The sequence below is a fragment of the Lutra lutra genome, chromosome 7, assembly GCF_902655055.1.
Source record: "Lutra lutra chromosome 7, mLutLut1.2, whole genome shotgun sequence".
NCBI lineage: Eukaryota > Metazoa > Chordata > Mammalia > Carnivora > Mustelidae > Lutra > Lutra lutra.
Window position 1 is genome coordinate 137,512,182 of NC_062284.1, and position 61,260 is coordinate 137,573,441.

The 61,260-nt window shown below is 45.6% G+C and overlaps 2 protein-coding genes and 1 pseudogene across 2 annotated transcripts; 1 reads left to right on the forward strand and 2 right to left on the reverse strand.

Annotated features, from left to right (window-relative positions):
- Positions 1–33,705: 33,705 nt before the first annotated feature.
- Positions 33,706–50,336, reverse strand: SERPINA11 (serpin family A member 11). The gene is made up of 5 exons (XM_047735320.1): positions 50,104–50,336; positions 46,261–46,909; positions 39,776–40,049; positions 36,140–36,287; positions 33,706–34,049 (listed from the first exon to the last, which is right to left on the reverse strand). The coding sequence occupies exons 2-5, from the start codon at positions 46,904–46,906 to the stop codon at positions 33,846–33,848; spliced, it is 1,272 nt and encodes a 423-aa protein (XP_047591276.1). The 5' UTR covers positions 46,907–46,909; positions 50,104–50,336; the 3' UTR covers positions 33,706–33,845.
- LOC125103767 (ubiquitin-60S ribosomal protein L40-like) lies at positions 41,370–42,081 on the forward strand (annotated as a pseudogene).
- Positions 50,337–52,727: 2,391 nt separating the features above from the next.
- LOC125103642 (uteroferrin-associated basic protein 2-like) lies at positions 52,728–60,485 on the reverse strand. The gene is made up of 5 exons (XM_047735321.1): positions 60,463–60,485; positions 57,621–58,292; positions 56,483–56,750; positions 54,810–54,957; positions 52,728–52,979 (listed from the first exon to the last, which is right to left on the reverse strand). The coding sequence occupies exons 2-5, from the start codon at positions 58,264–58,266 to the stop codon at positions 52,782–52,784; spliced, it is 1,260 nt and encodes a 419-aa protein (XP_047591277.1). The 5' UTR covers positions 58,267–58,292; positions 60,463–60,485; the 3' UTR covers positions 52,728–52,781.
- Between the last annotated feature and the right edge of the window lie 775 nt (positions 60,486–61,260).

The following is a 61,260-nucleotide window of genomic DNA, read 5'->3' on the forward strand; positions in this document are numbered from 1 at the left end:
CACAGAAGGTGTGCTCTCCCAGCTGTCCAGAAATTGCACCCTGCTGTGGGTTGAGCCTGGGGACCACAGAGCCCCTTTTGGATGTCCCTGTGAGCGAGGATAAGGCAGAGGGATGGGCTCAGAAGATAAGCAGGAGGCAGGAGCCACAGACAAGGGTTGACCTGGGGGTAAGCGCCAGGAAGGCACTGGGGCTGCCTCTAGGGCTTCCAGCAGCTCTGCTGGAGTCCACATCTCCAGAATTTTTCTTCACTTATCTTTCTGGCAACTGCTCCAACCTTAAACATAATCTCCCTATCCCCTGGTGATAGGAAGGGCCACAGACTCTAAGGGCAAGTCCACAGCCAGCTGGTGGGACCCTGGGACACAGCGCTTTTTGGCAGCTTTGATACCTGCCTCTCTCTGTGTCCCACTTCATTCCTGGGGCTCAGTTCCCCATCACCTGCCCCAGCAGCCCCTCCCTTGCCCGGGTACTAGTCCTGGGCATCCCCCGAGACCTGCCTTCCCTTGAAGTCCTCTCCGGTGGACACTATTCTCCAGCATCCCTGACCCGGGGCGGGGGCAGGAGAAAGTCCTATTCTCCTGGCCCACAGCTGTGTCCAAACTCTCTTCCTCCGGCAATCAGGTAGTTACCCTCCCTGGACAGGCCCACCTTCTCCCGACCTCATCCCTGACATCTGCAGGCCCGTGGACCACATCCTGCACCATGAGGGCAGGGCAACAAGGGCCCATCTGGTCCATTCTGCATGGCTGTGGATGGCCTTCCAAGCCCATAGCCACTTGCTTCCCGTTCGTCTTACCTCCGGCGGCCTTCTCTTTCACCCCTCCCGCCCCTCATATGACCCATGGCCAACCCGTGGACTTGCCGTCGGGTCTGAGACATCTGGTCAACTCTTCGTCTCCAGCTCCCCTCTTGCTCTACCCCCTTCACCTGTCCTCAGCGCTCTCGGGCCTGCGGGTGTAGACACGTGGAGATGGTGAGGTGTGACCAGCTTAAACCTCATGGGGTGTCATGTCAGCCACTCTCCCGTCACTGCCTCTGCGGTAGATAGAACAGCATCTCCAGACACGACCACGTCCTAATCCCCAGGACTTGTGAGTGTGTCACTGTGAAAGCGACATTGCAGATGTGAGAAGGTCGTGATCTTGAGACGGGACATTTACCTGGATTTTCCAGGTGTGGGCCCAGTGTAATTATGAGGGTCCTTATCAATGAGGGGCAGGTGGGTCAGAGTGAGAGAAGGGGACGTGACCGCAGGAGCAGAGGTTGGGGTGGCATGAGGAAGGGGTTTGTAATGCAGGAAAATATGTGAAATTCAGATTTCATTTAATCAGAACACAATCACGCTGTTGGTTCACCCTCCATGGCTGCTTTCCCGGGGCGGTAGCCACATCAGATCGTAGTGACAGAAACTTTGTGGCCTGCAAATCCTAAAACTAGGCCTACGGACAATCTGGTTTTTCCGGAACAAATTTCCTGATCCCTGCCTGACACCACAGATCATGCCAGCTCGTGGTCCCTTGGGGCCGTGCCTCTGAGGCTGCTGGCTTTTGAGGGAAGGGTGGCCGACTCAGTGTGTCCCTGCACATCTGGGGCCAGGATGAAGTCACTGAGGAGACTTTCTGCCCCCTCCCACCTCTCCATGCTGGGGACACCTCCTTCCTTGCTGCTTCCAGAGCACATGTGGTAACACATGTCGTGAGAGCCAGCAATTATTAAGCACCTAGAACATTCCAGACACTGTTCTAAGCATTTCAGAGAGACTAATTTTGTTCATCCTCACGACAGGCCTGTGACATGGGTACTTTTGTTATCCCCATTTTACAGACGAGAAAACTGAGGCTCATAGAAGCCAAGCCTGCCAGCTCTAGGTCCCAGAGCTGGCAAGTGGTAGAGGGGAGATTGGAACCAGACTGTGTGACTGCAGGACAAGGGCTCAGCTCGGACGCAGGAGTGTGGTTACCTGAGTGGAGGGGCAGCCTGTTTTCCGACTCCGACTCTGCTGAGGAGAAAGTGGGGGCTCAAGGCTGCCGGATGAACTGAGGTCAAACGAACGAAGAAGCAGAAATGGGGTGTTTGGGAGCTTCTGGGTGGCTCAGTCGGTTAATCATTTGCCTTTGGCTCAGGTCATGATCCCAGGGTCCTGGGATTGAGTCCCTCGTCAGGCTCCCTGCTCAGTAAGGAGTCTGCTTCTCTCTCTCTTTCCCTCTCTTTCCCTCTGCCTCTCCCCACTGTTCATTCTCTGTCTCTCAAATAAATAAATAAAATCTTTAAAAACAAACAAAAAAGGAGTGATTGTTTCTTCTATCATGTGGTTAAGGCATCTTGCCAGGGCAAGAGTGTGAAAATTTGTAGAATGCTCCTTAACTCTAGGAAACAAACTGAGCGATGCTAGAGGAGAGGGTGGTGGGGGCTGGGGTAATGGGGTGACGGGCATGAAGGGGGGCACGTGATGCAGTGAGCACTGGGCGCTGTGTGCAACTGATGAATCCCTGACCTCTACCTCTGAAACTAGCAATATAATGTATGTTCCTTAAATTGAATTTAAATTTTTAAAAAATGCTATAAGTGGGCATGGGGCATGAAGCTTCCTAGACTGAAAACAAGTTGTCTGTTTGAGTTGGAAGCCATCCTGTGGGGAAGGGAGGCCCCCACCATGGGGAGGTGGAGGGAGAGGGGCAGAGGGCTCACAGCCAGGACCTAGAGGGGTGCTGTCCTGCCGGCCAAGCCTGCCCCCGGCCCCCCAAAGCTGCTGCTCTCATCTGCCACCTCTGTTTGCCCCATGAGGAAAGAGGAAGGGCTCAGGGAAGACAACAGAGCTAGGGCTGTCTTGGGACGGTGAGATAGCACCGAGGGCGGGGGATTGCGTCACGTTGGCTGCTGTGCGTCCTTCCCTTCTCCTGAGGCTGACTCCGCCTGGCAGGTCCAGGGGCGGCTCCCAGGTCCCGCCGTCCAGGAGCCGACCCTGCCACCTCCCATCCCCAAATGTCCACAGTTGAATCCTGGCAAAAGTGGCTCATTCTCTGCCTGGGTCCCGGGTGCCAGCCACTATGTATACAAACTGTCCTCTTTCCAGTAGCTCTGCAAAGAAGGTTTTATTCTAACCACTCTGCAGGTGAGGCTCAGAGAGGATAAACAAGATGAGTCCACGAAACCTCCCCAGGACCCTCCCTTCCCTCCCCCTCTCCACCTGCTATCACCTGGCACGTGGGATCATTGCCTCCCTGTTTTCCTTTTCATGTATTTACTTTTACGGAGGTGTTATTCACACGCAGTAAAACCATAAATCCTAAATGTATGGCTCAATGCATGTGTACATCTGTGTAACCGATGCTCTCATCAAGATACAGAGAACAAATCTATCAACGCAGGACGTTCCCCACTCTGTCTGTCTTCCGATCTCCCACCGAAGGTCACTTCTCCTACGGACTTCTGTCTCCGTAGGTCAGTTGCGCCTCATCTAGAAGGATGTGGAGAGAGTGGGAGCGTGAACTATGTACTTTTTTTGCGTCTGGCTTCTTTTGTTCCACATCTTGTTCGTGAAACTCGTCCTGTCTCTGGCTGAGTACAATTCCATTGCAGGGGTGTACCACAATTAGTTTCTGTTGACAGAGGTCTGGGTGTTTCCTGTTTTGGCTGTGATGAATAAAACGTCTATAAGCACTCATGCACAGGGTTTTGTGTGAACATGTTTTCATTCTCTTGGGTGGACTAGCTAGTTAGAGGGTAGTAGATGTTCAGCAGATGTTCCTTTACAAGGAACGACTTCCCGCTCTCCACCTTCCCCTCCCGATGTCCTGGGAGGGCTTCCAGAACCACAATGGGGCAGAGGCTCAGATCCCAGCTCTGCCGTCCATGCTGAGACCCGGGGCCGGTTGCTTCACCTACTGTGTGGAATGGGGATGATAATCTTGGCCTCTCCGAGCTCCAGCAAGGATTTCAGGAGACACTGATCATGGAAGATCAAGTCAATAAACATCTCTCAGCTTGTAGTGGTGTGGGGCTTGTTTTAATGGCGCGCAGATAGAAATGAAGTAATTCAATGAAATGGCTGGGAACAAAAAACAAACTTGCTCCAGGAATTTAGTGAGAAATCAATGATTTCCATTACACTTAAGCAGGTTCATAGGACCTCGTATTCAACTTTCCACTTTGCAGAGTGTTGGGCAATTTGGATAAACAAAGCTCAGTCAACACTGCCTGCTATGAAGAAGGTCCTGGCAGAGCAAACAACGGGGGCTGTGTGTTTTCTGGGCCCCCCTCCGCCGGCTTCCCGGGACTTTGGTAGAAATCCCATGGAATTTGGGGATGGTCAGAACCAGCCGTGATTCACTGTGGACAAGTTACTTAACCACTCAGGGCTTCACTGACCTTGTCTGTCAGTGGAGATTCTGTTTTTAAGGTCTTAGGGTGGCTTTTAGGGTAAAGTGAGTCAATGTATCTATAAAAGATTGGCATACAGTTAACACCCAGTAAATATTGACTCCCCTTCTTTTCTTCTTTCCTTCTTCTGTCTCAGTCTTTTGGTTTGTTTTGATCACAAAGAAGTAGGAGAACGATATCATTCAGAGTATACTGTATCCAGTAAGAGATTGCATATGTAGAAACTAAGGTATATGCATAGAAGCTTCTGGAAAGACACAAGCCAGTGATTATTCTGGAACAAACCTTTCCCAGGTGCAGTGACTTTTACCTCCTTCTGTCTATTCTTGTGTGCTTATGTTTTCACAAGAATGAGTTGCCTTTATGGAAAAGAAGGGAAAGTTAATTCCTTTTAACTTTATGATCACACAGAAAGATGTTATATTTATGTATGTGACAGTTTCTGGGAGGGTCTTTTTTTTTAAAGGTAACTTCCTCTGGATTTCTCTTTCCCTCTTTGGCTTTCCTCCAAATGCCCTCGCCCCTGGACGTCAGCTGATGGAAGGGAAAATATTCCATGGTGAAGTCAGACAGCACAGGGCTCAGATCTTAGTTGTTTATTAGCTGTGGGACCTTGTGAAGATGACTTAATGTCTCTATGAGACCAACAATAAAATTGAGATTGTATCTACCTTACAGTGTTTGGGGGAAGGCTGAATGAGATGACTGTATATGGTCCAAACATATGAAGCTTCTTAAGGAATGGAATGGTGGTTTTCCTTCTGAGCAATGTGTTAGATCAGTGTCTTTATGGAAATGGCCTCTGGCAACCCCATGGCAAGCCTGGGCAATAGTCACTGTTGGCTTTCCCCTTGTCTGCAGACGAGCAACCCGAAACTCAGAGAATTTCAGTGGTTTGCCCAGTTTGGCCCTGGAAAACCAGCAGTGTTTATTTCTGTATAGTCTTCCTTGTATATTACAACATGAACATTACGTATATTATGGGCATGTCATATTTGGGCTTTGACTCTGGTGCCTGGACAGGTCTTGAGGTCTGTGTTTGTTACACACTTGTCCTCATTCGGTTTGTGCTATGTGTGTACTCTCTAATTGGAGACTGGAGGCCTCCCTGGGGATAGGAATCTCCGTGGCTGGATTTCAAGATTTTCCTGTTAGCCTCATTAACGAGGAAAAAGTCTGGAAAATCCAACTGTGTTGGCATCTAGAGAGCATTTTCCAGATGCCAGACCATCACCCAGCAGGCTGAATGTTCAGCTTTTTTGTCATAATACTTAATTGTGGGTTGGTCATCTGGTCAGCTAGGGCAGGTTGGAGCTGTTCTCCCGAACCGAACACAGCCATAACCCACACCTACCTATGGAACGAAGGCTTTAGTCATCCTAATGGGCTGATACATCTCTATTAGGAAACTTTAAAAAATAGTAGCTCCAAATATGTTATTTATAAACTATATACATGTGCAACTGCCCTGATGCATTTTTTTGCCTTAGTAAAACAAAGAAAAATAAACATTTTTTAAAAGGAGACAAGAAATTAATGAATTTTACCATATTTTCTCTTGTACTCTAATAGACCCATGGGATCCCTCCAGGGACCCCTGGATCAGGGAAGACATGTAAGTTTGCAGAAGTCTATGGCATCACCGAGTGGGTGAACATTGCTGGAAATCCAAATGGATGTGAACAGAAACAATACAGAATGTAAGTTTAATAAGCTCTCTTTGCTCCACAATGCATGGACACGGCTTAAAGCCAGAGTGTAAGGTTGGTCAGATCAGTGGTAATGTAGATTGGAGAGCCTCAACTATTTTCCAGAAATGTGAGTTGAGCAGGGCCCACCTCAGCCTGACCACAAGCTTCCCTTGCTACTGGTGGATCTAGTCATTTCTCAGAGTTTGGGCACAGAGCCAAGCCTACCAGAACAGCTCTGGTACTTGCCCTTGTTGGCCCGTTTGCCTGGAATATTCACCCCCTTTGGGGTGTTCTCATGGATGGTCCTACATGGCATTCAGCTCATACCTCAAATGGGCCTTTCCAGAGAATGTTTTCTTCGTCACTGCATCTGAAATATTTGTCCTCCTACACCATGACACAATGTCCTTGATCTGCTTTGTTTTTCCTCATGGCACTTGTTACTACCTAACACTATGTCGTATATCTATATTTACATTATATGTTACCATTTATCTATTTGCTAACTTGTTTATGTCTGTATCTCCCACTAGCCTATGTGGGCACAAACATTGTTTTGCCCATCGTATGCCCAGGTCCTGGAACGATAACAGGTATACAGTAGGAGCTAAAAAAATATTTATTGCATGACTGTATGAGTGGAATGAAATCACACATAATTGGTTTTCAGTACCATCCTCTCCCCTTAAAACAGGGTTTAATAATTTTGGCAAAATCTGAGATCTGAACTTTGAAGACAGCTGCAAAACTTAGAGCATCATTCTCACCGAAGTGTCCTCTCCATGAGAGCAAGGACCATGTCTGGTTGTTCTATGCTGAGTTTCCAGACGAGATCAGCAGTTGTCACAACAACCTCCAAATCCAGGGGCTTGGCACAAAAGAATTAGTGTGTCCTTCCCATGTCATAAATATGGCTTCTGGCACATATGGCTTCTAAGGGTCAGGGAAAGAGAGAATTGGAGAGAACACCCTGGTTCTCAATGGCACTGGCTTAGAATCTGCACATTTTACTCTGCTCGCTGTCCCTTGGCTCCCATCCTGTAGGTAACCTTCACCTAATTGCAAGGGGAGCTGGGAGATGAAGGGAACACGTAGTTTTTATGCACGCTCATCTCACAGCCGCACCCAGCCTCCAGTACTGCCTGGCTTACAAGTCTATATGCCAGAGCCATTGAATATTGATTTCATGAACATATTTAAATTCTCTAAATGTATGCACAGATGCTTCTGAAATTAGACTTGTTTTCTGCCAAATACTTTCTTTTTTATTGTAGTTTATTCTTTTTATATTTGAGGACAGTTGACGCATAATGTTACATTAGTTTCAGGTGTATGACTTGGTGATTTGACCATGTACGTTAGGGTACATTCATCACAAATGTGGCCACCACGTTGTTGTTACGGTGTCATGGACTACATACCTTATGCTGTGCCTTTTATCACCGTGACTTATTCATTCCATAACTGGAAGCCAGTGTCTTCCTCTCCCCTTCACCCATTTTGCCCATCCCCCCATCCCCTTCCCTCTGGTAACCATCAGTCTGTTCTTTGTATTTATAAGTCCGATTTGCTTTTTGTTTGTTTATTCATTTTTTTTTTAAAGATTCCACTTACGAGTGGAACCATATGGTATTTGTCTGTATCAGTCTGACTCACCCCACTTAGCGTGATACCCTCCAGGTCCATCCATGTTGTCGTAAATGACAAGACCTCATTTTCTTTACGGCTGCGTAATATACCAGTGTGTATGTATACAAACTTTTCCTTGTCCATTTGTGTATTGATGGACACTTAGTTTGCTTCTATGTCTTGGTTAATTGTAAATAAGGCTGTAATAGGCAGGGATTTGGTAATTCTTAAGGATTTTCAATTCTCCCGAGCTCAGGGCTGTTTGGAAAGAGGTCTCCAGGTACAATTTTCTAAGTCATGATTCCAGACTAATCGTTAGTCTCTGCATGCCTGAACATAGGAATGAATCAACAAAAAGTGCTCTTGGTATTTTTCCCCTTTAACCTCAAGCATAATATATTAAAAACCATCAAATCTGGAAGGAGCTACCTGTCTATAAGTCCCTAGGACTCTAACAGGCTGGGTTTCCCCAAGCTCTGGGGTTATGAGGTCTTTGATCCGAAGAAGTTGTTGAATGAATGCCTTCAATCCACAATCTATGGATTGTCTATGTTTGGCTCCAATTTCTTTCCTCTTGTGCTTAAAATCGGGATTAGTAGGGGTCTTGCATGAAGCCAGTTTATATTCTTGACCATTTGTCTCCCACACTGTGCAATAAGTCCGATTCGTAGACCTCTCAGCATCTCCTTCTGATGGATTTTCCCTTGGAGGCCAGGAGCACCACCTTGGTTGTATGATTTGTATGAACTTTTTGAAAATTATTTTACCCTCTTAAAGTGTACTGATGGGTTTTGTTACCTGAGTTGTGCAAATATGACCATTTGAAATATCCACTCATCCTCAGTTTTATGGGTATCCCATCCTGTAATGGTCTGTGAGACATTAGAAAAGGTTTCATATACTTAGTGTGTGAGCACACACGTACATACACCCATACACACATGTGAGTTTAGGACCTGGCATTCTGAATGCCTTAGAAAGCACAGTGACTCTGCCTTTTTACAAAGGGAAGTGGGCCAGGGAAAACGGGCCTTCTTCCCAGTAGGGATGGTAGGGAGGTATGTGATGGAAGAAAGAGAACAGTGACTTAGTGTTCTCCTAAATTCCTTATATCTGGGTTTCATGTTGAGAAGCTTCGCAATCACATTATGCTAAGTGAAACAAGCCAGATGGGGAAAGACAAGTACCGTATAATTTCACTTGGATGTGGAATTGTAAAACGTCAATTCATAGATCCAGGGGGTATAACTGTAACTACTAGGGTCTGGGGGTGCAGGAAATGGGGAGAGTTTAGTCAAAGAGTGCCAACATTCAGTTATGAGGAGGCTAAGTTCTGGGCTGTAATGTACAACATGCTGACTGTAGTTCAGGGTACTATATTGTATACTTGAAATTTGCTGGGAGAGTTGACCTTAAATGTTCTCACCCCCCAACACCTCACAAAAAGTGAGGTGATGGATGGGATAATCATTTCACAATGTGTGTGTGTATCAAGGCATCACGTTGTACACCTTAAATATATACAATTTTTAGTTGTCAATTATACCTCAATAAAGCTGGAAAAGTAAATTTTAAGAACAACTAGGCCATTTCAATGAGTCTTGCCTCCTGCGGAGACTATAAACTGACCCTAACGAAGAAACGATTGCTTATTCACAATCAGAGGACCAACACATTTTCCTTGAGTTGTCCCAGAGTCCTAGTCTCAGTCCACAGATGACTGACTAGAAACTTCCATAAGAGGGAGGACTAAGTTGAGTGTGTCCAATGTCTGATCTCCTTTTCTTCTAGGAGGCGACCCTTTATTTAGCCAACTTACAGTCGGTGGGTCCATGTTCTGGCTAAAGAAATGCAGAAGAAATGCTGAGTATCACTTCCGGACAGAAGGGATGCAGAGCCTCTGAGTGAGTCTCTCTTATCCTCACAGTGGTCAGTGTGGGGGCCTGGTGCTGAGATGTGGAGCCATGACAGAGGACAGCCTGGGTCACTAGATCCCTTCATGAAGGACAGATGCCCTGGGGAGTTGCTTAAACATGGAGCCAAATGGCATGAGAGAGAACTTTTGTCAGTAAGTCACTAAAATTGTTGAGGCTGTTTGTTACTGAAGCATAATTTAGTCTACCCTAATAGAGTAAGACATACATACTTCATGAAACAGCCCGGTTCTTCTTGGGACCATAGAACTCCTGTTATAAAATGTCATGTTAAAATAATAAATCTCTTCTTTGCCAGGAAGTGAGTGGGGTTATTACTTTGGTTTTCAACAAACCCAAAAGGGTCTAATGATTCCCTATTGATTACCTATGTTTGATGTAGGATGGTATCCTAAGCCTCATCAGTCCATTCATGGATGTGTAAATTCAGCTTTTACATTTTTATTTTATTTTTAAAAAGATTTTTATTTGTTCATGAGCGAGAGCAAGAGAGTGCACAAGCCGGGGGAGGGCAGAAGGAGAGGGAGAAGCAGACTCCCCGCTGAGCAGGGAGCCTGATGTGGGATGACCCGAGCCAAAGGCAGATGCTTGACTGACTGAGCATGCCAGGCCATCCAGCTTTCACATTTTTAGCTAAAATTCAATATTATTGCATATGAAAGTGAGCCATTTCAACTCTCCTGTGTGTTGGCTTATTAATTAAAATTTTTTTCCCTAAGAAATCTCAGGCATATCAAACTTGGGGTTAGGTGACCTCTGTAAAAGTCACATAGGATCTAGTTTAATAAGTCTTCCACTGAGGCTGGTGGTCACGCACCTGGGCCAGAAACAGGTGTTAAAGAACCACTAATATGGGCATTATGACTGGGGAATTCAGTGAGGGCTGGCTCCAATGTCCAATTATTGACTTCTGATTTGCACAGCAGTCTGTCGACCTTACACTTCCCTCCCTGACAACTGTTCTCCCTCCGTCTTCCCCGTTTCTGTGAACAATGCCAGCGATATGCATCAGCTCACCCCCTACGCAGTTCTTATGAGCAGGTCGTTGTATGCTTACCACAGGCCAACTTGATGAAGTAACCCTGTAAGAGACATAGTTGCGATTTCTCCACCAGTTTTCTCAATTATTTGACAAATATGGAGTCAGAGGTTTCAAACCAACATCCACAACCAGACATCGGTTTACAAGTTGCACCTTCAGAGGTGATGGCCTTTGGCCAAGTCTGTCGGCAGGTACCGGCCATCTAGTTGCTTTCTGAACTACAGCGGGGAACACAACTCAGTTCTTAGACGTGCTGAGAAAACACATCATGCCTGGAAAGGAGTCGCACTGATCCAAAAATAACCAAGACAGGTTTTTTAACACCAGTCGCCAAATCTGTGTCTCAGACCCGAGTGAGGCCTGGGGAGTATTGGCAATGCTTGGATTCCAGCAATGGACCCTGATCAATGACTCTGGGTAGTAAATGTAAATGGTGTCTCACTCTAAGCCCTGCCTTGAAAAATGGTTGGAGCTCCATGTAGCCCAACTCAGTGCTGATCTTCTCTTTCACACATCACTCTGGGTGGTTAGCACATTGTTTCTGGTAGCTGTTAATCTCCTGGCGAGACTCCATAACTTTCTTCTCTGCTTTAATCCATAGCAATGCCCCTTTGGGCCTACTGTTAACTCCTCCATGTTTCCTCATCTAGAAGTGATCACACGAGTCTCTGAAATCCCAGAGCATCTCATTCCATCCTCTTTATGTGTAACCTGGGTTCAGGGCCAAAGTGTGGTACCAACCCCCTGGCAGATTTCCACCGGAAACCCCCTCTTCCAGGGGCTTGGGTCTTTGGCAGGTTTGCCCTCAGGGTCCCTGGATGCCCACCCTTCTTCCCAAGATTGCTTCCCTATTTGTCTGAGCAGACTCACTTTCTGTATGTGAGGCCTCCAGTTACTGAGGGAACAATGGTCAGGAGAGGCCAGAGATTGAAATTCATCCCACTTTTCAGCCATGTTGTCTGTGTACCAGTGTATGCTTTTGCACTGAGCTCCCAACTGCCCCGCCCCATCATCCTATGGAGAGAATAGGGATCTCCTTGGTCTCATATCACAAAATACATTATCAGTACGTACGGGGAAAGGGCAAATCTGAAATGTATCCTTGATGATGATGTATCCTTGATGATATCCTCTCCAAGGTAGAAGACAAGTTGCTGAACCCTGAACCACTTGCCATAGGGTCCAATGTTTGGTTGGGCTTTGTTGGTGAGTTTAAAGACATTGCATTGGAATTTGAGGTTCACAATGTGTACTGTATCCTCTGTTTTTCCTCCTTGTAACAAATATCTCCTGCCATATTCCCATTCGCTGTTGGGCTTCAGCCACACACATTTCCTTGTAGGTCCTGCTTATTCATCTTTGTGCGTCCCAGGGCCCCTGATGCTGGGTTTGGTGGGAATATGTTGTGTTTGTTCGAAGAGGGGAATGATCAAGTAGAGAGACAATCATTGGTGGCACAGGAGTGAGAGGAGAACCATTGGGACATTGTCTTTGAGTTGGTAAAGGAGATGGGTCTAGTACACAGGAAAGGGTTTGGCCTTTGTTTTGTTTTGTTGCAGGTATGGATACTTCATCATAGTCCAAAGGGAAGGAAGAGTATAAGGGTATACTTGAAGGAAAGTGGAAAAATGTTGAGCTGGAATCTTATAGAACTTCTCCTTCGACTGTTTCAACTTTCTTTGTGCAGCGAGAAGCTGTCATCCATTGACAATAAGAATGAGGACACAGTTTTGGAAGTCTTAGGAGAGGAGAGAAGGTATGAATTGTCTTGGGAAATGGGAAGGAATGGGTTAGGGAAGTATGGAGTGATGTCTGAGTAGCATGAAGGGCCCCTTAATAACAGATGACAGTGATTGTAAGGTTAAAGTATGACTGGTCATTATGGCCATGCGTTTTCTCCAGTGTCTTCAGCTGTATGGCTGCCCATGGAGTAGATGAAGTTTGGGATTTAATCAGGACTTGGTTTTGCAATAGGGCAAAGGGAGAATGGAACACATTAGTGGAGTGATTGTAATGACAGATCACACTGTCATTGGTACAATATCCAAGGTGTGACCATGTGACCTTAAACAGGGTAGAAGGATACATCATAAAGTTCTGTTTGTGCAGATACTGAAATTGCTAAGAATTAAGATAGGAGGAACACTGGAGAGGGACAATGAACTAGTAGCTAAAACTCTTCAAGAAAGATGAACAAACAAGTAAGACAAATGTAATGTTATGAAGGAAACTAATAAGGGTCTAATACGATAATGAGAGTGCGTATGGGAACTCACTTCAAGTGGAGTGGTCAGGGAAATCATCTATGAAGATGAAGTCCAGTGAATACCTACAGGATAAAGAACGAGGCTGAAAACATGCCAGGCAAAGGAAAAAACAGCAAGTATAAAGGCCCTGGGGGCAGGACAGAGCTTATTCCAGGACCTACAAGGAAATGTGTGTGGCTGAAGCCCAACAGCGAATGGGAATATGGCAGGAGGTATTTGTTAGAAGGAGGAAAAACAGAGGATACAAGTACACATTGTGAGCCTCAAATTCCAATGCAATGTCTTTAAACTCACCAACAAAGCCCAACCAAACATTGGACTGTGTGGCAAGTGGTTCAGGGTTCAGCAACTTTTCTTTTACCTTGGAGAGGATATCTCGAAATGGCCCAGACCACGGAATCCCCAGAAGCTCAGTAGTGCGGCAGACTTGTGAATGAATATCTCTGCTATGCATGGGCATTACTAAGGCGGCTAACAGACTTGCTATTTCCTGCTCTTTGGACACAATGAGCAAAAAGTCATCAAGGCTGCAGACTGGTTTGATTATGTTTACAATTGTCCAGTCGTAGTCCAACATCTATGTGACTTTTGCACAGGCCACGCAGGTGAGGGACTGGGGCTGGAGTCAGAAAGCGAGGGTCCCGGTTCAGCTCTGATTCTAGTCCCATGGGTACCCCAAAGCAGGATGTTTCCTCACACTGGACCTCAGGATAGAATTGGCCATGGCTTCACAGGTTATCTTCAACTTCGTGAAACAGCGTCCCCTGCTGGAGGGATGAGGGAAACAGAAGGTAAATCTTGTAGGAACCAAGCTGTGTGGCAAGGACCAAGATATCTGGATTTTAATAAGATAAAAAAAGTGCCTGCACCCATCCCTGGTCACTGTTTACTGAATTCTGTCCTTTACCAGGAGGGACTTCCTTTCCAGGGTCATCCATTTCCCTACCTGAGCCCCCTGAACTCTTCCAGGATTCTCTGCCTTCTGGTGTCATGGGCGTTCCCCAGAGAAGACCTGACAATGTGCCACACAGTAGAAAAGCTGCTCAGGCTGGAGACCTCACCGTGCTGGGTCCTGCATTCCTGGTGGCTGAATGTCAAGCATTAGTGACAAGGCAGGGGGAAGGTTTTGAGCAGTAGGTGTCTTCCTAAACCAAATCTTTGCCATTCTCACAAAAAAAAAAAAAAAAAAAAAAAAAGATTGACTTGTTCCTTTGCACTCACTTCCCTGAACCATTTGTGGGTGGGGTGGTCAAGGACCCTAAAGAATGTGTAATGGACAACATCTGGCCCTCTGTCCAGAGGAAGATAAGTACGTAAGTGCCCATGCGTAGCCCAGATGCCAGCTCGGGTGTCTCTGTCCCTTGAGGGCTGGGGACAACTGTCAAAATGAAGGTTTGAATTTTGTGAGATTAGCACACATCCTCAGAGTAAAAAGCAGCTTTTAGGTTTGCTTATTCCTCCGGGTTCTTGGGTTTCTTATCTTTTTGTCCTAGGAATTACTTGATCATCTATTTGATCCTTTTGAGATTTTCCTCAAGACCAGGTTTTCTAGCTCTTATTAACAGCAGGGTGGATTCACAAAGACGAGCTGACCGCTACTTAGCAAGAGGCATTTATGCAATCAGTCGTCTGTTCCGCAGCAAACGCGTTTCCCCTTCGTTACTAGCTGTGTGGAAGAAGGTGGCTCACTCTCGTATGTCCCAGTCCCATCAGCGCACCCAGCAAATGGTCCTTCTATCAAAGCTGGCTCTCTGCTCGTCCTGAAGCAAAGCCCGGCCCATCAGTGCATGTGTGTTACTCCCTGTAGGCTTCGAATAAATTTTTTATTTTTGAGTAGTTTTAGACCTACAGAAAAATTACAAAGTTTGAGTTCCTATATACCTGGCTTCTCCTACTGCCAAATTCTTACAGTGATGGGGGGAGGTGGCCTATTTGCCAAACTGAGAAACCAGTATTGTTATTTCACTATTAACTCAATCCCAGACTTTATTTAAATGTCCACAAGTTTTTTTTTTTAATGACAGTTACCAATATTTAAAAATCAAGAGAGTCTTCATTTTTGTCTGGAAAATTAGAAGAACTGACCATATGGGTGTATCTCATCTGGTAACGACTGGCTGAGCCAAATGAACAATCATAATCATAGCTGTAACTAGAGCAAACATTTACTGAGCACTTACTATGCACCAAGTACTCTTCCAAATGATTGACGTGTATTAACGCGTTTCACCTCAGTAGAAGTCTTCAGGGGATTCCTAGTGTCATCACTGTTTTACAGAAGAGGACGTTGAGGCACTGAGGGGTGAGGGAGAATGCCCATGGTCACCCGGCTGGGCTGTGGCTAAGCAGGGGTACAGGGCAAACAGTCCTGTGTTCCCTGGCACCCCTGGGTAAGGGCTCCCTGGCCCTTTCGGACTTTTGCCCTCCATTTTACTCTTTCCTTCATTTGCGTTTCTTTCTAGGACCCTGTGGACATTTGATTTCAAAACGTCTGCTTTTTCAGCAATTATCTCAGGCAGCCCTTCGCAGTTTGTAAATTCAGCCCCTCAGAGTTTATAAGGCACGCTCATGTCAGTGGCCTCCCCTGATCCCCAGCGGGGAGGGGACCTATCTGTGGGGCATCTCCCTCACAGCCAAGGAGCTGGGATGTGGGGGAGTGGAGAGACTAGAATCATCGCTGTTATAGTTAGTGGGGTGCCCCAAACGTCTCACTCCATCCAGCTAGTTGGGGCTGCGGGTCAGTTTCCTGCTGCAGATTGGCAAGCCTCTGAGCTGAAAGAGAGACATTCATTGACACCCTTGTCCTCTGGCAAGCACCTCCTGAGTCACAGCCACACAAGGAAAGCCAGGCCTGCACACAGGAGGAGGGAGCTCACCCTCACCCCAAGTCACCTCCGTTTTGCACATCTGGACAGCTGCCCACTGCACAGAGATGTGTCTGACCCTACTGGCTCTCCACTGTTGGAGCCATATGGGTTATCTGGGCAGTGCTCACACCATGGAAGGAGAATCACACCAGCCCCTGTTCCCCATCCTGGGCAGCATTCAGACCTCCTGGGCGCAAGAGGGACCTAGGAAAAAAGAAGCTTTTGAACGAATCTATCTGGATTCTTACCCACCTACTCTCAAGCTGGGTGCAAGGCAGAGAAATACCCATATCAGAGAGCAAAGAAGACACCTTGGGCTGAATTTAAACTCTACGATGTATGAATTCCAGTTGCTCTGTTCTCGCTGTGTGCCTTTGTTATAAAGAGAACCATAAACTGACCGTTGCTGGTCCTGTTTGCTCCTGGCTCCCAATTGAAGCAGTAACAGAGGCCAGCAAATAATCTCATTTCCTCAAAGACGATGCCCAGGTCCCCTCTGTATGGTGTCTCGGTGAGCGGTTTGGCTCCAAGGGAGGCTCGCTGTTGAGACCAACCCACACCCCCTCCCAGGGCAGCTGCCTGCTTTACTCTGCGTATCTTTGGAAACCGTTCTTGGTCTCCTTTAAAGTAGCTCTGCAGGCTTGTAAGCTCTTCCATTGGAGGCCATCTGCTCTGCCCGTTCTGCTAAGAATGTGCTCGCTTACGAATTCTATGCCCGTTTCTTCTTATCTAGGTTGCATGGAAGAATAGATTTATAATTGGCAGCAGAAGATTGAAAAGTTCTGGAGAGAAGAATAGAAACTGTGCTGGGAACTGGAAGGGGTGTGCGGGACATCTGGATCCACATAATTACAGTGGTGGAGTGAGTCCAAGAGGGCGCCTGCCGCACAATGGCCAGCCACGTGTCCAGAGGGGAAACTCAGGTGTTGGCTCAGCCCTCCATTACAGGGTAGATGATGCAACTGGATGGCTCCACTGGCTTGTGAGATGGAGGGACACCACTGAATAATGAAGATAACCACGAACAAAGGCAGCATCAAAGAAAAAGACTGGGGGCACCTGGGTGGCTCAGTGGGTTAGGCCTCTGCCTTTGGCTCAGGTCATGATCTCAGCGTCCTGGGATCAAGCCCCGCATCGGGCTCTCTGCTCAGGAGGGAGTCTGTTTCCTCCTCTCTCTCTCTCTGCCTGCCTCTCTGCCTACTTATGATCTCTCTGTCAAATAAATAAATAAAATCTTTAAAAAGAAAAAAAGAAAAAGACTGCTTATAACATGAGAAAGGTGGAGAGAAAGAGAAAATGATGTCTCTCATGGTCTGTAAGCCAACTGTCTCCACCATGTTTGTCATCTTGGCTCTGGTGATGACTTCTCTTGAGTAGCACTCTTTAAATAAATGTTTAGAAGGTCTTTATTCCTCACAAGGAATGTGGGATGGCCAGAAATTGTGTGCCTGACAGCCTGGTCAGATCTGATATCTATAGCTCGATGCTTCAAGGTGGTGAGGTCTTTGGCAAGAACACACCTGTGAGGGTCCGCCAAGGATTAATGATATAAGGTTACTATGAATTGTTCTAGCTCTAAAAGAAAGAAACAAGGATGTTCGCCTGACACCTGCCTCATCCGGCAGATGAACTGTGGAGGCTGTGCCAAGAACAATTTAGTTCTGCCAAGAGAATCCCTTCTTCCGTGCTTGCTTGGCTGGACATTGCTCAGAGCTGCCTAGCTCAGCACTTTTCAGACAGTCAGCAAATCCCCCCCATGCCGCAGAGGACAGTGGGCATAGTTCCTTGGGATCTGGAGCAGGGTGGGGCTCCAGAAGCAGGAGTTCCTTTGAAAATTTGGCAAGTTTTACCTTTTGCTCTGTAATAAGTCAAGTGTTTGTTTTAACTTGAAAACAATGTTTTTAATCAATTGCTATGGGGGAAACGGAGGCTCCAGTGACCTCAAAGCTGTTTTAGGACTTGGCACACACTGTGGGCACACTGATTTTCTGTCAGGGTGCCATCCCCGGTCTCCAGCTCCCTTTCTTTTTCCAGAGAATCCTTGGTTACTTCCACAGTTCATAGGCTAGAAAGGAATAGGGGCAGTCTTCCCAAATGGCTGAGTTTGCAGGGTTTTTCAGAGACTCTTGACTGTGAAACCCTGTCCTCCATTAAAATCCTGGTAAAACTGGGGTGCCTGGGTGGCTCAGTGGGTTGGGCCTCTGCCTTCGGCTCAGGTCGTGATCTCAGGGTCCTGGGATCAAGCCCCACATCGGGCTCTCTGCTCAGCAGGGAGCCTGCTTCTCCCTCTCCCTCTACCTGCCTCTCTGCCTGCCTCTCTGCCTACTTGTGATCTCTCTGTCAAATAAATAAATAAAATCTTTAAAAAAAAAAAAAAATCCTGGTAAAACTGCTGTGTGCTCGATGCCAGGACAAACGTCCAGCCCCCAACTCATGAGCTGCCATTCAGTCCTTCGAGCTGACCTTCTTTATCTGTACTCTGAAGGAACTTGTTAAAGCTCTCTGTGCCCTCTGGAGACGGTTCTCATCCTGTTTGCTTTCTCTGGGCAGTCAATGTCACCTGCCACTCCCCTCAGATTTGTGTAGATGGGAAAGGATCGCTCTCATTTTCCCACCTGTGTTTCTTCGTAATGTCACTACATTCATCCTCTCCCCTTACTAACCAGTGAAGACCTCTGTTTTCTTGAAGGATATTTTCTTGAACTCTGTAATTCTGGGTTGAAAATTTTCTCTCTGACGTGTAAAGATGCTGTTCCACAGTCTTCTGGCCTTCATGGTTCTGATGAGGTGTTTTTGGGAACTGGCATGTATCACTTTGTTTCTGGGCAATTTCAAGATTTTCTCTCAAAAAATTGATTTTTTTCTCCAAATTTTGTTTTTTCAGCAGTTTGGCTGTCCTGTGCTTAAATATGATTTCTTTTTTATTCTTACTTATCCCGTTTGAAGTCCTTTGAGCTTCTTGAAGCTGTAAATTCATGTCTTTGACCAAATTTAGCAAGTTTTCACACACACACACACACACACACACACACACACACACACACACACACACATTTTTTGCTCTTTTTTCTCTCTCTCTCTCTCCTGCTTTTGGTACTCCAACTGCTGATACCTTAAACCTGTTGATATTATAACAATCTCTTTTCTTCCTCTTCATCAGGTTGGATACTTTCTACTGATATATGTTCAAGTTCACTAGCTTGTTTCTCTTGTCATTTCCAATCTGCTTTAAGGTCATTTGGTGAATTTTTATTTTAATTTTTGTGCATTTTTTCCATATCAACATTTCTATGCAGTTATTTTTTGCATTCTCTTTCTCCTGAAATTTCTGCTTTTCATTCATTGTGGGCAAACTTTCATTGTCCTCATTGAACATAGTTATGCTAGCTGCTTTAAAGTCATTGGCTTTTTGTGCTGTGAGTGAGTTTGGATTGAGTCCTGGACATTGTGAATGTTATGGTGTGTAGACTGGATTTTGTTATATTTCACTGAGACGTGTTTGTGAGTTTGTTTTAGCAAGCAAGCAACTTCGTCAGATTTATAACAACATAGAGGAACCTCACACATATAATATTGAATCAAAGTAGCTTGGTACAAAAGGTCTCAGTAATGCATACTGTGCTACTCCATGTATGTAAAGCTCAAAACTAGCTTGTATAATCTATGCTTAGAAATCAGGATGCTGGTTACCTCTGAGGGAGGATTAGTGATTTAAATGAAACACAATGGGGTAAGTGGGGTCTTCTGTTTATAGTCTGTTTCTTCATAAATATATTAATATACACATTTTTTTGAGAAAGAGAGAGAAAGAAAGTTAAGTGTGAGAGGAGAGGGAGGGAGGAAGAGGGAGAGAGAGAGAATCTCAAGCCAACTCCATGCCCAGTGCAAAGCCTGACTCAGGGCTCAATCTCACGACTCTGAGATTCATGACCTGAGCCAAAATCAAGAGTTGGATGCTTAACCAACTGAGTCACCCAGGTGCCTCCATACTGTTTCTCTTTAAACAGTTTTATTGAGGTATAATTGTACATTTTAAAGTGTACAATTTGATAATTTTTTTTTTAAAGATTTTATTTATTTATTTGACAGAGAGAGATCACAAGCAGGCAGAGAGGCAGGCAGAGAGAGAGGAGGAAGCAGACTCCCTGCTTCGAGCAGAGAGCCCGACGCGGGGCTCGATCCCAAGACCCTGAGATCATGACCTGAGCCGAAGGCAGCGGCTTAACCCACTGAGCCACCCAGGCGCCCCAATTTGATAATTTTTGACACGCGTATATGCCTATGAAATCATAACCACAATCACTGTAATGGATATACACCCAACCCCGTCTCCCTAGTGTCCTGGTGTTATTCCTTCTTATCCCAGTCTTCCATATGCCCAGTGATCACTGATCTGCTGTCTGTCGCTATGGATCACTTTATACCTTCTAGGATTTTTATAAACGGCATTGTATATAGTGTACTCTTTTTGGGGGGGTGGAGTCTGATTTCTTTCACTTAGCCTCTGTGTATCTGCTTTGGTGAAATATCCTGAAATATTTTTTGCTTATTTTTTTAAACTGGGGTTTTGTTTTGTTTTGTTTTCTCATTTTTCAGTGTTGGGCATTGTTATATGTCCAGGAATCAGATATGTGATTTGCAAATAATTTCTTCCAAACATTGTCTTTCTTTTTAGTCTGTTAACAGTATCTTTCAAAGACAGAAAGTTTGTAACTTTGATGAACTTTGATTGAATTGATTTATTCTTTTGTGGATTGTGTTTTCGGTCTTCATAGCTAAGAAATTTTTGCCTAATCCAAGGTTACAAAGATTTTCTTTGTTTTTTTGTTAAAGTTGGTGGTTAAAGTTTTAGGTTTACTTCTACAAATAGACTTTGAGTTAATTTTTGTATAAACTGTAAGATACAGATCAAAGGGTTTTGTTTTGTCTGTTTGTTCTTGCTATCAAGTTGTTTCAGCATCATTAGTTGAAAAGAATATCCTTTGGCCCATTGAATTGTTCGTGCAACTTTGTCAAAAAATCAATTGAGCACATTTGTGGGTTTATTTCTATGCTTTCTGTTCTGTTCTTTTGATCTCTTTATGTATATTTATGCTCACACCACATTGCTTCTCTATGTGTTGTAGTTTCATACAGTAGCATTATAGTAAGTCTTGAAATCAGGTAGCGTAAATCCTCCAACTTTGTTCTTTTCTCTCCAAGTCATTTTATCTATTCAAGGCCCTATGCATTTCCATGTGGATTTTATTTTATTTTTTTTACTTTTTGCAACCTTCTTTTCTTTTTTTAAAATTATGTTATGTTAGTCATCATACAGTACATGTGGATTTTAGGATCAGCCTTTCAATTTTTCCCTTAAAACATAGTGGGATATTTAGTGCAATTGCACTGGATCTTTGATCTATTTGGGAGAACTGACATCTTACCAATATCGAGTCTTCTGATATATATGTACTTCCTTCTGAGAAAAAAAAATAAAGAAATAGAATGACATGGAAAGACAAAGGCTGAGTATCAGTTTTCCAGTGGCCTTGAGCATGTCACTTCCCCCACTCTGAGCCTCTGTCTCCTCTTCTGTAATTGAGGGGAGAATATGCTCTGTGAGAGCAAGCCAGATAATGATAGAGAAGCTGACAGTGTTTCAGAGTAACAAAGAGCTTTTCATACAGTGGATGTTATTGTTATGCACCTGGTGGGTTTGCCAAAATAAATGTCCAATACAGAAGGCATGACACTATTTGGATATCAGATTTTGTTCTCTCTCTCCTCTTCATTATAATCACAATGACCATCACTGTCAGCCAGTCCTAAGCCTTCCAGGTGTGGTTCCATTCCTGCAAAGACAGCCATCACTCTTGTTTGGTGATTACCTCAATCTGATGTCTACTAATTGGCATTCACAGCATCTCCTCTCTCATTTGAAGTGCTCATGGTTTTTCAAGTCTGATTCCCAAGCCTGACAATTTCCTTCTACTTGCTGCCAATTTTCTATGGGCTCTGATTTCTGTCTTTCTGTCTTCCTCCCTGGCCATGTCTTTTCTATCTGTCTGATGTGTTGTTTCCAGGACCCACTTGTGCTAACCCCACACTTATTCTTTCTTTATCACCCTGGGTTCTGTGCCACTCACTGGCTCCCGGGACTAGGCGATCTTGGAACAAGGGTTCTGGCCATTACCTGTGACCAAGCTCTGACCAGGTACTAGCACCTGTCTCAGGTGTCCATGGATTCTTTCTCCTTGCTCACCTCAGCCTGCACCAGGGGCAAATGTGAAACCAACCTTCTCCTGGCAGTAACTTTAAAAGATCTGGTAAAAACATTATCATTTCTTTATCACTGCCTGGGCTTAGGTCTCATATGCCAGATATGCCAAAACCCAGCCCAAATTATTCTATTTACATTTAATGAATGTTGGCTATATTAGGTTTACATTTACATTTTTATGTGTATTCTAATTTTTCTACATAATGGTCCTTTTACTCACCTTTCTTGCCCTCTTTAGGACTGATATTTTTGTTATTTAATTTTTCCTTGATAAATTGGAAGATAAACACTTAGACTACTCTGTCAGGGCTTGTCCTAAAACCTGCAGCATGTGTCCTTTGATTTGCCAAGGTACAACACTAATTAGTACTTTGACAATACAAGGAATTTAGAGCACCTTAATTTCACATACCTCTGTCCTAACATACAAGTTATGGTTGTTGTGTATTTTCAATTCCATATAAATTATGCAGTTATGTTGTTATTGTTGTATACAGTCATATTGACTTAGGTAAGCCCATGTTTGCTGGTTTGTGTTCTCCACTTCTTCCTGCATTTGACTTTCCTTGACCTTCCCTCTTGCTTATTCTTTCTTTTAATTTGCTGTTGGCAAATTTTCTCTGCTTCTCCTCCTCTGAAGACATTTGATTTCACCCTTATCCTAGGAGGATAGTTTTGCTGGTTGATAGAATTCTATTTTCTCCATCAGCACTTATTTTCATTTCATCTTTTTTTTTTTAAATTTATTTGAGAGAGAGACAGTGAGAGAGAGCATGAGCAAGGAGAAGGTCAGAGGGAGAAGCAGACTCCCCATGGAGCTAGGAGCCCGATGTGGGACTCAATCCTGGAACCCTGGGATCATGACCTGAGCTGAAGACAGTCGTCCAACCAACTGAGCCACCCAGGCGTCCCTCATTTCATCTTTTATCTGTTCCCATTGCCCTTTGGTTTTCATTCTTGTCCTTGAAATGTTAGAGGTCAGTGTCCTCCCCCTTTGAAGACAGTGTAACCACACCACCTGGGCTGCTTGAAAAATTAGCTTTGTTTTTTAATTGTGTGTAGTTCAAAAAGATGTCTGTCTGTGTTTGGATTTCCTTTTCTTTTAAAAATGTGATTCTCCTTGGGATTTATTAGGTGTCTTAAATTTCAGAAGAGATATTTTTCATCAGTTCTGGAAAATCCTTAGCCATTATTAGAAAGTGCTTCTGTCCATTCTCTCTTTCCTGGCTTTCTTACTTTAGTTATGTGTATCTTAGGTTTTCTCATGACATGTTTATATCCATTGACTCCTCCTTGTATTTTTAGCCTTATCTCTCCATCCTGCACCTGGGAGAATTTCTTCTGACCTATTTTCCAGTTCACTTAATTATCTCTCCTCTTTTTTTTTTTCAGTGCTGTAAATTTATTTTAGTATCATCCCCCTGAGATTGAACACATAGTAAAAAAAGGTCTAACATATCATCCCTTAAAATCTCAAGTGAAAAACATCAAAATATACCTATTATACTTTGTTTAAATAACCATCACAAGCAGCTGGCTGAAGAGCAGAGGATGAACTGCTTTTACAAGAACACTTTTGTGGAAGGACCTAGGATGAATTAGATGAATTTGTGCTTAAGTGCCATGTCATAGAACATATTCATCATATTCTAAAACTGGTTCTTCCACAGAAAATTTGTTTGTGAAATATCACACAACCTCCAAATATCCAGAGGAAAACGCCTTCCTCCTGTCATGAGGACAGTGAGTTGCTCTCCAGCAGGTGGCGATGCTTTCTGATTTTACAACCTGATTGTCTATGTGATCTGCAAGATGGTCTTTGGTACCCATTTCCTCCTTCATGCGGATTATTCCTGGGAGCATTCCTCAATAAGCGTCCTGCATCTAAATCTCCGAATCGAGTCTCAGAATGTTTGCTAGGACCCCCAGCTGCAAGGGTAAGTTATGAACTGCTCTGAGCTTCTATTCTTTCAGCAGAGATGATCATTGCAACTATGTCAGAAATTCTTGTGGGGGTTAAATGAGACAATACATGCAAAGTGCCTGGGAAAGTGCTTGACACACTTAGCACTCAAAGGAACTCATTAGTGAGATTAGTAATAAAATGGAGACATCATTATCTCCATTTCATACATGAGGAAACGAAGGCTCAGAAAGTTCAAGTAACTTGCCAAAGTCACATAGTCAAGAGTGGAGGCGAGATTTAAGTTTATGTATGTGTGTGTGCAGTTATATAAATGTAAGTATATGTGTATATATATATATATATATATACACACATATTTATATGTGTATATGTGTGTGTGTGTGTGTATTTTTTTTCCATGTGGGTTTTTTCCTTTTTTAAAAAAGATATTATATATTTATTTATTTTGGAGAGAGAGAACATGAGCAGCAGAGGGAGAGAGAGAATCTTAAGCAGATACTGTCCTGAGTGTGGAGCCCGACGCAGGACTCGATCTCATGAACCTGAGATCATGACCTGAGCCGAAATCAAGAGTTGGATGCTTAGCTGACTGAGCCACCTGGACGCCCCTGGGTTTATTTGTTGTTTGTATTTTTCTCCTGATACTGCCTTGTGTTGACTGCCATTCTTTGAAGACAACATAGAAGTTTGGGCAGAAGTTTGATTAGAATAAACAGTTTGTGGGGCGCCTGGGTGGCTCAGTGGGTTAAGCCGCTGCCTTCGGCTCAGGTCATGATCTCAGGGTCCTGGGATCGAGTCCCACGTCGGGCTCTCTGCTCGGCGGGAAGCCTGCTTCCCTCTCTCTCTCTCTCTGCCTGCCTCTCCGTCTACTTGTGATCTCTCTCTGTCAAATAAATAAATAAAATCTTTAAAAAAAAAAAAGAATAAACAGTTTGTGGAGGAAGTTGACAAGGGCAGAGAGAAGTTTGTCTCTTGAGGTTTATGGAAGATGATGTGACAATCAGCTTCAAAGAGGTGGAAAGAAGAACCAGGTGTACAATAGATCTGTGACAAAGGGATGGAACTGAAAGGATGATTGAGCAAGGGAGTGAAAGGAAACGATTCTTTGCGACCGCCATTTATATTACAGAAATTGAAAAGCTGAAGCAGTGTGCTTCTCAGAAATTTTGGTGGTTTTCAGAGTTATTTTTACCTAATTGCCAATTCGTGGAACTGGGGGGAAAAGCTATTAGAGTTTGTGTTCTCTAGACAATTTGCACAATCCACATGCAGTTTTTCTTTTTCTTTGTCCACTCCAGAATAATGGAAATAATAACTTCTTTTTGTAAAGGATTCTCTTGAACACCGGCAGTTGAGAACATAGGAACATAAAATGAAAAGAAAAATGACTATTAGGGCTGGGAATCAACAGAAAGAAGCAGATGAGGAGACAGTGTTTAAAACATCAGTCATGCCGGTTCTCAACATCCACCCCTCCCAGCGTTATTCTCCCAAGACGCCTACTGTGGCCTGAAATCTCGCCACTGGTTTAGGGTAGAGCAAAATCCAAGAGAAAATCAGTGAAAGCCTTCTGGTCTTTTATCTCTTCCTGCTCTGTCAGAGACCCCACAGACCTCTTTTAAGGAAAGCAAAGCTCACATTGGCAGAGTACATGCTGGAAACACAATTAACTGTCCTGAGGCATGCCCTAGGGACAGGAGAGGCTGGGCAGCACAGTGGAGCACCGATGGGCCGCCTCCACTGGAAGAGAGGGGTGGCTCTCTCAGGCTGAGGCAAGGGGGCTCAGAGGCTATCAGAGTTCATGCAAGGGCGGAGTAAAGAGGAACTTTTGATCAGCAGCTGTTTTCTGCACAAAAATCACACATGTCTACAGGTGCAGATGAATCATGACCTCTACAGCTAAGGTACTGAAGGTTTTGCACCAGGAGAGTAAAAATCCAATTTTAGAACTTTCTACCCAAGGCTACCTTTTGCTGAGATAATGGCTCAACTCACCCCCTGCCCTGCTTACAAATCCAAATTTCAAGATTCTTCCTTCTGTCTCTGGTCTGAGTGGAACAAATCATCTGAACAAAAAAATAATCATTATATGCAGATGATCTGCATGACAGCAATGGAGAAGGCAAGAAAACCTGAAAAGTTGTTGGGCCCAATCATGATGTTCAAAATGTTCATGGAGGTGGTCAGTTAAGATGTGAGCCCACAGTTTTCCTGTATGTGGTGTAAAAGGCAGCCAGCCAATGGAAGAAAAGATTTTTATGCACAAGAGCAACAAAACACAGGGTGTGCCTTGAACGATATTAACAAGAAATGTGCAGGAGCTTTAGGAAAAAAAGAAACAGCAAAAAAGAAAACCTGGTGAGGGCCGCATAAAGATGAGGGTAGGAAGAGATTCCTCTCGTCCTTAGATGGGAAGACTCTCCATGTTATAGGGTCTAAATTTCCTTGCAATTGACTTATGAATTCAGGATAATTCCTATCAACATTCCAGCAGAACTTTTCTTGGGATCTGGCAAAAAGATTCTAAACTTCATCTAGGGGTGCCTGGGTGGCTCAGTTGGTGAAGCATCCGCCTTCGGCTCAGGTCACGATCCCAGCATCCTGGAGTGGAGTCCCGCACTGGGCTCCTTGTTTAGCAGGGAGTCAGCTTCTCCCTCTGCCTGCTGCTCCCCCTGCTTGTGCTCGTGACCTCTCTTCCCCTCTCTGACAAATAAATAAATAAAATCTTAAAAAAAATAAAATTCATCTAGAAGGCTCATTTTATTTTTTAAAAAAATTCTAGAAAAATCTCTTCAAATATAAGAATCACATGGGACACTTATTCCATGGAGTCAAACCACAGTATTAACATGTAAGGTACCAGAACACAAAGATACAGATACTTCGCTCTAACCAAGAGAATTGAGACACAGATTGTGTGATATGAGAATTTGACTTCCAAAAGATCACAGTTCAAATGAACTATGGCTTTCCAGTTGATCTGATACAATTTTCTGGGAAGGAAATCAGTAAGAAAATCTTTGATATCCTGTAACCTGCATATTTAGAGTGAGCAATTTGACTCCCACCTATAGAGTCAAAGGCTATGCATATCGGTATTTTATAAAATTTGAAAACAACTGAGAAGCCCATTCAAAGAGAATTTTAAAACTAAAAACTTAGGGCCCACCTCAAATATGGTATATGATACAGTCATAAAACAATACATTATTGTGTCCAAAAGGTGTTTAAAAAGCAGTGTGTTGAGAAGGATTCTATTTCAGTAAGTGCGGTTGTGTGTGTGTGTGTGTGTGTGTGTGTGCGTGCGCGTGTGCGCGAGCATGCATCTATTTTAGTATGAATGTATTTACATAAGAAAAATATATAATAAAAGGCTAACAGGACTCACTCTGGGTGGTGGTTTTTGCGTGACTTCATTTTATTTTTCGTATGGCTTTTATGAAATGTGTATAATGATCGTGTATGACTCCTGTAACTAAACATTAATAAAGGCAGCTTTTGTAGAGAGGATTGAAAAGCCCTCTACCCAAACCTAGTAGACTAGTTCTGTCTCCTTTGCTAAACCCTATGATTGATGACATCAAGTGTCTTACTCATCTCGCCATGGAGCGTGTTTGTCCGGAGGAAGAGCCCTCTCCGGGGGCAGAAGCGTCTCCACGTTCAAGGTAAAATCCGCTCCTGATTTAGCTTCCTTATTTGTCTCGCTTTCCTGAAACCTGAACTTAAAATTCAAAGCCCGGTTGTTCAGACGGTCTTCTCTTGTTCAGCAAAGCCAGATGTCTACGGCGTAGCCTTGACCTTTTTAGAGCCATTGTAGGTGCCACTCATTTGGACAATACTTCAGTGTCTTTATACATCAGAGCAGAAAGAAATTGTGCTACTATAAAGCCCAAGTGGAGCCGGATTCCAGGAAGAGACAATAAAAGCATTTGATGTCCACAGACATTCATGTGTCACTAAAAGCTCAGTACTTTGCTTCAAAAGCCAAGATCTTATAACTGAATTCTGTGCAGTGTGGACAATAGAAATGATTGGCAACATTGATTTCTACATTTTTTAATACTCTTTAAAATGGCTTTTCTTAGAAAGGATGAATCCCCAAGTTTTGTAGCAACATGGACGGGACTGGAAGAGATTATGCTGAGTGAAATAAGTCAAGCAGAGAGAGTCAATTATCATATGGTTTCATTTATTTGTGGAGCATAACAAAGAGCATGGAGGACAAGGGGAGATGTTGAGGAGAAGGGAGTTGAGGGAAATTGGAAGGGGAGGTGAACCATGAGAGACTATGGACTCTGAAAAACGATCTGAGAATTTTGAAAGGGTGGGGGGTGGGAGGTTGGGGGCACCAGGTGGTGGGCATTGTAGAGGGCACGGATTGCATGGAGCACTGGGTGTGGTGCAAAAATAATGAATACTGTTATGCTGAAAAAAATAAAAAAATTAAAAAAAAATAAAATAAAATGGCTTTTCTTGTAATTATTTTTTAAACAGTTTTATTGAGATATAATTTACATGCTATATAATTTGGTCAAACCTCTCTTTGCAATTAATAGTAAGCAGTACTGAATGTCCAGATTTATGTCTTAATCCTATTTTGTATTATATAATCAAATGTCTTCCTCATTCACCTTTCATTTGGTTAGTAAATATTTTTACATTCCTTTGATTTTAAAATTTTGAAAATATTTTACCTTAAATATATTTATTATATTCTGTATATGACACCTATATATATTCTGTATATAGGTGATTTTAATATGCTTATACTTTGTACTTTTCTATGAAAATTTCTTTTATAGTTATTTTTCAATTTAAACTATAAATATCTCAATTCCAAACTCTTCACTTATTTTCCCATCCTTTGAACATAACCAGTAAATTAGCATGTTTTTTTTTTTCCTTTCCAGATAGATTTTTTTTTTATTTCTTTTCAGCGTAACAGTAGTCATTGTTTTTGCACCACACCCAGTGCTCCGTGCAATCCGTGCACTCTCCAATACCCACCACCTGGTTCCCCCAACCTCCACCCCCGGCCCCTTCAAAACCCTCAGATTGTTTTTCAGAGTCCATAGTCTCTCATGGTTCCCCTCCCCTTCCAGTTTCCCTCAACTCCCTTCTCCTCTCCATCTCCCCTTGTCTTGTAATTATTTTTAATCTTGAGATACATTCTTTCATATGGCTTCATTTTGTAAATAGCCTCAGGCCTTTTTGGAAGAAGCTTCCATTTGGAATCCCTTCCCAAGGCCAAGATGAGCAGGAAACTGTGACCTTCAGAGACATGTATAGCCAGTCTGCCTTGTAGGAGGCCCTGTGCCTCAGGTCCAGACTCAGCCCCTAGGACTAGTGGGGGCCTGGGGTGGGGGTCTTCCTAGCAGAGATGTCCTGTGCAGCGGTTTCTCTCACTCTCTGGTTTCTCTCACTCAGGAGTCTTGGAGGGAGCTTCTTGGAGTGCTCTGAGACTCAGGCCCCATCCTGGGGGGGTGGTTTGACCCCAGAGAGGGGACTCTGTCGGGGGGAGGCGGGTGTAGAGGCCTCTGAGCTAAGGACGGTGTCTCCTGAGGCATGTGGAGGGTGGTGGTGGCTGCTCAGATAGGGGAGCTCACTCCATCACTTGGAGACAGCGGACCTGTGACTATGGTCCTGCCCTTCGATCCCAGTCCTCTCCTCCGGGGCTCTGATTCTTATTTCTTAGTGCAGGACTTTTCCATGCCTTTGTCATGATTATGCATTGAAAATCTCTGAGGGAAGTAGTGCTGTGCCCCCCAAGTTATTTAATTCTAAGCTTTCCATGGAGCCCCCTGAGGGACTTGTGTGTCACACTATCCCTTTCAGGAAGCTGACAACAGTGGCTCTATCTTGTTCTTTCTTCGAGCACCACCTGGCATCAATGAATGAATGAATGTTCAATGAGTGAATGAACGTTCAATGATGAATGTACATTTAAGCACACTAAGAACTCAAAACATATTTTTAAGTTGCGTTTAATTGATTTCACTGACATCCTTCCAAATATTTGATTCTGCTCTTAAGGGTTTGGCATGGCCTCTCCTCAACTCTATTCAATCCATAAACCTGAATTCTTTATGAAGCAGGATTTTGGAGTTGGGGACCTAGTCTTGGTCAGGCACGTGTCCCCATGCTAATGAGGTTACTGCTGAGGAAGTAAGTCAATCAATGCAGCGAAAATAACCAGAAGGATTTCTGGCATTGAGACATCCCATGAAGGAGAGAAGGTTCTGAGGTGAGCGTCTGCAGCTCTCTAGATCCAGAGATCACCAGCAAATTCCTGGTGCCAGTGCCAAGTACGAGAAGGGACCTTCTCTCTTGGGCCACTCCGAGTCTTTGGGCATGTGTCCTTCTAAATGTTCTCTGCTTCTCCATTTCTCGTGTGGCCTTCAGTGACGGACCCATGACCTTTCAGCTCTAACCCCACAGTGCTCTGACAAATTGCCAGAAAGGCCTTGACTGGTCCAGGCCACACAACTCATGGGCAGTCAGCCAATGGAGCATTGTCTGAGCTTGGTTGGCCCTTGAGGGCTGGCAGGGTCCCAGAGATGGGGACATGAACAGGTACTTGCTGCGTCAGTCCTTAAGGAAAGGTTGGGAAGGACTCAGAAACCTTGGGTGTTCTATCATATTGTCTTCTCTGGAATTCCCAAGTCCCATTCCCCACCCACGCCCTCCCCTTTTCATTGGTCACCTACGTGGTATTACAAGCCCTCCAGGAGTTAGCTCATGAACCTGCAGGTCAGCTGAGCAGTTCTGGCCTGGGTCAAGCTGGGCTGACCTTGGCATGGCTCAGCACCTGCGGTCAGCTGGGCTACTGGTCTAGGATGACCTCCCTCATGGTTTTGTCATCAGCTAGATGTCAGCGAAGGTGTTGGCGGCACTGAGCCAGGAGTGTCTCATCCATCGGCAGACTAGTCCAGATTTGCTTACACAGCAGACACAGCATGCTCAGCTGGCTTCACCTCATAACAGTCTCTCCTCTGAATCCTCTTTTAACAAAACTCACTGTTCCTTCCACCCTGATGCCCAAGCTAACTTGCCTTCAGCTTGATGAACTTTCTTTCCTTCTGACCCTGTCACAAGTGTTGAATCTAGACACCCTTCCCTGGCTGGCCAGATTTCACAAGCAAAAATATAGGACAACCTGGTCAAGTAATTTGAATACTACATACACAACAACAACAACAACAACAACACATCTTTTTTAGTGTAAGTATATCCCAAATATTGCCTGGGATATACTTATACTAAAAGGTTATTAAGGTTTGTTAAAATTCAAGTTTAGCTAGACATCCTGTATTTTATCTGGCAACTCTCCCCTCCTATAACTCCTGAGCCCAGCCTCAAGAGAGAAGAGGGGGCACGGACCGGTTTCTGTGGTGCATCGAGGACCCTCTGTAACCAGTAGGGCATGGGGCCAGCCTTTGGTGTTGGGGCAGTGCGTGGGGGATCAACATCTTTTTCTCTCACTGCCTCTTTCCACGTGACTAGTGGGTGATAAAATGGACGCTGAGGGTAACCATTGTTTGAGGGATCCCAATTAATTTGAGAAACATTGGGGCATCCCTTTCAAACATGGAGCTGATGGAAGGTATTAGCAGGAATGCATGACAGCGTCCATGTTGCCCTGCTCATCTTACTCTGTTTGGGACTGAGGTGGATTCACTGGACTTCTCAGCCCAGGCTACCCTGGTATTATTTAAACAGTTAGTAGCTTAAATGTTTTATAATATTTCAAACTGGTGGCCTACAAGCTGAATTTGGGACTTGGACTGGGAGCTTTGCCCAAGCGTGAAGATGTCATGGGTTAAAATGTCAGTCAAGGGACGTGCTCTCATCTTTGGCTCTCTGCCCACACAGGAGAAGGCTGGGCTATCACACCTACTTTCTAACATTTCTGTGTAGGTCCAGTAGTGAGGAGGTCCAGGGTGGAGCCCTTCAAGCAGGCTTTGGGCATCCCTTCCTCTAACTTGGGGGGAGGGCTTTCTTTCTTACGTGGACAGCTAGAGCAAGATGGCTCCCCGGTCACACATTCAGCATGAGGCATTGGGGCAAACATTTGGCTGTTTCCCCCCACTAGAATGTAAGCCCTATGAGCTGGGCTTGCTGTTTGCTTAGTTCGCTGCTCCATTTCCACTGCCTAGACAACAGTGCCCAGCACATAGTAGGTGTTCAGCAAATCTGGGTTGAAGCAGTGAATGCACGTGTCCCAAGAGCAATGGCTGTCCACACTTTAATATAAGTTATTGTTCCATGTCCATCTCCTCTACAAGTCTATAAGTCTGTGAACCCCCATGGCATGGGACCCAGGTTGTCAGGTTCCTACCTCTCTCAGAATCTTCCAGAATGCCTGACCCAATTTTTTAAAAAGTGCTTGATTCAGGAACCTCTTCCTTTAATATCTCTGACGTGTGTGCCCCCAGGAAAATCCATCACTTGCTTCTGCAGGAGCCAGTTCCACGACTGGAGAGAGTGTTGGCAGCTCTTCAAGTGTTTGAACATACTTATTACTCAATCTCTAGTCCAAAGCAACAGAAAAATATTGCGTGTACCAAGTTGCCCAGGGCATGGGGTGGGCTTTCTGGGGTTCCTTTCATTCAAATAAGAGAAGTGATGTCCATAGGACCAATAGGTAGGGCAGGTAGGATGGGGGTTGCTAGGGCCACAGGGGGCGGGCTGGGACAAGGGGTTGTGGGAGTGGGTGGTCTGACAGAGGAGGGATGTGGGATGGGCCAGGACAGGGCATGGTGGCACCTTCCTAGCTCCCCTTCACCCTGGCCTCACCACACTGTCTTATCTATGCTTGGCTGTCAGTTAATTTTCCCATCACACTTTGTCCACATCCACATGTGCTTGTGGGCATACAGCTACTAACCCTGGTCTCCAGGGCAACGTCCACACTGCTTATCTGGCCTCCAAAGCCTTTGACCTCCAAATGCCTCTTGAGCATTACCTTCCACTGTGATCCTACATAAACTTTCTATTACTGCAAAATGGAGTTTCTCTCTCTCTTTTTTTTTTTAATCAGAACATAACTTTTACTTTCTTTCCTCACTGCCCTCGCCCACAGAGGGTCTCCTCCACCCTCCCCCAAACTGTCTTACCCTCTTATCTTTTGTTTAAAACCTACCTGGTTTTGAGGATCCAACTCAGGTCTGACCTCCTTAGGGTGTGTATGAGTGTTTCTTCCAAAGGCACCTTTCAGGATGACTCCTTCCTAGACACATACCACCCACAGCCACCCTCTAGTCTTGGCACTGACGTCATTGTAGGAGTGTGGGGATGGGTATTTCCACAAGCATGACACACACATGCAGCAAAGTTGGCATCCCACTGTGTTTCCCTATTAGATTTGGACAGATGCCTCCTTGAGACTGGAGGGGCACATTTGTGGTTCACAGACTCCAATAGCTAAAGATGCCCCATTGCAACCAAACACTGTCCCCAAATTCATTGTCCAAATACTGTCCCCAAATCCACTGACCAAGTTTGTGCCCACCTGGCCATGTGGACCCTCTCATGTTCTTTGATCTTGGGGTTACCCTTGGCCAGTTGACCTCCCATGCTACATCAGTCCATTATCACACCCCTTCTTAGTAGCATGATTTGGAGCCCTGACCCTGGTCCCAGTCTCCTCTGAAGGTGATCTATTCTCGACCTTCCCTTGTAAACACCTGCACCTCAATGTTCACACAACCCAAGGTCAAATTTATTGGGATCTTGGGCACATGTATTAGCTGGTCCTCACGGCAGCCCATGGGTACAGGCTGGTGCTGGCCTTTCTGATTGTTCAGGGGAGGGGAGACAAGCTGCCACCTGGCCTCCCACTGTGGTCACCCTGCAGCAGGGTTGATGACTTTGCCCAGGAAGAGCAAGCTCTGCGTGGTCACCTCCCACAGGAGCACCAGGAAAGGCCGGTTGAAACGGGTCTGGGGGCCCGACGTTGCATTCAGAGCCTGGGGCTGGGAGAGGAGGCCGGAGGCAGCCCCTGCTCGGGTTCCCCACACATTCATGTCCATAGTGGCCTTGTGTGACACCTGGAGGAGGAGATGGGGACAGAGCCAGTGTCAGCTCAGGGTGCTCTCAGGGGACAGATCCCACATGTGTGGTTCTAGAGAGCTGCAGGGAGTCACCCCCTCAGGCCCCAGGGCCCTGTCTTCCCAGGAGGCAATGCCAGCCTTCACTGCTTCTGCCTCTTCCTGGCATTTTCTCCCCGCCACCACTGCATCCTTGGGGATGGCCTTAACAGTGCTGTTTGCTCTCTGGCAAAACACAGATGAGCCTGAGCAGGGCATGCAGAAATCAGGTTGCAAACTCCCAACAGCAAGTTTTAGGAGCATGCCAGAAACACCTGGGCACCGGCATCCTGCTCTGAGCCTCACCAGGCTGAGCACCAGGCCCTGCTCTGAGCTGCATGCACATCTCTAACCCTTGCTGGCCTCTTCTTTAAGATGACCTGCTTAGCCTAAATCAGTGGATTGTAACATGAATTCAGGGAACAGGGTTGTCTGATATGCCAAACCCTCTACCAGCTTCTGTAAGAATTCCTTTTTTAATTTTAATTTTAAAATTTAAATTCAATTAATTAACATAAAGTGTATTATTAGTTCCAGCTGTAAAGTTCAGGGATTCATCAGTTGCGTACAACACTCAGGGCTCACTGTATCACGTGCCCTCCAAAATACCTGTTACCCAGTTACCCCAACCCCCTCAACTCCTCTCCAGAATTCCTTTTTTTAAACTCTCACCTTCACATACCTTTTTAGGAAGATAGGATTCTGAAGCTTTAAAAAAGAGTTGAAACATTTTGGCCTGAGAAGCCTTTTCGTTTCTAAAAAGTTCTATGAAGAGACACACCTAGCATTTAAGGTCACTGTGAAAGGAATTCTTTAAAAGGGGATGTTATTTCTTCTCCTTCTTGTTCACCCTGTCCACCACGGGCGTGCATGCACACGCACGCACACACATACACATTCATGTGCACACAGAGGACCCCGTCCCTATTGCCTTGGTTCACATTCCTAATCTCAGCTGGCCTTTCACAAGCAAAAGACAGAAAACCTTCCTTATGAAATTCCTAGCAAAGGGGAACCTGGGTGGTGCAGTTGTTTTAACCAACCAGCTCTTGGTTTGGGTCAGGGTCGTGATCTCAGGGTCATGAGACGGAGCCCCACAGAGCCTGATGCGGGGTTCAATCCCAAATCTGCTTGGGATTCTCTCTCCCTCTCCCTCTGAGCTCTCTCTCCTCAAATAAATAATAAATAACTACATTTTTTAAAAGAAATTCCTGGAAAAGCCTCAAACAACAATTAATGACTCTATCCTAAAACAGAAAAGATAGAGCAGGGAAGGAAAATTACATTGTTATACCCAGCTATTAGCTCTCCTTTCCTGGTAGAGTCATGGATTCCCAGCCATGCCCTGTAACTGGCAATGCCTCCTACAGGAGGAGACCAGAAACTGCCCCTCTCCCAAAATGATGGCCGTCTTGACTATGGGACTTGCTTTAGCCAGGGACACGTGACTGGCCTTGGCATAACCCAGAGTGAAAAGAAATGTGAAAAGCCATCCTACAGTTTCTCTTGCTTTTTACCCATTGCCCTGCGAATGACATGTCCCAGATAGGGACTCCTCCTTTCACCAGCATCCTGGAAGGGAGAAGCAATGTGAAGTAGGTCTATAGCCCCATGGTCATGACACACTTCTGACATGTAACATAAATAAGAAGTAAGCCTGTTCGGGCTCTGAGATTTGGGGGATGTTTGTCTCTGTAGCAGGCTGATGGATACATCTTGTCTTCATGCCCCACTACTCTCTATACTATGACAAAGAAGAGTTTCACTACTGCCTGCCCTGGAGGAAGTATAAGGAAGGAAGACAAAGCTAATCCCCACTGCAAAAATTTTGGGTCCAGGGATGACCTCTGATGAATGTCTACTTTATACAGGACTCAGTGTCCCTGCTCTGAAGAATCCAGAGGAGAGACAGAAAGGGAACTTCTTATGAAAAGAAGCCTCATCGATTGGAATCAAGACCCAGAATGGGAAAAAGAAAGAGAAACTTGACTTTCAAATGCACACTTCAGAGGAGAAAAGACCCTCTCCTCCGTCCATGTTCACCACCTTACCCGAGAGATGGTTTGGTTGAGCTGTTCAGTGATTCCTGATAAGTCAGCTCCTAAGTTGAAGATGTTGGTGAGACCAATGTGGGGAAGTATTTCTTCAAGGTTATATGTCCCAGAAATGGAAAACCTCGGCAGATGTAAATCCAGGAGGCTGCAAAGAGAACCAGCCAGAGAGCCCATGCTTTCAGGTTACACGGGCTGCTCCCACCCTGTCTGTAGGCAGCCTGAGCTTTGGGAAGAAGTGTTTGCCAGAAGGAGGGGGATCCGGTCCTACAACACTCCCCACTGTACCAGAACATTCCAGAAACCCGGACCCCCCCTTCTCTTCACACCTTGCAGGCCTCTTGTGTCTGGATCTGAGAAGACTCCTGGCATGGCCATGTGTCTTCATCTCTGGCACGTTTATGGAGAACTTCTTCCATGCCAGACATCGGGCAACGGATTTTACAAGGTGTAACTGATCAGATCCAAAGAATAACCATACATGAGAAATATTGCCCATGTTTTCCCACCTCCATGTCTGATTCATCAGCAGGTTCTACTGGCTCCCCTTCTCAACTGTATCCTAAATCCAGCTGCTGGCAACACCCCCGGAAACTGTCCGCTCTTACTGTCTGGGTTTTGGGCTGTTGTGAGGATCTGAAGGGAGATGGTGTGTGTAGACTGTGGGCCACTCTCTGTCCTGAGACTGCCCTTGCCATCCGATCACTGCACTGCCTGCGGTAAATTCACAAGTTTTATTTGACACTGAGCGAATCTGTCCTTTTCTTCTTGGGATTGTTCTTTTGATTATTGTTTCACAGTTGTCAGGACAGTGGGCCCTGCGAGTCTGCCCAGGTAATAACCTGCTTGGAAACTTCTGCCTCTGATGAGTTCAGATTAGATAGCCTAAATCAGCTTAGAGATTCATTGCCAGCTAACTTCTGGGATAATGTGAGTGTCCAGATGTCTAATCAAAGGGATCAAGGGGAGGTCAGGGGTCAAACACTGAAGATGAGGGAAAGGATATGGAGAACAGAAAACAAAGCTACCTTGGCCCACTTGGCAAATTTTCCACAGGCAGCCCTTGTGGGCAGGCCCAAGCCATGGAGGGGTCAGAGCGGAGTCTAGCAGAGGAGGCTGCTAGAGAGTCCTGCACACAGCAGGTGTTCAACCCACGCAAATGAAAAATGAACAGTTAGTGGGGATAGTGATTCCACTGGAAAAGTGACCTTCCTCACAGCTCAACAGAGGGAAGCCTGGCAGTCTGAAGTTTTCATGTTGGAAATCCCATTAACATGCTGCTGTGATATTATAACTCTCTGGCACGAGACACAGTAACAGCATGCCCTGTTAAATCATCTGAGATTTCGAAAAATAACTTGGGTTGGTTTTGTTTTTTGAAGGTCAAAGTGAGAGGCCAAAACAGACCTTCCTGGGTTTCCTGGGTGGTTCAGCCCATTAAGTGTCTGTCTGACTCTTGATCTCAGCTCAGATCTTGATCTCAGGGTCATGAGTTCAAGTCCTGTATTGGCTCCATGCTGAACATGAAGCCTACTTAAAAACAAAAACAAAAACAAAAACAAAATAAAAACAAAAACAAAAACAAAAAACAAAACGCCCCAGAACTTTCTGAGGGAAAAATCTAGAAGATTATGTGGTAGTTCCTCCTCTGCTGGGGGAAGGGACAGGCTCCCCCCAAAGGACCTTGAGAATATGGAGCTGGAATCAGAAACTGATCATTGCCATGTAAGTTTATAGACAACAGGAATAGTCTCTTATCCTGATCTCTGTCCTTGACTTGTATCTCTTTTTTTTGGTATTTGAATCTCTGCCCAACACGAGCACTTTTCCTATCCCTCAGTGTGGTTGGGGAGCTGAGGGAAGGCTTCTGTGGCACTAGGGTGATTGGTGTTTACCAACTGCTGGTGGTTCAAGATGAAAGTGGTCATCAAGAGGTTTGGTCTGTACACCCTCCCTCTGAACTGGGGGTGGGGGGAGGGGTCCTGTGACTACTCTGACCCAAAACATATAGCAGAAAAGACACTTTGGAGCCCAGAACTTAAGAGAGCAGGAGCTTTCACTTCCTATCTTTTGGAACACTCCTTCCTGGAGCCCTGAGCTGCTATATAACAACGATGTGCAGAGCCCAAGCTAGCCTCATGGAGATGCTACAGGGAGAGAGAGAGAGAGAGACCTGCTCAGCCCTTATCTGAGCAGCCAGCTAAATCAGGCACGAGACAGCCCATAGACAAGCCTTCAATGCTCCAGCCCTAGCCAGTATCCAACTGCAGTGCAGGAAAGCCTCACATGAGAACCACAAGGCTGAGCCCAGTCCACCCACTGGAGAGAGAGAGATAATAGATATTTTTTTCATGCCATTCCATTTTGGGGTGGCTTATTATGCAGCAAGAGGCAATTAGAACTCAAGGCCAAATGTCATATCAGAGCTCTCATGAAACGAGATAGATCCCATGAAAGGGTTATCTAGAAAATGGAGTCTCATACCAGAAAAGGTTGAAACCATTGTAAGGAAAACCACAAACTGAAAAGTGAGATAAAAGGTAGGGGGTTGAGAGCCCATAAAACTAGCACTTTAATTCTTACAGTACTCTTCTTGGTATTTAGTTTCATTAAGAAATATTTTAATAAAAATAAGGGTATTTTTTTTTCAAAGAGGACCTATCAAAAAGACTGCTAGCCATCAATAATTGAGCAATGTTAGCCAAACATTGGGCAGGGTTGGGGGTGCTCTCTGACAGCAAGTCAGAAATAAAGTAATTGGCCTAGCTTTATCTCTCTTCCATACTTCAAGGAATGCCAAATTGAAGATTTACCTAACCAGGTCTCTAAGTCCTTCTTCATGACCAAGTTAATAAATGACCAAGAAACTCCTGATTAAATTGGATATGGACTATTTTGTCAACAAGGCTACACATTTTGGTGCTGTTCTATTTCTGCCTTCCTGGCCAACATCTTGGAACTAAAACAGTCCCCACTCCCTAGCACTGTGGGGACCAACTCAAGTTTACAGTTCTACAAACCTGCTTCCAACTTATCCAAATCCTTTACCTCTCGCTCTTATTTATTAAGCATCATACAACCCTGGAGGTACACTAGTAAATTGTGCAATTAATAAAACCTACACTTTTCATTTAGATTCTTCCAACTGTAATACATGTAATAGTATCACCTTTTCTACATTTTGGTCAAACAATTTTTTACATAAAGTAAAAAAAGGAGGGGCTCTTTTAAGAAATATATACTGTTGCGTGGGAGTCATAATTACTCTTAATAATTGTCCTTAATCTGATTTTTTTGGTTATACTTCTCTACCTCTTGGTAGCAAATTATTCTGGAGAAAGGGAGAAACAAGAGGAAAGAAGGTTGGCCAGAAAAACACTCAGGAAGGGATAAGAATTATTAACACCTGGTGAGCACTTATCATGACCAATCTCAAAGGTTTATATGTGAGAACTTGGTCAATCCTTTGACCAACCCAATGTAGCAGGGATTATGGCCTCATTTTACCCACATACTTAGTTAAAGGGCAAGATGATGAGCCAGAACTAGGGGTTAGACTTTTACAGTTGGTGTTGATCAAGGCCTTGTCTGGATTCTTGAACCAAGTCTGCTGGAGTCCTTCTTTCTGACACTTACCTGGGCAGAAGCCACTGATCCCATTTCCTCAGGGTCTCTGGCTGCAAAGCTGCCTCCACCTGCTCCATTTTCCCTGGGTCAGGTAGGATGAGCAGAACCAGGGCGTTTCCGCTGTATTCTATCTGGAGGACAGTGCAAGCCATTTCTTGATCATAGAAGAACCTGTGCATTTCCTTTTGGTGCATCATGGGAATGCGGAGGGAGGTCCTCTCATCCACAAAGAAGCTCTCTTGCTTCTGGGTCTGGTAGCGATTGAAAGGATGCTTCCACTTGGCTTAGAACACAAAATCCATAAAACTATGAGAACACACTGCAGGAGAGCAACTCTGGGTAGACATACACTAAGCCACACTGGTTCCATGACTTCCTCTTCGATATACATAAATATGAGGTGGATACAGAATCAGGGCCAAAACTTAGGGCTGGCTCAGCCACTAGAGTGAGTCCCCAGAGTTAGGCTCTAATGGTCTATGATTTTGTTCCATTCTAGTGCAACTTAGCTTTCAAGAAGCTAAAAGGTATTTCCATTTACTAACTATCTTCCATGTGCAAGGCATTATCTCTTTACTTTTTCATGAACATTAATATTAAACAAGTATTATGACCTCCATGTCAACAATGAGAAACTTATTCCCTGTGAATTTAGAGAAACATGTCCAATATGCAGAGCCATTAGATGGTAGAGCAGGGACTGGGGCTTGACTGGCTCCACACGTCAAGTTCTCTGCAAACATTGACTTGACCCCTCTCTGCCCTGCCTTGAAACAGCAACCCTCTACAGAGAAGGTCAAGAGCCACCCCCTCCCTCTGAACTTCTCAGTATTCAAACTGAAAAAGGAGAAAGAATTCAGTTAATAAAATGTTAAATATAACGCAAAAGCTCTTTATGACACAGAACCGTAGAATTTGTTGGTCACAGCCTTGTTCATGTGTGTAATAGTTTCTCTCTTTCTACTTAACAATCTCCATGCACAACAGCCTCCAGGCTTGACCTCCTGAAAGCACTGGTCTTGCTGATGGAAAGCTGGCTCATCTTGTCCCTCTTGCCCACATCCTCTCACTGACCAAGCATTGCTGATTCTACCTCCAAAGCAGCACCTTCATCCACAGCCACCATCTTACTTTGAAATGCTTCAAGAGCCTCCTGACTTTTCTCTGCTCTTCCACCCTTTCTCCCCTCCAAACCATTTTCCAAATTGTAGCCAGACTGATTTTTTTCAAACAAATGTAATCATTTCACTCTACTGCTTCCAACTTCTTGGTCATCCTGGGGTCCTACAGATAAAGTCTTGGATTCTCAACACAGTTCCTCCTTAGCTTTTTATTGCAACTCTTGGCACTGTCCCCTAGGCATTATGCTATTGTGTTCTATGTTCTAATCCAACTAAATTCATTTCAGTTCCTTGAAAATGCAAAGGTTTCTCTTTTCCTTGGACGTTGGCACATGCTGGTTTTTCAACCTGAACCCTCTTATCTGCAACCTCTTTGCCTGAGTAAATCCAGCTCATTCTTCATGTCTCAGCTTAGATGTCTCCTCTTCCAGGAAACCTTTTCTCACTCCCCAAATTGGAAAGGTGTACCTTTTGAGAGCTCCATGGCACCCATATCTACTCAAGCAAGCATCACTTTCCCATTGAGTTGCAATTGCCTTTTTACTTATTTGCCTATTTTGCTTTTACTGTGAACTACACAACGGTAAGAAAATTATCTTATTCATAAATTTTTCTAATATGCTAGCTAAGGCCCTGAAATGTAGTCAGTCTTGTTGTATGTTTTTGAGCATTAATGAATGCCATTCCTAGACACCTCAGACACAAGATCTAAGTTTAACTTGAAATCATTCAAGCAGCAAACATTCAAAACATACTCGACCCCTCTTTTTCTTCAATAAGGTGTCTAAGTGGTTTGGTGGTGGTGGCCTTGTGGCAGATATAAAGAAGCAGATCTTTGCAAAGACCCTGATAGGCAAGACCATCACCCTCGAGGTCAAGCCCAGTGATACCATTAAGAATGTGAAAGCCAAAATCTAAGGAGGACATCTCGCCTCACATGCACTGTCTAATTTTTGTTGGAGGACGGCCTCACTCTTGCAGACTCCAATATCCAGGAAGAGGCTGCCCTGTACTTGGTGCTTTGCCTGTGGGGTGGTATCATGGAGCCTCCCTTCTGTCAACTGGCCCAGAAATATAATTGCAGCTATGATCTGCCACAAGGGTTTTGCTCACCTGCACCTCCACATCATCAACTGACCCAAGAAGAATTATGGCCTTACCAACAAACTATACCCCCAAAAGAAAGTCAGATAAGGCCACTCTACTGGCTTTTCCTTTGTCCAAAGGGAAGCCTCCAGCCTGAGCCCCAAGGCCCCAGAGCCTTACTATAAGTTTCCTATTCATTGATTAGAAAAAAAATTAAAAAAAAAAACATACTTGACCCTGCGTCAGACTCTGGAGAATCAAAAATGATTAAGCTTAAGACCTTGATGTGAGGCAGGAATCTATCAAAATCCTAGAGGAGAACATAGGCAGTAACCTCTTTGACATCAGCCACAGCAATTTCTTTCAAGATATGTCTCCAAAGGCAAAGGAAACAAAAGCAAAAATGAACTTTTGGGACTTCATCAAGATCAAAAGCTTCTGCACAGCAAAGGAAACCGTCAACAAAACAAAAAGGCAACCCATGGAATGGAAGAAGATATTAGCCAATGACACTATAGACAAAGGGCTGATATCCAAGATCTATAAAGAACTCCTCAAACACAACACACACAAAACAGATAATCACATCAAAAAATGGGCAGAATACATGAACAGACACTTCTCCAAACAAGACATACAATGCCTAACAGACATGAAAAAATGTTCATCATCATTAGCCATCAGGGAGATTCAAATCAAAACCACATTGAGATACCACCTTACACCAGTTAGAATGGCCAAAACTAACAAGACAGTAAACAACATGTGTTGGAGAGGATGTGGAGAAAGGGGAACCCTCTTACACTGTTGGTGGGAATGCAAGTTGGTGCAGCCACTTTAGAAAACAGTGTTGAGATTCCTTAAGAAATTAAAAATAGAGCTTCCCTATGACCCTGCAATTGCACTACTGGGTATTTACCCCAAATATACAAATGTAATGAAAAGAAGGGCCATCTGTACCCCAATGTTCATAGCAGCAATGGCCACAGTTGCCAAACTGGGAAAGAACGAAGATACCCTTCAATGGACAAATGAATAAGGAAGATATGATCCATATATACAATGGAGTATTATGCCTCCATCAGAAAGGATGAATACCCAACTTTTGCATCAACATGGACAGGACTGGAGGAGATTATGCTGACGGAAATAAGTCAAGCAGAGAGAGTCAATTATCATACGGTTTCACTTACTCATAGAGCGTGAGGAATAACAGAGGACATTGGGAGATGGAGAGGAGAAGTGAGTTGGGGAAAATCAGAGGGGAAGACAAACCATGAGAGATTGTGGACTCTGAGAAACAAACTGAGGGTTTTGGAGGGGAGGTGGGTGGGGGTTGGGTGAGTCTGGTAGTGGGTATTATGGAGGGCATGTATTACATGGAGCAGTGAGTGTGGTGCATAAACAATGAATTCTGGAACACTGAAAAGAAATAAAATAAAATAAAATGAAAAAATAAGAATAAAAAAAAAGCTTAAGACCTTGAGACTTCTGATCAGTGTCATAGACTAAGTTAAAGCAGAAAACTGTTTTTTTCCTGCATAAACACCCAGAGAAGCTGGATAAAATAATGGCTAAACAAACAAACAAACAAATAAACAAATAATAGCTGAGATAAAAAATAAGAATCAAAGCTTCCAGGTACAAAGCAGGAGTATGTAACTCTGATTTAGAAACAAAGTCATCTGGCTCTCAGGTTATCAGAATCAGATACAGCCCCAGGGGTGGTATTTAATGTCTTCTCAGGGGACATATATAAAACTCAGGCCCACACTTAGAACTGATCTCTCTACAGAGTCAAAAGCTATGAAAAGCAATCCCTTCCCCATCTGGGAAGCCTGGATTAAAAAACTTTGCCCAGCAGCCCAGGTTGAGTTAGGACAGGTCACTCCATTTCCAGGTAGGGGTGGAGGGGAAGAGTCACTTGCTCTGGGTTTTTTGTTTTTACTACTCATGCAGTGTAGGAACTCTCCAATCTAAGACTGGTCTATGTTCTCATTAATTCTTCAGTGCAGGGACTCCCCAACTTAGAAATTAAAATAGAACCAGGAAACAATAGGACTATACCAGAGGCAAATGCGAAATTTTCTCCTAGAGGCCCTTCCACAACAGGTCATGAGAAACTCATGAAAAGATGATTTCCCATGAAAATCATCCCAAAGGTAAACATTTCAATCCCCCACCGAAAGGGAATAATTTGGGGCAACAAAACTAAGAATTCAAAGTTGAAGTTCTCCAGGTAGTAGAATACTCTAAAAGATGTTTTTTCTTTAGCGTGTTAAAAAAAAAAGGAAGGCATAAGTTTAATAAGAGTGGGTCATTATGACAAAAATGATAGGTAGATTTGAGAAAAATAGGATGTCAAAGTGAAAATATAGTCAGCGAAGTTGAAAATTCAGTGGATGGGTGAAACAGTAGATACTAATTCTGTTGAGAGAATTAGTAAAAGGGAAGTGGAACTGAAGAAATCAGCCAGATGTCAGCACAGAGAGACAAAGAGATGTTTTCCAGGGGGCAGGAGATATAAAAGATGAACCTGGAGTGTCTTGTAGTTCCAGAAATAAGGAAGTGCTCTAAAAAGAAAAAAAGAAAAAAAGTCGGCAATGATGGGGGCATGTCACGGGATGCAGGAACCAATGGAAGGATCTTCTCATGGTCAATGTTAGAAAATTTTAAGCCACAAAGCTAAGTAGCAATGGATTACAACCTCAAATATAAAATAAATATCCTTGAGTCCATAATGATGTAAGTCAGTGATTGAATAAATAAATGTAAGCGAAAAGAAAAATCTCCCATACCGAAGAATTCCAAATAATTTAGGTAGATCCCCCCTTCTCATGGATATGGAGCATAACACCCCAGTCTCTGAGTATGGGAAAAACATAGTGACCTCCATCAACGGGGAAAGGGTAACTTTGCAACAGAGATATCTGACAAGCATGACCTCAGCCAGATGGTCAAAGTCAACATCAACGGTGATAAGTCATGCTGATAGTACGCCTCCTTGGCTTGATGTGATAAAAATGGCACTTCCTCTCCGTGGCCCTCCTCCCCACGTCCCCTCACCCCAGTCATCCTCATGAGGAAAAAACAGGCAAACAATCCCAACTGAGAGACATGCTACGGAGTGTCTAGCCGGTATTCTTCAAAATCGGTAAGGTCATTGAGAGCAAGGAAAGTCTGAGAAACTGTCCGAGTGCAGAGGAGTGTACTCTGACATGATGACTAAATGTAATGTGGATCCTGGAGCAGACAAAAACACCAGGTGAAAACGAAGGACATCGGAACAGACCTGTGTTTAAAAAGTGGAAGAATTCATTTCCTAGGATCATCACAGAGATACATGCTACTAAATCAAGAAATAACATGAGTAGAAGAAAGGAGCCCCACAAGTATGACATGCTCAATGCCACAGTCAAAATAAGCTAACAAGCTATTTATATGAATTAAGATACGGGGAGCCTGGGTGGCTCCACTGGTTAATGGTCCGACTTTGGTTTCAGCTCAGGTCATGGTCCTAGGGTTGTGGGACGGAGCCCCGTGTCAGGCTTCACTCTCAGCAGAAAGTCTGCTTGAGATTCTCTCCCTCCCCCTCTGCCCCTCTCCTTCCCACCCCCAACTCTCTCTTTCTAAAATAAATAAATAAATCTAAAAAAAAAAAAAGATGTGGTGAGGACAGTAACACCTAAGTGCGAGATCATTTGTACAGATGATACCATTCTCATAAAATTTAGAACACATGCAGTGCATTAAACAGGGTCATGGATACTTAATGTGCTCATGGTGGGAGCACATGGAGGAGAGGGTTGCATGTCACCCCTAGGATACTGGTTGCCTTTGGGGAGGGATGGAAGGAGGCAAATGGGACCAGGGAAAGGTTAAAAAGGACCTAAAATCCCTGCAATATTATAGTCCTGAAAAAAATAAAAATCTGAAGCAAGTTTTAAAATGTTAATATTTCTCCCTCCTTGGTGGGGATTTTGTGTTATCCTCTGTATATTTTTTTGTGTTCAAGATAGATAATATAAAAAGTAAAATTTTTCTTAAAAAAGGGGTTATTTCTAAAAGCGTATGATGGAATGTCTAACAAAAGAAAATCAGGATAAAAACTGAACAGAAGAAACATGGCAAGAGAAAACAAGTATTGATAAATCAGGAAGTAGTCTGATAGGAAGGTTGTGTCGGTACATAGGGAGGAACAGCTGCAAGCCTTGAGGACAGGTGGTTTCCAGGGGCATGACTGGAGGTGGTGGAGGTGACAGTGCTGCTGCCCGAGCCAGCCCTCACCTTTGAAGAAGATGTAATTCAAGAGAATCATGATTGTGTCTTGCGTGAACTCCTGGAGGCTGTCCGCCACCTGCCCGTATGTCTGCTTTCTCACGTACTCATTGATCTGCCTCCTGGTCGTGGCCGAGTCCGTGAAGTTGGCAGAAAACGCAAATGCTCCGTACAGCTCCCTGATAGTGTCCAAAAAGGACTGCCGAGGTTTCCGTTGCTTGTCCAGGAACAAGGAGTTGCCTACTTTCAGCTCCAGTTTGGGGCTGGGCAGGTCAAGGGCGTGGATGAGGCTTTGGAAACCCCGGTGGATGTCAGCTTCTGGGATCTCTGTGAGGTTGAAGCCGAGGCCCTCCAGGATCTGAGCTGGGGTGTCAGCCTGGGCCCCAAGAGAGAGCAGGGCCAGGGAAGTAGAGATGCTCACGGGGGAAAAGAAGATGTTTCCCGAGGTTTCCGCGGCCAGCTGCTTGTACAAACGCAAGGCAAAGTTGGTGATGGTGGGTGTGATCTTGTGGTAGGCGGGGGTCCCTGGCACGGAGAGCTGGTCACCAGGGGCCTGAGGCACCCCCAGACTCTTATCTCCATGGGCAGGAAAGGGCTGACAGTGGACAGAGGGCAGGATCCCTGCTCCCAGCAGCCACAGCCAGGCTGGACCCATCCTCTGAAAAGATGTTGAACAAGTTATTTCTGCTTCATAAATAACTTTGGTGCTCCCCATTGCTCGCACAGTGAACCTCACATCCAAACTGTACCCCACACAGCTGTCATGAGGGGCCCTGCAGGGGATGAGGCTACAGTCTGAGCAGCAGCCCTCAATCTGCTTGATGTATTCATCGTCTGTCTACAAGATTTTGTTGAGGAAAGCACTCTGGGCTCTAAAAACAAAATTCCATTGTTAATTCCCCCTTCCTCCCTCCCTCCCTCCTACTTTCCTTCCCCCCTCTCTCCTTCCTTCCTTCCTTTTTCTTTCTTGTCTTCTTTCTAGGCATTCTTGGAACTACTCATGAACTTTCAGGGACTGGGAGTGGCTACAGAACAGAGGCTCAGGGCACCATGACAGAGGAGTGAGGCTGGGCCTTGCTAGAACCCAGGTGTGGCCCTTCCCATCACTCTCACCACCTGGAGGGGAGAGGAGGGTGTGTACAGCTCCTGGGTCAGATCCTCCAAGAAAGGGGAGTGCCCTCTCCTCTTCTGGTTTTTCATTAGCTGGAGTGTTGAGGTGATGGTGAGACACAGGGGCCTGGTGGATGGGGGCCGCCCACGAGGGGTGCCTGGAGCCTGGGAGGATGGATCAGCTCTGTCCCCATCAAACTTGGCATCTCGAGCTTCCCTTGTCACATGCAGCAGTGCAAAACTGTATCTTAGTTGACTCAGAGTTTCAGGGAAGAGGTCTGGCATGGGTTGAATTGCATAACCCCAAATTTGTATGTGGCATCTCAAACTCCCGTATCTCAGAGTGTTTGTCTGGAAATGGGGCTGTTGAGGTGTACTTGCTTAAGCCGAGGTCATTAGATGGGCACTAATCTAATAGGACCGGTGTCCTAAGGGGGCATTTGGGCACAGACATGCACACAGGAAGAACGTGCTAGGAAGACAAAGGCAGAGATCAGGGTGATGCTTCCAGAACCAAGGATGCCAGAGATTGCCAGCAAACCCAGCAGCTCAGGGAGAGCTCTGCGGCAGGTTCTCCTGCCCAATCTCAGAAGGAACCAGCCCCACCCCCGGCACCTAGATCTCTGACTTCCGGACTCCATGGTGACGCGACGATCTATTTCTGTCATTGAAACTACCCAGGTTGTGGCGCTTTGTTGGGGGCAGCATAGGGAAATGAACCCCATCTCTCCAGTACTTTGGGTCACAGAGCGAGCCAGAGAAGCCTTCTAGCTCTAGGGACTGAAAGCGGTGCAGGAGTGGGAGAATCCTTCCTCAGGGCAGGGAAGGCAGCTCCAGCTCTAGGAGGAACTGCCGTGTAGACGCAGCTTATCTCTGCTCACACTGGCCCAAGTCTGGCGCCCCTGTCCCTTTCAGGATCTCCACACACACCCCTCCACACACCATCACAGAGCACGCGCTGTCACATGGCCGCGGGGACTCCCCCACACCTTGATATCCCCAGTAAGGACAGCACCGTCCCCTCGCTCCCTTCAGAACTGACTCCTCCACAGCTGACCACCCTCTCGTTGCCGTTCATCAGTCTTGTTAACGTTTGTGTCTTAATGGGTGACTTTTGCCCAAACCAATGACCTCTGGCTCTATTACAGATGTCACGGTAGTGTGGGAGAGATCATATCTGTAGACGGTTTATAGCACCCTGGGCCCTAAAAACCCCACAGGCCAGTTGCCGGGAGGGACGAATACAGCCTGCTTATCAGTTATGTGGAAATAAGTTTGCTGAGCAAAGTACTGCGGGCCATTTCCCAAGGCCACGTCCTTCCTCCCTCTCCCAGAGCTCTGCTGGGCTCCCCTAGTGACAGGTTCCATCCACGCTGGGAAGCGGAACAATTTAAAAATCCGTCTGCTCCTGGGGAAAATCAGAAATACAGCTGTAGTAAAACCGGTTCTGGTTTATTCTTTTTCTCCCACTGAACTCATCGTGTTTACCCTTCCGAAACCCCAGTGATTCCTAGACGTGCAGAAGGCTTATTTCCCAAAGAGGATGGAAAGTCACAGGGCTTGGGTTTGAATTAGACTTTGCGGTATCTCCCTGTGGGATCTGCACAAAGGAAACTCTCTGACCCGCAGTGTCCCCATTTACAAAAGGAAAAGGATAATGCCGACCTTCTGGGGGCCGGAGCACTTAAGGATTACAAGGCATATGGCGTGGAAGGCCCCTGATCTGTAGAAGGCAGGCGATGTGAATTTCCACCCCTGTCTATAGTTGTCTGGTGTAATTACACCCAATGTCTGTCTATTTCTTTTCTAGAAAGACCCCAGAGGAAAACTAAGAACTCCATCAGTTAATGATAATATTCCCACATATTGTTTATTTTGTGCAAGGATATTAGATCCATCATCTCACAGGCTCTCAGCCGAATGTGTTCTCAAATACAGGGGGATGGTATTTGAGATCAGCTCAGAGTCTGGGGCAGGGGGTGTTCCTAGAATTTGGTGGGAAAGAGAAAGCTCTCGAAATAACAGAGCGGTGACATGCAATGCAGAACAGTCTTGTGCAAATGCCAGTGCCTTTGTCGAGACATCACTGATTCATGTCATTCAGTTGAATCCCTATGAGAACCTGAAGACACAGGGATTTGTACCCTTGCTGTGCCTACGGGGAAGCTGGACTCAGGATCAAGACCAACACCTGTTAAGTGGCAGGAGCGTGATTCAGACTCTAGACGAGGGCTCCTGAAGTGCGAGCCTTTTGCTACAACTGCGTCTCAGGTAAATTTGTTACTGCAACGTTGTCATTTGCTTTGGGTTGTATTGTTCCGTTTTTTTTGTCTAACCACCAGGAGCCCTGGGAGTTCCTCTCTCAACATTTTTGTTGGCGAAGTTTTCCATAAAAGGTTATTTAAAACCTGAAGTGTCCGCTTAGAGCCTTAGAAGCAGTGTATGCCAGCACTTGTCCTTTCGGGGACTCAGTTCTGCCATCCTTGCTGCCAAAGCCAGAGAGAGAGAGGGAAGGGGAAAGAGAGAGAGAAAGAGAGACAGGGAGGGAGAGACAAAGAGAAAGAGAAAGGAGAGAGAAAAGGAGATACAGAAAGACAGAAAGAGGGAGAGAAGGGAGGAGAGAGCGAGAGGGAGAGAGAGAGGGAAGGAGAGACACAGAGAGACAGAGACAGAGAGAGAGAGACAGAGAGAGAGAAGCACCCCCACCCTCACCTCCATTTCAGGCATAAGCATGATACTCACAGGAAGCTCCCTGGGCTGGGGACCCCAGGTCTTCAGCACCGCGTGGCCTCCTACCTACAGGAAATGGTGTTGGAAGATCGGGGCGGCCCGGTCAATATTTGCCAGGTCAGTTCCTGGAACTGGAGGCAATGTGCAGCCATCAGGAAGGGACCTTTTTTATTTGGAAAGATCTGTCCTGCCTGCCCATCCTACAAGCCGAGTGGATGGTGACTCTGGGCCCCACTCCATTGGACGGTATCGCATCCCGGTGACAATGACAGACGTCGCCATATGGTTGCTGCGGACCCGTCACTGATCTGATCTGGGCGGTGATCTGCACAGTGTTCTTTCCACATCACCCTAGCGGTAAGACCGGGAGATGCTGACCCAACCTTGTCGTGATCACCCTTTCACAACACATGTGAACCGAGCTGCCTTGCTGCTCACCCTGGATGCGTACAGTGATGTGTGTCCATCGTTTCTCAGTAAAACTGGACGGACAAAGAATGTGAGCGAGGCACAGCCAGCCCCACCTCACAGACGGGATGCTGAGGCTCCGGGAGGTTCAGTTACCTGCTCGCGAAGTGGGTGGCGAGGCTCCAGTGTTTTACCGATTCTCTACCATTCCCAGATTTGTATGATATTTAAATAAATATCACCCAGGTACAGAAAAAGAAAAAGACTGAAGGAAATTAGAACATAGAGCAAAGCTTTCTTGCCTGCTGTTTTGAATCCCCATAAAAAGGACCATTGTCTCTCGTTCACCATCAATCAGCCAAGATCTAGAACAAAACCTGGAACGAATTGAATTATTTCTTATGAGTGAAATTTTGGTGAAAAGTCACCTTGGGGTGACTTTTATTTTCTTCTTTGTAGATTCTGTATTCTTCTAATTTCTCACAAACAACGTATATCTTACTTATATGAGAAAACAATCAAACATTGTTAGCGGGTGGAGTTATTTCATCATATGCATAAAGCCAAATAAAATATGTCCAGGTTGGCACAGTGGCTCCAATCAGGAGGTGTTTTTCAGACATGAAGGCCCCCCAAGGAGGCTGAGTCTGCTTCTCCAGGTGCCCTCGGCCCGTCCGGTGTGTGAGGCAGGAGAAAGCCCCAGGTGGAGAGCTCCAGGTGGGACTCAATCAATGTGGGCTGGAAAGGTGAAGGCCAAGGACATTTGGACCAGGCACTGATGGGGTCTGCTACACCCACCAACACTTGAGACCCTACCCTTGGATCTAGAACAGTGTTGAGAACCTTCTGCGTGTTTTGTAAGGACACATTTGCGCTACAAATGAACAAGACCATTGAAATATATGGTCAGAGTTTTTGTTTTTTGTTTTCCCTCATCTAATAGGAACCCAGTTCGCTCTTACTTGCACATAAATCACTTGGCTCTTTGCAGTCACTTATCACATGCTAGGGGAAGAAGAACCAACTCTAGGACCCCCCATTTTGGATTCTATGCTAGACCCTGGCACAAGACGCTCCCCTGAAGGAAGAGCAATAAGGTAGATTGTTCTAGAAAATGTGGAGGAAGTGGTGTCCACAGCATAATCAGATGGAGGAAGGCCTGGAGATCCCCACTTGTGTGTGTTTCAGGTCCCAGCAGATCCATGGCAAAAGCAGAGAGGGTGCACTGAGGGCCTCATGTCCCATGGAGTAGATGGCATCCAACGGAGAACAGTGAGAGTGTAGTGTCCCTTGTGCTGAAGGATGCTCATGGATACTATTCGGTCCTAATAACCCATATGCTGAAGGGTGAGCATGGAGGATGGTAGGGGGCTGGTGTCCCGCATGCTATAGGGAGTGGGCAGTGATCTATAGAAGTGCTGTAGGCTGAGCAAAGCCGGCTGCCCAAGTGTCCCAGGTTGCTGAACCACCTCACAGACCTCAGTGCCCCAATGTGTGGTGCCTGCGAGCTGGAGGCCAGGATAGACTTTATCCTGATGGGCTCATCCTGGTGATGAGCTGGTGTAATTCCAAGGTGGAGTCCCAGCTTCTACACGCATGTGCGCACACACACACACACACACACTCACTCACACATGCTCACTCATACCCTGTTCTGTGTATGACCATCCTCCTGGCTCTTCCCATCTCATCCATGTTCATTCTTATCCCATAGGGTCAATAGCAACTTTCTCATAAGGGGTCTGCACAGAGCAGATGCATCCAAAATATTTGGGGGTCTCTGCCTTCCTAGGTAGCCTATCTCCCCTTGGAGCCGGGGCGACACACAGAGGCCCACTGAGGTGTTCGTGGGTGCCCCTCTCTGTGGTAGGACCCTACCTCTGCCCACCCAGCTTCCTGCCTGGGGCTGCCTGGTGGAGTTATAGGGCTCCTGTTGCATAGACAAGCGAACAGGCTCTGACTGCCACATGGCCAGGAAGCGAGGCTAGTTAGCTCCGCACTAAAGAGACTCTCACACCCTGCTCGCGCCCCTCAGAATCGCTTCCTTGCATATATCTATCCTTTTTCAGGACAGAAGGTGCATCTGCCAAGTGTCCCCAGCAAGCCCCCCACCTCTCCTTATCCTGCCCTGTTCCCAGGACAGAAGACCAGCAACAACCTGCCCCACCTCCATTCTCAGCCCACACGTCTCCGACTCAGCTTCTTTTGACTCATTAGTGTGAATTTTATTCCCTTTATTCAGGAGCAGCTGAATTCCAGCTCTGCAGAGCCCAGCCCCATCTCTACTCAGCTATGGGGTTGAAGACCTTGCCCATGAAGATTGCTCGTTGAGTCATCCAATCCTCCACAAACAGGAAGAAGGGTCTGTTGAACTTCACGACAAAGGGAGCTGCAGTATGTGTGTGATAGGGGATGGCGTTCCTGGAGGCCATGTCCATCTTGCCTTCCTCGCTCACCTCAATTGTGGCTGCATGTATCGCCTGGGGGGAAACAGATCTTGGCTCAGCTCTGGGCACAGTGGGGGGAACGCTGGCTCCCATTCCTGGAGAACCACCCGAGGCTCTCAGCAGTTGGATCCAGACAACTTGGGAAGGGGCTCACACTAACTACTGAGCTCCGTCTCCCCCAGTGCAGGCAGAAAGTTCAAGGAGTTTAGGAGTTCAAATCAGAGGAAGGGGGAATAGAGCTCAGAGGGAAGCTGGGTGGTCTGAAGGCTTAGGAAAAGGTCCCATAGAATCCCTGAGTGTGGACTTCTCAAACGCTTTCAAGAAGGATGTGGTAGAGAGAAAACAAGGGAGGGAAGGGGCTGGTGTTTCCTGTCTCCATCCCAGCATGGACCATTTTCTGTTTGTGTGGAAGTGCTTGCGCCAGAACACCGGTGTCTGCCCCTCTGATCTGCAGGAGGCCCTGTCCAGCATTGGTGACCTTGCTCCTGTACTCCTGTACTCCTGTACCATCGCGAGGGGTGTGGCATCCCTTAGCCCTAGACCCCCCACCCCCCACTGCGCTCAATGTGAGCTTGCCCCAGGGATTTTGTGAGGAGGGAGAGCTGTGACTCCAGAAGAGCTGCATCCCAGCAGGGCCCCGGCCCTGGAAACTGTATCGGGTGTCCTCTGTGAGTGCAGCTCACTCCTCCCTCAGTTAGAGAGCAGACACTGTCCCCTCTCCAAGGTCATTGGGAGACTCAGGTGAAAGAACTCTGAAAAACTGCTTTGTAATTGATCAAGTGTTGTACCGTGATGAGGAATTCTGATCCCTAGGCATGTCCTGGGCATGTGTGTTACAGGGCGGCCACCAAGCAGCCAGCTGGTCTGTGACCTTGATGGAGTAATCAGAGGCAGCCCCCTGTGCCCACAAATACTCCATGGCATCTGGATGTCTTGAAGGCATCTCCATTTGGCAGAGCCAGTCCTGGCTTGCTCATCTACACCCCCCACCCCCGCCCCGTCCCGCTGCTCCTCCATCTTTCCTACCTCGGGCAGTCTCCATTGTAGACCAGGCTCCAGCAATTGAGCTGGCCTCTCTCACGCTTCCTTCCCTGCTCCCCAGTTCTGTCTTCAAAAGTCACGCTGGGTCTCCTCACCACTGCTAACAGTCCCACCAACGCCCGGTCAAACTGTGTTTATCCCTCCCCTGGGTTATGGGCCACACTTCCTCCACACCGCAGAACATGAATTTATAAAACACATGTCAATGTATGTCAGCCTTGGGGGTCTCCCATGTCAGTCAGAATAGCCCCCGGGCCCGCGCCGGTCAGAAAACAGGACCTCGCCGGCCCCCTCTCTCGGTCTCAAACACGATGCTAGCTGTGTTGGCCTCCTTGGGGTTCCTCAAAGATTTCAAGCCCATGTCCCCCTCAGGATGCCCTTGAACATGGGTCTCCTCGACGTGCTCCCTCGCTCTCTTCTTTCCTTCTTCAGGCCTCTGCATGAAGGCCAACCCAGCCCGACAACTTTCCTAGCCAGCCCACCCCAATCCAGCCCACTGTACCCCAGCATGCTGTTCAGTTTCTTCACTTTCCTGCCTTCACAGAATGTGTCCCTGGCTGACATGGGGCACATCCATTTGTTGGCACGTTCACTGTCTGACCCTGTCAGGAGAATGGAACATCCATGAGGCTAAGACTTTGGCTTGTTCATGACTACCCGAGAGCCTCCAAAAGGGCTTGATGCCATTGCTTATGAATGTCTGAATGACCAAAGAACCCCAAAAGCCAAGGGACTTAAGATTTATAACTACTTTTTAAAAATTGGTTTTTCATTCAGAACTGTCGTGGATAAAACAGAAACTCTATAAGTTGCTTTACTCACCTCAAAAATAGCTGGGAAATTCTCCTCTGTGATGCCCGAGAAGTTTGCTGCTGTAGTAAACACATTGCTGATGCCCATCTTGGGAAGCATTTTTTTCAAGTTTATCTTGGAGGAGATCTTGAACTTGGGCATAATTATGTGCACCCATCTGTTAGGATTGAAAACCACAAGGAAGCTGAGCATGTCTCTCTCTCCTAGGTCCAGGGGAGGCACCTTGCTTTTGCTTTCAGGGATCTTCCAAGGGAGAGTTAAGAAAAGGTGGGGCATGGGTACTTTCGTGGGGAGAGGTTAATGGTGCTGGAGCATGAGACGCAGCCATACATTTCCAGACCAAGCACTTGCCTAAAATACACATTCAAGCTATGCCCTTCACAGTCTCCCTAACCAAGAGGAGATGAGGGTCTGGCCAGGGGATCCAGCCCTGAGTCCTTCCAACCCTCCAGCTGTAAGCAGGGATTTAATTGGGCAGTGGCCCCAAATATAGTGCAGATCTAGTGCCTAGTGCCCACCCCTTCCCAGCACTTCATGTTGTTTATAAACCAATACATGTGATGCTGAGCTTCTGAATGGATTGTAACCCACTCAGCTGGGTTCCTCTCTTGAGGTGCCCCCTGTCCCAAACATGACATTGTGTGAAGTACGGCTGTGGCAAATGATGGAAGACACACTCCGCTGTGGGCCTCAACCACAGCAGACACTGCCCAGACAGTAGCTTGTGCTCCTATGTGGCACAGTGAGAACACTATTTGGAGATTTTTTTTTCCCGGTCTACACATTTACTGCCTGAAGACTGGAGTCCTTGCCAAGATCAGTGGGCCATTGGGGATCATGCTTTCATTACATCATTTGTCCACATTTGATTGGACCATGGTGGATACCATACTTAAGCTGGATCAATCCAATTCTCCCTTCCAGGAATCTGTCAGTGGAACAGAAATATGTTGGTTTCACTCTGGAGTGGAGCATTTGCTCGAGTGGAAGAGAGCCAAGTCATGTCCACTCAGCTTGAAATATACCTCTTAGGATCATTCCTGATCATCATACCTATTTAGGATCCTCAATTAATACTCTACTTCTGAATCCTCTATTCTATCACCTACTCAATTTTTCCATAGTTGTACTGCAATTTGAATTTATTAGTTGACTTACTGCCTCTCCCACTAGACTGGAAATCTCACAATGGCAAAGACTTGTGTGGTTAGCCACCGTATTCCCAGTCCTGAGCAGTGTCTGGCATGGAATCGACAGTGAGGATATATGTGTTGGGTGAGTAAACCAGCTGGTTTGCTGAGCCAGAGAGGACAAATGACATCAGAGAGATGGAGTTCCCAATGATGTTGCTGTCCCCCGTCCAATCCCTAGTGATTCCTGGTTGTGTTTATCCCTTTAGGTGTATCTTTCCAATACATTCTTTTCTTTACCCCCTCGAGTTTGTATGGGGTGGGTTTTTGATACACGAAAGAAGAAGAACAATAATTTAGACAGTTGAAGGGGCATCCAGCTGACAATGGAAGCCAGGTCACAATTTTTCCTGCTTGGCTTATTCCATGTTCCACAAATATGCCAGGAAATAAGCAAATACTTAATTCCCCTGAAATAAGACTTGCACAGAGGAAGCAAGATCCAAGCAAAATTTCAATGTGAATCTAGACTGTCCCTCCAGAGTAGCATACCTCATGCCACTGGATTTCAGAAGTGTAGCTCTTTGAACAACCATCTCTTCTACAGAAGGGTCGGGCTGTCCTACATCTGGGAGCATAAGGACTATGGACATGTTTCCAATGAAAGGCATTTTGACCATTGTAGTAAACAGCTTCTCCGATCTGCTATAAATCATGTGTTCCTTCTTCCACATCATGTCCACCCGCACTGTGGTGCACTCATCCACAAAGAAGTCCTCCTTGTGCATGAAGTTGGTATGAAAATCCATTTTCCAAATGCCTAGGAGAATCAGGAAGGAAAAAGTCAGAGTGACCTGTTGGAGAAGGCATCAGCACCTCCATGTCCAGGGACCCCAGAGGTGAGGGGCTTGAGAATGGAGAAGCCCCCTCCCAGTGACACCTGGACCTCAGTGAACAGAATATTTAAAATTTTAGGTGGATGCAAGGGAAAGAAAGGCAAACACATGAATTTTGACCATATTCATCATAGGATTTCTTTAAATCTGTATTCCTCAAAAGATATTTCCCAAAATACTGCCTGCTTCTGGAGCTATAACATCAAGAAAGGATTTTGTTGTGAAATAATTTAGGAAACAATGACCACAACATCCCTTCTTTGAAAATTCCCACCACATTTTAATGGACTAAGAGTTCTGACAGGCAACCGATGAATAAACTGAACTCTGTAACAGCAACTAATCATCTGCTGTATGTCAATTAATTGGATTTAAGTAAGATAATTGAAAAAAAAAAAGTTCTGAGAAGTCTGATGACAAAGAAATCTGCCTTAAATTGTTTAACTTATTCAAGGAGGGAGACTTTTTATCAGAAGAACATACTCCTGCTTGCACACGGGCATACACACACTCCTGCTCGGAATCCTCTTTAGCCATCAAGAGTTACTCCATTTTACTCCAAAATATCTTAAGTTTGGCCAACGATATGACCAAAATGGTGGGAACAGAAACACTTAGAAATGCTAGATAGATAGCACAAGGAGATAAAAGCAAAAGAAAAGTTTTGAATCTATTGGTCTATGGGACATGGGATAGAATCACAGAAAATACTTCTTTTTTCTGACTGAAATCTTCCAGGAAACCCAAGAGCTAAGGTTACCCAAACAGGAATTCATGGACTTGATAAACCTTACCTTTGAAGAAAACGTAGTTTATAAGAAACAGGAAGGTATGAGGGTTCAAAGAGGTGATGAATCCCTTGGTTCCCTTGTGCATTTTTGCAGCCACAAAGTGGTTAATTTGCTTCTTGGTCTTTCTTACATCTCTAAAGTCAATCATCTGGGCCTTCACATCATATATCCGCTCTGTATCCCACAGAAATGGGGTGTTGATCTTCCTGTTGCTATCGATAAAGAGCATGTCCTTGTACTTCAGGTGTCCCTCTCTGTTCAGCTGCTTCAGCATCTGGACGATACTCTGGAAACCATGGTGCATGTCCCACACCCTCATGACTTTGAGGTCAAATCCAAGGCCCTTGAGGAGGTTGGTGAGTGTTGTGGATCTGGTCCCCAGGGAAAGCATGGCCAAGGAGGTGGAGATACTCAGAGGGGAGAAGATGATATTCTTTCTGGGATGCTCCATTAGCAGAGTTTCAAACAGTTTGTGGGCGAAAGCCTTATTGCCTGCTTCTATGTTGTGGTGGACAGGTGACATTTTCCATGATGAGACTGGGTAAATATTCCATTTAGATCTTCGTTCAGTTTCACAGCAGGTGCTAATAAGGAGGCCACAGAGGATGAGGACCAGAGAGAGAGCCAGGGGCATTTTCCTGTGGGACATTGCTGCAGAAATCCAGGGAGCTCTAACTGGAAGGAAGAGGTGGGAGGATGAACATGCCATGGAATGTGTTCTTGATGTTAACAGGCTTGAGAAAGGGCCCGTTATTACCTGGGTGCTGGGGTTACTTTTAGTCCTCGATTGGGGGATGCTAACTAAGGCTAATGAGGAAAGGCTAAAGCACTCTGGAACTTTAGACAAATTAAAGATAAATGACCTGATGACAAAGGGATATAATTCTACTCTCACCTGTGCTGCAGGTGGGTCCTAATGCAAGTAGCTTCCCCAGCCTGGTCCTGGAAAGTCTTGTCACTATGATATTCTATGATTTTGAGCGGTGCTCTACACTCTTTCCGTCTCTCTCTTTCTGGTTTTTTTTTTTTTTTTTTTTTTTTAATACAAAGCTCATGACAAAGTCCTAAAAAGTGTGGAAAGGTAAGGACCAGGGAGAAAGATAAAGCAGGGAGTTCAGATTCAGTTGCTACAGAGATCTGGCCAGAAATACACCCAGACAAGGCCAGCAAGTGTCATGCAGTAAGGAGTGCTGGGGACTGTGGCAAAGGGAGAGGCAGGTCCAAGCCAGAGGCGGGCAGGTGCCACTCAGTTCCAGCAGTGTTCCCCATGTGGAAGTGGTGGTGTTGGTGCCAGATTTTTCTTTTTTTAATGTTTCTGAAGAAGCTGGAAACCTAGATTTTTGCCTGAAAAATTCAGTCCTGTCAAAAGCACTTGCTAACACCATGTAACCCAGATGGAGGCCAGATCTGGCTTCAGGGCTCTCAGGTGTGAATTCTGAAAGAAAGCCTGGGTGGTGCTCAGGTGACTGGGTCATGAGCTGAACAGAGGGCCTGACAAGGTCATCTCGGGCGATCCTGGCCGTCTCCCGTGGGCCCTCTCAGTCCTTACAGCTACTGTCCCGTCCCACTGTTGGGGGAAAAACCTCTCTGTGTCCCCAGATGTGCCCCCCATGACTGACTGGGACCAGAAATCAGTCCTGGAATCTGAAGGGTGCTCTAATGGTGGGATTTCTGGCATCCCAAAGGGAAGGGAAAAGATGTGAACCACGCTCAGTTTGTGTTCATTTCAACCTCTTTAGAGCAGGGCCCTGTCTTCCTCCCTGGTTTTCCTACAGTTCCTGACACAGCTCTGGGCACAGGGTCCATTCCTTTGCATGTGCCTGGTGATCCATCACCATGGTGTCTCTTGTCATGGCTACAGAAATAGCATTTGCTGTGGATGAAGATTTGTGTTCCTCAAAATTCCCATGTTGATGTCCTACTCCCAAAAATAATGATATCTAGAGGGAGGGCCTGTGGGAAGGAATCAGGGTCAGACAAGGTCACGAGGGTCCCTTTTATATGATCATAGGTTAGTGCCCAGGTAAGAAGAGGCACTAGAGCACTGGCTCTTCCCTGCCCCTGCCCCTGTGCATGTACCTGCAAAGATGAAGTCACAAGAGGATATTGCTAGAAAACAGTCATCTGCAAACCAGAGAGAGGGCTCTTACCAGAACCCAACCCTGCTGGCACCCCAGCCTCAGTCTTCCAGCTTCCAGAGCTGTGAGAAAATAATGTCTGTTGTCTAAGCCCCCCAGTCTGTGGTATTTTGTTATGGCAGACCAAGCTGACTAAAATAGCATCTCTCAGTTCTCAGTCTTGCCCACCACTGACCCTTCCAGCTACTTTGCAGTCAGGTGGGTTCCCCAAAGTATAATTCGTCGTTTCCTCTTCCTAAGCTCCCCATGAGCTTCGAGGGGATCGAGTACAATTTCTTCAGGTAACAGAGAACCTCCATAAGCCCTGATTCCTTTCAACCAGACTCTTGGCCCTGAGCAGCCTGCCCATGCCCTTATTGTCTCCTCCAGCCCCCCAGCAATGGCTCCTGCCCCCAACTGCCCCACCCCTATCATTCCCCCAGTAGCTCCCCTCCTTCCCGGCCCCTTCCATCCACTTGGTCTGCATGGGGGAAGGGGCAGTAAGGGGTGGAGGGCACTGTGGTTGAGAGGGGCCATGGGGGGGGAGGGGGTCTTGGGGTGGGGAAAAGAGCATATGGAGGAGGTTCTAGAAAATACACACACACTTATCACACTGGATTTTTCATCATCTTCCCTAAGGCAAGTACTACCTGAAACATGGCAAAAAGGAGCAATGAAACACACACTCAGGTGGAACCATCTCTGTCTCTCGGAGAAAGGTGACTTACCTTCCAGAGGAGCTGCTGTTGCTGAGAGCTCTTTGTATCTGCCTGTGCCTTATTTATACTGCTGCAGGGGTAGTGATATGGATAAACCTGAGTTAATATTAACGACCAACAGATCATGTTCAAATACTGTCCAAAGCAAACAACAACTGAATCATTTATGTTATTTTTCTTTGCACATCAGTCCCCAGTGAGACAATGAGCAAAGTAATGGTTATGGCACCATTTGTGTTACTGGTCATAAATTTGCTCAGGCAAGGTTTTGGCACACGTCCACTTAACCCCTCCCAAGAGCCATGCTTTGGCCTAGGTACTGAGCTAACAAAATGTTCAAAGCCTGCCTCCACCTTGAAGAGAAATCCTGACCCCAAGGAACTCTTGGTTTAGAGAGCGAAACATACATGTAAAAAGATGGTGGTAACCCATGTGATTGGTCAGGAAGAGTATACATTCCCAGGAAGGAGCTGTGCTAGGGAAGAGAAGGACCCAGTGAATAACCTGGGACCATCAGGAGAGGGTGGATAACTTTCATCTAGGTCTTAAAAAGATAGGCAGGAATCTACACATCTTCCTGAATGTTTGAAATCTGAAGAGGGAATTATAGATTGTGGGGTGGGATGGAGTTGCCTGGGAATTGCAGGGTGGGTCAAGGCTCTATGTATAGGGTTATTCCAAATCTAGAAGGAATTGACTTCTGGCATGATGGAGAGAAACCACCAACAAATTTCTCCTTAGCAGCAACTAAAAAGCTAGACACAATTGTCAAAAACAACCATTTCTGTGCTCTAATACTCTAGTAAT

Coding starts and splice junctions, on each gene's coding strand:
- SERPINA11 (XM_047735320.1), bottom strand. CDS start 46,906: ATGGGTCCAGCCTGGCTGTGGCTGCTGGGAGCAGGGATCCTGCCCTCT. Junction 40,050..46,260: donor GAATTACATCTTCTTCAAAG/GTGAGGGCTGGC, acceptor TTGTGTTCTAAG/CCAAGTGGAAGCATCCTTTC. Junction 36,288..39,775: donor GATCAGTGGCTTCTGCCCAG/GTAAGTGTCAGA, acceptor TTCTCTTTGCAG/CCTCCTGGATTTACATCTGC.
- LOC125103642 (XM_047735321.1), bottom strand. CDS start 58,266: ATGTCCCACAGGAAAATGCCCCTGGCTCTCTCTCTGGTCCTCATCCTC. Junction 56,751..57,620: donor AAACTACGTTTTCTTCAAAG/GTAAGGTTTATC, acceptor TGATTCTCCTAG/GCATTTGGAAAATGGATTTT. Junction 52,980..54,809: donor ATTTCCCAGCTATTTTTGAG/GTGAGTAAAGCA, acceptor GTTTCCCCCCAG/GCGATACATGCAGCCACAAT.